This window comes from Amblyomma americanum, chromosome 5 (genome assembly GCF_052857255.1).
Source record: "Amblyomma americanum isolate KBUSLIRL-KWMA chromosome 5, ASM5285725v1, whole genome shotgun sequence".
NCBI classification, from domain to species: Eukaryota; Metazoa; Arthropoda; class Arachnida; order Ixodida; family Ixodidae; genus Amblyomma; species Amblyomma americanum.
Genome location: NC_135501.1, coordinates 183759642 through 183815778, shown reverse-complemented (window position 1 = coordinate 183815778; position 56137 = coordinate 183759642). Strand labels below are relative to the sequence as shown.

The 56137-nt window shown below is 46.1% G+C and overlaps 2 protein-coding genes and 1 pseudogene across 2 annotated transcripts in view; 2 read left to right on the top strand and 1 right to left on the bottom strand.

Moving 5' to 3' along the window:
• Positions 1-723: 723 nt before the first annotated feature.
• On the top strand, positions 724-35275 carry LOC144135400 (uncharacterized). Its single transcript, XM_077668064.1, has 5 exons — positions 724-1077; positions 10770-10905; positions 26687-26832; positions 27647-27779; positions 33658-35275. The coding sequence occupies exons 1-5, from the start codon at positions 1023-1025 to the stop codon at positions 33908-33910; spliced, it is 723 nt and encodes a 240-aa protein (XP_077524190.1). The 5' UTR covers positions 724-1022; the 3' UTR covers positions 33911-35275.
• Positions 35276-47063: 11788 nt separating this feature from the next.
• Positions 47064-47215, bottom strand: LOC144135630 (U2 spliceosomal RNA; annotated as a pseudogene).
• Positions 47216-51695: 4480 nt separating this feature from the next.
• The window catches only part of LOC144135398 (uncharacterized), a 10296-nt gene continuing 5854 nt past the window's right edge, over positions 51696-56137 (top strand). Inside the window, exons 1-3 of the mRNA XM_077668063.1 lie at positions 51696-51929; positions 52647-52788; positions 55880-56025. Of these exons, the coding sequence (XP_077524189.1) occupies positions 51890-51929; positions 52647-52788; positions 55880-56025 (328 nt within the window). The 5' untranslated portion in view covers positions 51696-51889. The remainder of the gene's footprint in view (positions 51930-52646; positions 52789-55879; positions 56026-56137) is intronic.

The window sequence follows — 56137 nt, the reverse complement described above, 5'->3', positions numbered from 1 at the left end:
CTGAACATTCCCATCAATCTTCTATTTCTCCTTCCAAAAGGATTCTTTATGGCCCTACACGCAAAGGATGACGCAACAATTAATCGCCAAAATTTTTTCACGGTGCGTGCAGAAAGCACTTAGTGTGCCTGCTCGCGTCACGCGAAGGACAGTGATTGTTTGTAAACATTAACTCTACTCACGCCACAAATTCCGCCCGAGTGCACCCTCACGCTGTTGACACATTCAGAGGAGACAACACGACGTGCGCCTCGGCTACACTAAACAGGGCAAGATACAAAAAACAAGCAAACATGTAACGAAAACCACACAACCATGCCTCGCCCTCGCCAGCAGGCGCTCAAGTGCGCACCCCACGGCGTGCCCAAGGCAGAAAAGACTTCACTTAACCCCATTTCCCGCGCGCGCTCAAGAAACAGCGGAGGGGAGCTGTGCCGAGACTTGGGGCTGAAAAGCGCGCCAAGGAGAGGCGAAAAAAAGCGCGGGAAAAGAAGAGAAAGCGGCGCGCACGCGCGCGAAAGCAATGCGCGCGCTCGGGGGCTTGACCTTGGAGTCGCTTTCGCGTTTCGCGCGCTTTGATCGCAGACAGGCACGCGACGGGTAGCTCCGCTACGGGGGCAAGGCTCTTCGCCGAGACACACATAGGTCGGTGAAGCCCGAAAGGCTTCGGTGGGGGTTGCTTTGCAAAATAAAGCGCGCGAAAACGAAGTCAAGGAGAGCGCGAATTGAAATAAACGGCGCCAACAAGTGGGCCTACACGAGGGCGAAAGTTGGTGGCTCGCGTTGTGTGGCAGGGATAGCGTTATCCAATCGGCAGCCGCCGGTCATGTAACTGTGTCGTTGCGTTTGAACTAAGTAAATAAACAGCTGAATAAAGAAAGCGCGCACGGGAGAGTTTGCTTCTCCATAGGCCTGTATGGGTGGGTGTGAGTGGTCTAGTCGGGCTTGTTAACCGATGTGCAAAGGCCGACCGAGAAACAGTGCCTTATTTGTTGCCTAACCACTCGTGCGCGCCTAGAGTGATGGAATACCCGCGTCTGATTTTCGTCGTGTTCATCGCGCTGTGGAGTCGTCAGGGTGAGTCGAAAGAATTGATGTGTGACGTCCAAATTGCTTTGTAGCGCACGCCGTAATTATTGGGATGGTGGTGGTGAAAAGCCTTTATTTAATGAAAGAGATGAGCCTCTTTAAAGAGCCCCGCAATGGGTGGAGTCCTTATTCCGGGACACCATTGGTCGAATCCGCCAGCTTAGCCCTCTTGACCAAAGCCTTTTGGGACTGAAGGTCCGAACAGCCAAGCAGGGCCGCCTCCCACTCCTCTCTGGTAATTATTGGGAAGCCTGCATGGGCGACATAGACAAGCATTGCTAGTCGTAAAGAAAAATCAGTTCGGCATCAAGCCAGTAGGCAGCCTTTGTAAGTATGCTGTATATATAGTCCGATACGAGTCAAGAAAAAAGCAGCTTTTCCCCTTCAAAAGGACTCACTTCTAGCTAATGGCGACGGTCGATTGTCGTGACCCTGCTAGCGTGACAATTCAGGGAGTGGCAGATGAAAAGGGCTCGGCTGCCGGCCCGAAAGACGCGGGTTCGATCCTGGCCGCGGCGGTCGAATTTCGATGGAGGCGAAATTATAGTGACCCGTGTGCTGTGCAATGTCAGTGCACGTTAAAGAACCCCAGGTGGTCGAAATTTCCGGAGCCCTTCACTACGGCGTCTCTCATAGCCTGAGTTGCTTTGGGACGTTAAACCCCTATAAACCAACCAAACAACTTCCTGCATATTCATGACAATCGGCCGACGCCATTGGGTAGAAGTGGGTCCATTGACGGGGAAAAGCCGCTTTTTTCTTGACTTGTATCCCACTATAGGATGCATATTCTACATGAAATGCCACACAGTACGAATAACTGAAAACGTGTAAAGAGGGTACAAAGGATGGTGACCGCTTTCTAGTGGTTGCTCGTTAGGTGCTGATCACTGCAGTTATGAGGCCGCGTTATTTGACCCGCAGCCTCAGCCGCGAAAGATATTAACCGGGGTGGCACACTTCGCGAAAGCTATTTTATGCGCGTACCAAGGTAACGGTATTGTAGTCAGCCACGGGAGCGTCCTCGGCCTAACATTTTTGCAGCTTAATGGGTGACACTTCCTGGAACCAAATGTTTTGATGTTCACTTAAGATATACAGCTGATTTAAAGGCTTTCAGAGTATCTTTTCTTATAAGTAAAGATAGGACATTAGATGAAAGGAAAATGCTTTGATTTCAGCATTTTGGGGAGCCATACAGTCACAATGCTTATAATCCTGTTCAGTGCGCCTTCCGTTACTAAGAATGGCCGAATTCCTCATCCAAAGCCTGCGGCTAACCATGGATGATCAGAAAATCTGCAAACACTTAATACTAAAACGTGATGATGCGTAAGAGCCCGTGGACACCAACGATTATTCTCCGCTCATCAACGCAGGAACAAACTTTTCCTCTAATCAGCGCCTGACAAATTAACGAAACATTCAACGGACCGGGAGGTTATTCGGAATTGGTTCAGCGGTTGCCGACTAAAGTAGTTCCTTCGTTGCATGTAGCATGCGAACGTTCATGTGCCCGTGATAGGAGACGAGGGAAACAGTATCAATACGTGGTTCCAAATGCTCAAGCTTATTTGGCACCGTGGCTGCTAGGGTTGCTGATGTATCTTGACGGTGCGATGGTGTTCCTAGGCATGCGCAGTGTGGGATAGCTATTGGCTCTCCGTGTCGAACGTGTGAGAACTGACTGGTGAGTACCGTCCTTGCAAAAGTATGCCATGCAACGGGGTTTGCCTCTGATTCGTACAGCGAAGCCCTTACGGCATCCCAAAAGTCGAAAAGGTCAGGGAAAATGCTAAACTGGTGGCGGCTGGCAGCCATACATTTTTCCGCCAGCAATTTTTTGCTCAGACCAGGCGTGCTTAGTAGGTAAGTGGGCGGAGAACGTTTGATGGCCGAAACAAGGTCGATTGCTGGTCACGTGACCAGAAGCACGTAGGAACTTTGTGCCCGCACCGATACGCGTAGCATGTCCGCGTCTTTGTCACTCGCTAGACGCCACAACTAAAACCAAAGACGGCACAGTCAGTCGCAGCTCGATCTGTACTCCGATAATGTTAGGAGCAGAAGTATCCACTGACTTCCCTCTCTTTTTTCCTAAGACGAGCAAGGACACAGAGTCCAAGCAATCCACCGTTCGATAAGAAACATTCTTCCTTAATGGAGATCGAGGAGCCATTGTACTACGCTCAGTATGCATACACTTTGAGTGGAGGCAATGAAAATTGAGAAAATATAAACAAAAATAAAGTGAAAAGAATACAGTGTGCAGTGAGAAACACCAGATTGAACTGATATGAAAGTTTTCTCATGCCTATAGGCCCATGCCTATAGGCATGAGAATATAAGCTAGCCTATAGGCATGATAATATATATAGGCATGAGAATATAAGGCTTATAAGCCTCATGCCTATAGGCATGGGGCTTATAAGCCTGAACCGAAGGGCTAAAGATTCCTTGAATATTTGGGGCAAGCTTCTCAGTACGGAAAACATCAATCACAACTATTCTTTTTACATATATGTCGAGTGTTACCTCTTGCATGACAGCAATAGTAGTTTAACGTCGCTCAGGAAGGATTATGCAAATGAGAGCTCACATACTTTTCGATTGAAGAAGGAGCGTGGAAAATGGCGGCAAAGAGAAGACATGCGTTACCTGCTTGGCAAACGTTTGAATGTATGTCTCAGACACCGCCGCGAAAGAAATTTTTGCTATGTCTTGATTAGTGCAACCGAACAGCGCTTCTACTCAACACAGTGGGACCGTTGCCAAAACTCATAAAATAATAAATACAAGAGACCACTGTCTACACGTGCATTTTTAACCTTGACGCGCTGACACGGCCGGCGCCAGTCGTTCCCATGATGCCACGCTGCACGGAAGCTCAAAGAAAACAACATAGGTATGTGATGAGATATAATGTGCCTCCGATTCTGCAGGCCTGATAAAATCGGGGCCCTCGGCCTAGAAATTGCAAGCGACATCGGTGGATGTTTTCCGCGAAAGTGTATAATCAGACCTACAAAACGTGACCAGCCTGAAACCTTCGACGCCCCAAGCTGAGCGTGATTGCCCCCTTGGCAATAGTGTACTGTATTATTTTGGCACAGTGGAGGCCACGCCTATATTGAGTAGGCTAGCCAGATAATGTTTGGTTTTGCTTGTCGGGGTTTAACGTTCCAAAGCGACCCAGGCTATGAGGGACGTCGTAGTGAAGGGCTCCGGAAATTTCGACCATCAGACTGTTCTTTTAACGTGCACTGACATCGCACAGTACGGGGGCCTCTAGAATTTTGCCTCCATCGAAATTAGACTGCCGCGGCCGGCATCGAACCCGCGTCTTTCGGGCCAGCAGCCGAGCGCCATAACCACTGAGACACTGAGAGAATATTTCTTTCAGCTAATAATTTTACTTGCTACAAAACACGGCTGAAAGCCCATTATCTGAGGGAGTATAGGTGTCTTCAGAGAGTTGTTCATTAGTTCAAACACTTTTACAAAGGTCATAAGTATACAGCCGAGGGTCCTATAGTCAAAAGGATTTACCGGGACCCTCGATAGATCACTACAACAAAATAAATAAACATCATAGTTTGCAGATGCTTGTAAAATACAGAAAACAACATATCAGTACTTCGACACAAAAACAAAATCTAGCATCACAATAACACTGACAAGAGACTTATAAAAAGTATAAAACATCAGTATCCCAACAAAAATGACCGCAGCTTATTCTTGAATACAGGCAAGGAAACTGAGATTTTTAGTGTGAATGGCAATGTGTTCCAAAATAAGATGGCTGCAAAAGATAACGCCATTCATCCGTAATTGGTATTGACTTTCTCGTTATTATATGATTATGATATGTTTGCATTTGCATTCCATGACTTTAGCTTCCCTAGTGCCTTTACGGGGGCCTCCTGATAGGGATCGCTTCAGTTATAAAATATTACTCACAAAAAGGCATTTGAAACGCACTTCGAAACTTTAACAATCCGTTTCCCTTTCAAGTCAAAGTCTGTAAGAGACAATGCAGGGATCAACAAAATTGAATACCTCGAGCAGAAGTGTTTTTATGACGAAAAAAACAAACACCGCAGTCAAAAGAAAACTAACTACAAAAAACAAAAATGAAAAAAATGTGAAAAAAGTTTTCCAGAGCCCTAGGGTGCATATTAAAACTGAGAAATGAGACATGACTGTAGCATATGCCAAAGCAGCTATGACAACAGAATAATCTAAAAAGAAAACGGATGAGAAGGGCGGGACAAAATGGTTACAGAAGCACCTGGAGCAGAAAGCGACTGCAGGGCACCTTCAAACACCCTACACTGCAGAATCAGCCCTGTTACAAATAACTGTTACAAAGAAAGAAAAGTCTATTCGTTTATTGTCCAAAGAAGGAATTTCTAATCACGAATGTACGCGTTAGATATGGGAGCTTATTTTGATCAGTCTGGATCCACCAAGTTTCACATCATCTTGAACAATAAATTTAAAAATTAGTCACAAGCATATCAAAATTTCAGCCTTGTCGATATGCTTGGAAACTTGTAACGAGAGAAAACTCGCCCGTGCGTAAGAGTTATCAGCGACTCGATCAATCACATTTAACACTAAAAGGTGTGGTTCCTTTATGCCGCTTTTGATTCGACTTCGGTATTACATATACGGGATCCCATACAATGCCCACGTGTTAAAGCTGCTTCCTTACTTCTTTAGTACCCACTGCGACGGTCTGGTGGCTGAAGTGTTCCACTGCCATGCCCAGGGACCCGAGTTGGAATACCGGCCTCAGTGGCTGCATTTCAACGTAGGCGAAACGCAAAAATGATGGCGTACTGTGCGAATTCAGGCACCCGCAAATGGTCTAGTTTAATCCGGAGCCTTCCACTAGGGCCACTCGCGTAGCGCATGCACAAATTTGGGAGGTTGAACCCAACATACCAGCACATACCGTCAAACTTCTTGAATTCCAAATAGTTTACACCTCTGGACTCCTTCATTAATTTATGCCTCCTGAAATTGAGTTTCGCTTTGTTAGTGGAACTGTACTGCCCAATCACGCTCAAAAGAATTACCTTATCGGCCTCCTCCTTGTTCTCTATATAGAACTGGTTAAAATCATTTTATATATCATTATTATTATAATTATTAAATAGTTTCAAGAAGCTCTGAAAATAGTGCACGTGTTTGGGGAACAGTTCAGCGGGCACGTAAACAGCAGTGGCTTTCTTTTATTTGCGAGGCGGGAATTAAACTTTTTGAGGTGTAGCATCATCGACAATCGCTAACGACGTTTAGTGACTGCTGATAAATTCGTATTTATGCTCAGGGGTCAGTTTAGTTTATAATCTTCAGAGATATTTGATATTCGTCCGCACACTATCAAATCTATGATTAGGTTTGATAAATGTTGGTTTGTTGTCGACACACGCAAGTAAAAATGATTCGAACCCAGAGCACATATACCTGTGACGCACCGCATGTCACATAAATCAATCGAAGTGCGAAACCCGACATATAGGTTCGATTATTTAGTAGGGGACCACCGATGTATATTAATTGCACGAAACGAAATTTTCCGACTCTAAGCAGCCTCTTTCCAACACAGACACAACCAGTTGCCTACACTCCGTCCTTTATCCCTTCCCTTACGGAGCGGTTCAGGTGTCCAACAATATATGAGACAGATACTGCGCCATTTCCTTTCGCCCAAAACCAAGGGCGCTCGACTTAATAATTGTTTTTTTTTTGGGGAATGGAAATGGCGCACTATCTGTCTCATATATCGTTGGACACCTGAACCGCGCCGTAAGGGAAGGGATAAAGGATGGAGTGAAAGAAGAAATGAATAGGTGCCGTAGTGGAGGGCTCCGGGATAATTTCGACCACCTGGGGATCTTTAACGTGCACTGACATCGCACAGCACACGGGCGCCTTAGCGTTTTTCCTCCATAAAAACGCAGCCGCCGCGGTCGGGTTCGAACCCGGGAACTCCGGATCAGTAGTCGAGCGCCCTAACCACTGAGCCACCGCGGCGGGTAGGCGCTCGACTACTGATCCGCGGTCGATTTTGAACCCGGGAACTCCGGCGCTCGACTACTGATCCGGAGTTCCCGGGTTCAAAACCGACCGCGGTGGCTGCGTTTTTATGGAGGCAAAACGCTAAGGCGCCCGTGTGCTGTGCGATGTCAGTGCACGTTAAAGATTCCCCAGGTGGTCGAAATTATTCCGGAGCCCTCCACTACGGCACCTTTCTTCTTTCACTCCCTCCTTTATCCCTTCCCTTACGGCGCGGTTCAGGTGTCCAACGATATATGAGACAGATACTGCGCCATTTACTTTCCCCCAAATCCAATGATTAATTATTAATTACTAAAATATAGAATGATAAGATAAGATTCTCCATCAAGATCAGAGCGTTGCTCATCCTACTGAACCGTGACAAGCATGGTCTATTCCTTGCTAACTTCGCGTAAAGAATCGAAATCAAAGGTGCTTTCTTCAAGAAAACGATGGACGAAATTGACTATTACGTGCTTCAGTTTTTCGCATCGTTGACTACAGGGAATAGAGCGATAGTTATCCACCTATAATCGATCACTTGCCTCGTGCACCACCACTATGCGGGCATCTCGTCAAACACTAGGCAAGTCAAGAGGGGCTCAAGGATGAACAAAATCAGAGAGTTGAAATATGCGATGTAGGAAAGCGCGTATGGCATGTTAACTGGACCCTCGGAAGACCTTGGTTTCACGTTTAGAAAGAAAAGACAGCACATTCACTTGCAGTCTGAAGTCCAGGTTGGTGTTAGTATTAACGCAAGATTAGTTATTGTAGTAATAGGGAGGAAAATGCAGAGGAAAAAATATTCGCCCGTCGTATTAGAGTTAGACTTCACGATCCGTGATAACTGCATCATTCCACCACAACTGACCCACGAGTTTATTATTGTTATCTAAACGGCATGAAAACTAAGCGCTGTATTCCGTCATGTATGTTTACGAGTCACTAATTAGAACAACTCCAGAGTGTTACCAATCGTTTGAGTTGACGTTTAATATGTATAATAAAACCGCTAATGCATTATATTTAACGACATGACTAAATTCGTTTAGAAAGAATGACAGGATTCCTGCCATGAACGACATTTGTTTTAAACACATGCATGAATGGACTAGCGCCACCAAGATGCCTACAATGAAAAGTGTACTAATGCTCTTTGAAGATAATATGGTCATATGCACGCGCAAGGGGGGGGGGGGATATGATCTTTCTACCCTGAGTCACTATGTTTATGTGTTTACTTCAAGCTTAAACTTGCAACTTCACATTAGTTTGGAAAGTTTCATCACTGTCAACTAGTAGGCAAGGTTCTTCGCCCCACAAAACAATTCTACCTCGGGTCTGTGCAGCCTGTGCAGTTTCTAAAGGTGATGCTTCCATTTGAATAAGCATGAAATGAACTGCGTCGAATTGAATGAGAGCTAGAACACAATCCGCATAAAAATACACATATATATTTGTATATGTGGAAAGATTGTGTAGGTCTGTGTACAAAACGTGTAGTCAGCTCTTGCTTTCTGCTGGTGCTCCGATAGGTGACTTCAGCTTCAAGCTGAAACCTATTAAGGAAAAAAATTTGATCATGTGCTAGCGCTATAATCCATGCTTTTCCATATAATATCAAATGCTATTGCAAATTGCTATGAGCGAAATTGTACAGGCAGTTTGTAGTACCAGTATTGCATTTGGTGCTTATTTTTGCCAACATATCCAGCAATCCTGGACAAAAGCAGTATTCAACGGGAAAGCCTTTATGAACACAATTTTTTCATATATTGTAAAATTTCACTATAACGATCAGTATATACGCAGATATCCCCTCGGCAGGATTGAATTTCGTTTTATCAACGTGTTTGCTATCGTCAAAAACGTTCCTTATAGATTTTCAATGGCAATCTTAACTGCTCGATGCGTGCGATGGAAAAACTTTAAAAGAAATATTTTGCTACCCATCCGAAGAATGAACCCTTACTTTCAGTATTTCAACAACAGTACCTTAGAATATCCCGATATTCAAAATTTTTGTTCAAGAATGCTGGACTTGCTTCATATGAAGTATACTGCTGTTCATTAATGTAAAAGTACGCCTTCTTTCTCTATAAAAGGCGCACACAAATAAGAATTATTCTACACATCTTACAGTACCAATAGGTGGCATTTTCCCTCACAAATTAGCAAGCCTTCCTGCATGATTCCCAAAAGCGTGTTCCGAAAAAGCGATTGCAACACTGGAGGCAATGGAGCCTCTCGGAAAGGAGGGATAGAAAATCAATGCCCAGAGGCCAATGATTGGAGAAATTGTGAGAGCGATGAGCGAAAAGTCGGGCAAGGTTGCCCACTTCACTTCTGCAGGAAACTCCAGTCGCCGGTAATCAATTTAAGCAAATTACTTGCTGTGTTCAAGCGCCAAGATTTCTTTCACTTCAGGAAGGAATCCTACGAAACTTATCGCTGAAACTGCGACGCTAAGCAGGTCGCAGTTAGTCGAGTTTCAGTAGGTAGTAAAATGATTGTTGGCACAAAAATGGGAGCATTCGTGGTGGGACTACTGTAATTTATGGTATACAGTACGTACCAAACGGATAGTCCGGAAGGTTCAATTCTGCCCGAAAAACAAGATTTCTTTTACTACATTGTCTGCACACGACATGTGGAATTGCGTTGGGCATTAAATTGTATATCAGGCAATATTTTCACATCATACTGCTCATCGGTGGTTAGAAAGTCTAGTCTTTGATGACAAAATATTCTGTAGTCCTTTTTTCCAGCTCGCGTAAATTATTCGTTCATTTTGTCAGCCACAGCGTTTTCTTGACAACGTCGCAAAGCATTCGCTAGGAGGATTAAAATTTCAAAATATACCGGAGCTGTTGCGCTGGGATGAAGCACATCTGGCCTTCTAGCTTTAAGCTTTTTGTTCCACCATTCGATTAGTTTCGGTGATTCGCTGCCCGCGAGCTGACGTTGTTACCCTTTCAAACAGTGATAGAGAAATTTGGTGTCCTATAAAGTGAAAAACATGCAGCGATTTCCGACAGATATTGCAGTTCTAATCGCGCCTGCATATAAACACCACCACAAACACTGCCTCACTATTTGTGGGATAATACCCAACAATTCTTGGCAAACGTTTTTTTGAACGAGAAAGAGTTAACGAGCGCATTTTTTTTTCATATATTGCAAGACTATAACAGTCAATAAATCCGCAGATCTCCCGACGGCAGGCTTTAATTTGTTTGTTATTAACGTTTTTGCCATCGTTAAAAGCGTTCCTCATTAGTTTTCTATGGCAGTCTTAACTGCTCGATGCTAGCGATGGAAACACTTCAAAAGAAAGCGTTTGCTACAAATCGCAAGAATGTACCATTACCTCCAATATTTGTATAACAGTGCCTTACAATTTCACAATATTCAAATTTTTTGTTCAAGAAGGTAGGACATGGTTTCAGTGCTTCGATTCGCATGCTACGCCTGGTAGAAGTAGTGTGAACAGCATACCCTGCATGTAACGGGTGCATGAGGCGAACGATTAATGTTACAATGCTATGCGCACGCAATTTCGTGCAGTGCCAAAGATGGCGAGCTCGATATCTGAGAAAACATTACAGGCTCGGCTAGCGCCCAGTTCAAGGATGACCCGAGCTGTAGCGATGACGTCATCGACGCCTGCGGCACGGACTTCGTCGTGTTCTCGAAAGGCCCCGAGATACCTGACACGCCGGAGAAGCTTGCCGAAAGCTGCAAGTGAGTGGGTCTTGCAGGCGCTTGCGAGCACAATCTCTTCGTTGCTGTGCGATCTTCAAGTTCCCAGCTTTCGATCTTTGCTTCGCTCAGTGTCCTTGCCGTAGGAATTTCAAGTCTTACGCCAAGACAGTTTCTCCAATAACGCGTGCTGCACGTCCTATTTATTTCAGCGCGTCGATTATCGTTACCGATAATGAGGCATTGCTGATGCGAAGGAAATTGATTTCACTCGAAGCAGTTCGACCAACTGCGTATCAAAATGCTGGCCCCGTGGGACCTCACCGTAGTTACCGGGATATGCTGCCTTATGATGATAGACAAGCTCGTTCATGCTAAGGCTACGACATCCTTCGGCGAAAGCTCTTTTTGTTATTACCTTGCACAGCCATTATAGAGTAAGCTAGTCGGTTCCGTATCATGACACACAGCACTTGATCATCAATAGCTAGTTACAGATTTGTTGGAGCCGCTACTCGACCACAAGTCTGAAACCTAGAACAGTGAGCGGAAAAAAAACGTTTAATTCCAAGACCGAGACAGGGGCGTACAGTACAGAGTGGAGGAGCAACTGTAGACCATGGTGAGGACACCGGAAATAACGCGCCACCGGTTACTTAATTTCATTCATGACACAAACATGAAAAAAAAGCAGAAACTCCAGATCACGCACTTAGAGTGTCTCATAAATGAATTTTTACAATATCTGCTGTTCAAGGCACGGTTGAGGTGTCCAACTATATATGAGACAGATACTTCGCCATTTTTTCCCCCTAAAACCAATTATTATTATTATTATTACAATATCTGCATACCGGATCGATATCTCTATGCAAGAATCTGTGCTGACCGCGGCTGCTGCGTTTTTATGCAGGCAAAACGCTAAGGCGCCCGTGTGCTGTGCGATGTCAGTGCACGTTAAAGATCCCCAGGTGGTCGAAATTTCCTTTCCCCCCAAAGCAATTATTATTAAGAATCTGTGCTGTAACCAGAAACTCCTGCGTTCGCCTGCTGGTCGGTGATAGCCCTCCTGTTTGGCTGGGTGGGAGAGGTAATAATAATAATAATAATAATAATAATAATAATAATAATAATAATAATAATAATAATAATAATAATAATAATAATAATAATAATAATAATAATAATAATAGGATTTTGGGGAAAGGAAATGGCGCAGTATGTCTCACATAACTCGGCGGACACCCGAACCGCGCAGTAAGGGAAGGTATAAAGGAGGGAGTGAAAGAAGAAAGGAAGAGAGAGGTGCCGTAGTGGAGAGCTCCGGAATAATTTCGACCACCTGGGGATCTTTAACGTTCCCGCCGCGTTGCCTCAGTGGTTAGGGCGCTCGACTACTGATCCGGAGTTCCCGGGTTCGAACCCGACAGCGGCGGCTGCGTTTTTATGGAGGAAAAATGCTAAGGCGGCCGTGTGCTGTGCGATATCAGTGCACGTTAAAGATCCCCAGGTGGTCGAAATTATTCCGGAGCCCTCCACTACGGCACCTCTTCTTCCTTTCCTCTCTCACTCCCTCCTTTATCCCTCACCTTACGACGCGGTTCAGGTGTCCTACGATATATGAGACAGATACTGCGCCATTTCCTTCCCCCCCCCCCCCAAAAAAAAAAAAAACCAATTATTATTATTATTAGCCCTCCACTACGGCACCTCTTCTTTCTTTCTTCTTTCACTTCCTCCTTTATCCCTCACCTTACGGCGCGGTTCAGATGTCCAACGATATATGAGACAGATACTGCGCCATTTCCTTTCCCCAAAAAAACCAATTATTATTATTATTATCTTTAACGTGCACTGACACCGCACAGCACACGGGCGCCTTAGCGTTTCGCCTCCATTGAAACGCAGCCGCCGTGGTCAGGTGGGACAGGGTGTTTCCGAAATATTCACACGGACGCCTAATTACATTGTATTGGCAATGCGACAGCATCCGAAACTCTTGATGCCTTGGCCAGAAGCGGCTGGTGGGGCTTGTAAGACCCAGGTTGCTCTTCCCGAGCTCTTCCTGCGCGCCACCTGCCACCGGCCAACGTTGGTAGATGGAGGCTTCACACAGACGTATCAGGTCTGATGACGTCATTTCCCTCCCTGCCAGGCTGGTGACGTCACATCCCTCCAGCCAAGGGGATTTATTCACTCTGGTTCCAGTTCCAGTTCCAAAAACTTTTATTTCCATCAGAAATGGAGGCCCTCTACTCCCTACCCCTGGTGCGCAGGCCTAGGGGCAGACGCCAGGGCCTCCGCGACTAGATGCAGGTAAAGAGTTGTTGGCTCTCCGCGGCATCTGCCGCCAGATGGATGGCTTTCTTCTGGGTCGCGGGATCCGCGCTTTGCAGAAGGGTTTCCCAGGCTTCTCTACTATCTTTCAATCAAAGGAAGCTTTATTTCATAATTCACAAAAAAATTGTACAAAATATTTGGACCGATAGCCTACATGGCTAGTGTCCGGTCCAATACAAATCAAGTCATTTAGGCAACCACATAAATATGTAAAGTGAAAAAAAAAAGAAAACAGCGAATTAACACAGCAAAAGCATCCAGTGTCCGATCGCATGCAAAAACAAGGCATTTTGGCAAACGTACAAGAAAGGTATACACCGGCATTTTAAGAAACACAGAAACACAAAAAGGAAATCACATGATTACTTGATTATGCAAGAAATATAATTTAGAAGATAGTTTAAAATTTCTGGCAAGCTTTATTTCCAATGGCAATGTATTCCAGACTTTCGTCCCAATGAACTCGATTAATCTCTCACCGTATGTGTTGTGATGGATCGGAAGATTAAAATTACCATTAGCAGCATGTCTTGTGTTGCGAACAGGCAAAGTGAATAAGCTCATCGGGAGTGGAGAGTTAGTTGTTAACATGCAGTTTACTAGAAGGGAGATTTTATAGTCGCGTAGGGCGGAAAATTTTAGTACTCGAACTTCTGCAAACAGATTGTTACTTGGATGATGCAATGGAGAATATGTTATAATCCTTAGTGCTCGCTTCTGTAACCGTTGCAGAGGTGTGAGATAAGTTGAGTATGTGTGGCCCCATGATTCGCAGCAATAACTCATATGACAATGAACGAATGAGAAGTACAAGCTTCGTAATATGTTGCGAGGAAAGTATTGTCTAGCCTTAATAAGGACGTAGCAACCAAACGCAGCTTTATTACAAACGCTGTTCACTTGATTCTTCCAGTTAAGGTTATTGTCAAAGATAACACCAAGATATTTAAATGAAGGAACTGATTCGATTATACAATTGTTCAAGGAAATCCTAATATGGTTAAAGTCAACGTTTCTTCTTCTTGTATGGAAGACGACATATTTAGTTTTCGCAACGTTCAATGTTAATCTATTGTTACTGAACCAGTTGGAAACAGTCATTAAATCCTGCCTCATGTCGTCTTGCATCGCAGAAACCGATTTACCTGTGAATATGAGGGCCGTGTCGTCTGCATACATGAGAACCTGCGAAAGCGAGACTGAACCTGGAAGATCATTTATATAGATGGAAAACAGTAGAGGCCCCAGGACAGATCCTTGGGGTACTCCGCATTTTATATAGCTATATGTAGATTCAAGGTTGTTAATTACCACTTTCTGTTGTCGACCTGATAAGTAACTGGTGAAAAATTGCAGTGTGTCATTAACAATACCATAGGCGGCTAGTTTCCTCAGTAATATTGGATGTGATACAGTGTCGAACGCCTTCTTCAGGTCTTTCCTTCCCTCACCCCTGGGGAATGTACACACTGCCAAACTATATGGTCGAGGGTCCCCCTCTCTCCACATTTTTTACATTCATCTTCTATGTCCTCGTCTTGTAGGACGTGTGACGCCCATACCGGGTTTATGAAATTTCCGGCCTGTAGCCTTCTCCAGGTTACTGCCTCTCTGTTCCCGAGCTCCTTGTCCGGAGGAGGAACAGTTCTTCTCTGCAGTCTGTAATTCTCTATGAATTCTGTGTATGTTTGTAGTCTCTCGCCTAGTTCCTTGCAATCTGGCGGTTCCGTTTCTGCTCGGAGGTAGAGATCGCGAGCTAGAAGGTGCGCCGCTTCATTGCCTCGTGCTGACGTATGAGCTGGTGCCCATATTAGGCTAATTTTTCTATTCATCTTTTTCCGCGTTAGAATCCGCACCGCTTCTGATACGACTCTACCTCTTCCATAATTGTAGATGGCTGTTTTACTGTCACTTATTATATAGTTTGCCTCTGTTCCCACGCAAGCAAGCGCTATTGCTACCTCTTCTGCTACTTCCGAATTGCGGCTGCGTATCGTAGCTGCTGATATTGCTGTACCCTTGCCATCCACCACTGAGGCTACAGCTGCTCCCAGTCTACCGCTCGCCGCATCCGTGTATGCTACCCTCTCCTTATTCATTTCGTAGAAGCGTCTCATGAGGGCTTCGGCTCTCTTTTCCCTCCTCTCACTGTTGAAGGTGGGGTGCATGTTTCTCGGAAGTGGGTCTATTCTGAGATGTTCCCTGACCTCCATCGGGATGTCTTGTTTTTGCTGCATGCCTCTGTCTGCCTGCAATCCTACCATGCCTGAAATGGCTCTGCCTGTATATGTCTGGCTAAGTCTTTCCTGCTGAGCTGTTCTGACCGCCTCGGCCGTTTCCTTCCACGTGTTGTGTATCCCCATAGCTAGGAGTCTTTCCGTTGAGGTGCTTATGGGTATTCCTAACGCTCGTTTGTAGCCCCTCCTAATGATTGAGTCCAACTTATCTCTTTCTGGGGCCCGGATGTTAAGGTATGGTGTAGCGTAGCTGAGTCGACTGATTATGTATGCTTGCACCAATTTTATTAGGCTCCTTTCTTTGAGTCCTCTCCATTTGAGCGTTATTCTGAATATTCCAGTTACTTGCGCTGCATATCCTTCCAGTTTCTTTATTGTTTCATCATTGCATCCATTTTCCTGAATTAAAAGGCCTAAAATTCTTATCCTGTCAACCCTAGGCACCGGTTTGCGCCCGTGTGCTGTGCGATGTCAGTGCACGTTAAAGATCCCCAGGTGGTCGAAGCTATTCCGGAGCCCTTTACTAAGGCACCCCTTTCTTCTTTATTCTCTCAGACCTTCCTTTATCCTTTCCCTTACTGCGCGGTTCGCGTGTCAGCCGAGATGCGAGACAGATACAGCCCCATTTCCTTTGCCCCCTCCAAAAACACAATTTCTTTTTCAATTTGGAAGCTTTCTGACATTATCTGCACGGTTTGCGTATCGTATGGAACCGGATTTGGTTCCATATCTCCGCATACAATGAGCAATAAAACAGTTGTAAATATCACCGAAGCTACATTATATATATATATATATATATATATATATATATATATATATATATATATATATATATATATATATATATATATACACTGTCTTGTGTGAGCGCCTTTAATGTACTTTCGAAGAAAGAAAGATGTTTAACGAATAAAAAAATGGCTACTACTATGTGTGTGTCAGTATGGCTATCTATGGAAACCGCCAGTCGCTCGACCACAAACGTAGCCAGGGAGATGCAGCTTTTCGCTTTCGACCAGGGTTAACCAGAGCTAAACCGGCAGCAATTTTTACGTGCACTGACATCGCACAGCACACGGGCGCCTTTGCGTATCGCCTCCATAGAAACGCGGCCGCCACGGTCGGGTTCGAACCCGGGTACTCCGGCTCAGTAGCCGAGCGCCCTAACCACTGAGCCATCACGGCGGGTCGTACATGGGTAGTGCATTTGAATTTTGAGGACCGGCAGACGAAACCCGTGAAGACGTCAAATTCGACCGCAGCGAGCGGGATCGATTTCCGATAGAGGCGAAAGCTGGAGGTCCATGTACTGTGCGATGTCAGTGCGCGTTAAAGAACCCCAGCTAACCGAAATTACCGAAGCCCTCCAATACGGTGTCCCTCATAGCCTGTCATATGTGAGATATGTGAGACAGTTAGTGCGCCATTACACTTACTGCGTAATGATCCTACGCGCGCGCATTGGCTGCGTGTGGCCCAGGGAACGACAAGTGCGTCACGGAATCGCGACGAGTGATGTGTGTGACGGATGCAGTGCAGTGGAAACACTAGAACACCTACTCCTTCACTGTGCCGCGTTCGCCGATGCTCGTCGCGATATGCTCGCGGCCTATAGGGCGCAGGGCATACTACCAGACTCCATCAAGACGCTATTGTGGCCGCAGGGCAGTGCGCGCACTCGTGAGCGAACCTTAGTGAGCCTCTGTGCATTCCTCGAACACACGGGCTTCACGTCCCGTCTGTTCTCCGTCAGGTAGTTACACGCAGTGACCGAATGCTCCGCGAGTGCTACCTTGAACGATTAATAACTGGACGTCACACTCCAGTTGTAACCAACACAGTGCTGTGCGCGTGTGTTTTAATTCCTCTAAAATGAACTAATCACGCGCACAACCTGGACACATTTCTTATTGTGTAAATAGTTTGTACATATTACCTCTCCCCCTATCCTCTCTTCCTGTCCCCTCACCTCTCTTATTTCATTTCTCCATTCTGCCTGCTATCCTTTATTTCCGCTTCCCCAGCTCAGGTGCTTCAGTATCGATGGCAGATGCCGGGGCTAGCAAAAATCTTTTCCTTCCTTTTTACTATTATTTTTAATAAAACCACTACCACCACCACTGCGCCATTTGCTTCCCTCGAAACCAATTTTCATATTAAATTTAGCTGTACTGTGTGCGCGATGCCAGTGCACGTTGCAGCACCCCAAGTTGTCGAAACTAATCCGGATACTTTTTGGTTTTTGTTTTGGGGAAAGGAATTGGCGCACTAACTGTCTCACATATCTCGCTGGACACCTGAACCACGCCGCAAGGGAAGGGATAAAGGAGGGAGTGAAAGAAGAAAGGAAGAAAGAGGTGCTTCCCATATTTGTTCTTACCCTGCTCGGCCTCAAAGAAGTTTAAGTGTTTTCGGTCCAAAAACAGCATAAGAGCCTTCTGAAGTTGACTTTGAATTAATATTTTTTCGCGCCTTATAGACAGAGAAAAATACCTCCTCAATAAATTATTCATGCGCGAGAAGAAATATCCAAGCTAATGCAGTTTCATTCGGTTTTAGTGCACTTGCCTCTGTTATATGTAATAAAGTGGCTAAAAAATAAATACGCGAGTGGCGCGCGGTGCAGTACAGGCTTCATTGGTCTTCGTTATGGAGGTGTGCAAATTTTGTCGTACTTCGCAAAATGAGAAGGTGCACGTGAATGGTCTTACAAAGTTACGAAAGCGAAGGCGTCTGACCGGCTCTCTGGGCCAGATCCGTGGCGGTGGTGAGAGATGTATGCGTTGGCGTTTAAAACCTGGCCCAAACGCGCCACTGGAGCAAAGTTAAGGGATTGCACTCCTTTATCCCTTCCCTTATGGCGCGGTTCAGGTGTCCAACGATAGATGAGACAGATACTGCGCCATTTCCTTTCCCCCAAAACCAATTATTATTATCACTCGTCTGCTTATGAGCGAAAATGCGCAAGCATTTCCCTGTCCTATTTCTTCCTAAATTTTGTAGCCCGCATTACGGGATTACAAACGGCCCGTATTACAAACGGCGTGCCGCAACTGCCTACGCGGAAGAATATGGCACACCGAGCGCTCCGCATGCTCCGCCTCGGAGACCACACAACACAACGACAACCAAACGAAGAACCAATTAGGCATACGATAGTATGGACGCCGGGACACACGGGAGTGGCACGGAACCAAGAGGCGGACAGGATAGCTCGAGGGTACACTTATTACCGAGCAGCCAGCGTAGGCGACCTCGAGGGGACCGAACCTGAACCCCAAGACTATTCGGCGATACTAAATTACTATAAGGGCTGCAGAAAGCAGTATCCCCCACCGCATAGCTCCCTTAGCAGATATGACTCTATCGCGTGGAGGCAGCTACAAACGGGCTCGCACCCGAACCTAAAAGTACTCAGCAAAATGTATCCCACACAATACAATGACAAATGCCCCTGGTGCCGCGAAACACCCACGCTGTATCACATAACTTGGGCATGCCAGTAGATAGACATGGTACCCGTTATACCAAACCCGAGTGCGGAGCAATGGGAGGGAGTGCTCTCCAGGGATCGCCGGGTCGACCAAGAAGGTCTGATTCGGCGAGCACAACTGGCTGCACCATCCAGCGGAGCCCTCGACTAAGGGCAAGCGACCGTTGTGCAAGATGATGGACGAAGCCATCTGAAGACCGCAGAAGACCAGCGGATCTAGAGCTCAATAATTAAGTTTTTCATTCATTCATTCATTCATTCATTCATTCATTCATTCATTCATTCATTCATTCATTCATTCATTCATTCATTCGCCCGTATTGGCCATCTGTCTGCGCCTACTGCGCAAGCGCGAGTTTCGCCACAGGTGCGCCGCTGCCGACTCCGCCGACTCGCGCCCTACCCCCGCGCGTTGACGACACGACTAGCTATGCGCCTTACTGCGAATGCGCGTGTTGTTCAATGAATACGGGAGGCGATGCGCTCGGCCGACAGTTGCAAGCCATGGAAGAAGAGAAGCATTGCTCACTGCGGCAGCAACGTAGGCTTCGGGAAATGAACTCGACGGACCCCGAAGTCGTTGCTTGGTATAAGGCTAGCCGGGAGCGTGAGAAGGAGATCCAACGAGCCAAGAGAGCGGCGGAGACTCCAGAGGAGCGCGAAGCGCCATCGCCAAGCGGCGCCGAAAGGATGCGGAATGGTAGATGGAGAAGCGGCTACACGCTTTTGCTACGTATAATAGGCATAGCAGAGCCAAGCCACCGAAAATTAAAAAAAAAAGGTTTTTGGGGAAAGGAAATGGCGAAGTAGCTGTCTCACATATCGGCGGACACCTGAACCGCGTCGTAAGGGAAGCGATAAAGGAGGGACTGAGAGAAGAAAAGAAAAAAGAGGTGCCGTAGTGGAGGGCTCCAGAATAATTTTGTGTCTTGGCCACTCCCCCGTAGTGGGTATGTGCCAGCAACGTCTGAGGCCTTCCTTCCTTCCTTCCTTCCTTCCATAATTTCGACCACCTGGGGATCTTTAACGTGCACTGACATCGCACAGCACACGGGCGTATTAGCGTTTCGCCTCCATCGAAACGCGGCCGCCGCGGTCGGGTTTGAACCGGGACACTCCGGATCAGTAGACGAGCACTCTAACCATTTAGCCACCGCGGCGGGCAAGCAGGAACATACGCACCAATTCTGGACAACAGCATTTTTAAACGGGGAAAATGATATGAACGCATTTTTTTCACATGCTGAAGAGAGTCCACTATTGCAATCAATAAATCCGCATATCTCCCGTCGGCAGGCTAGCATTTTTTTAATTAACGTTTTTGCTGTCGTCGAAAATGTTCCCATACGTTTCCAATATGACAGTCTTACCTGCTCGATGTGAGCGATGCTAACAGGCTAAAATAAAGATTTGCTCTAAACGTCTTATATATGAGACAGATACTGCGCCATTTCCTTTCCCCGAAAATCCAATTATTATTATTATTAAACGTCTTACCCGCTGCGGTGGCTCAGTGGTTAGTGCGCTCGGCTACCGATCCGGAGTTCCCGGGTTCGAACTCCACCGCGGCGGCTGCGTTTTTATGGAGGCAAAACGCTAAGGCGCCCGTGTGCTGTGCGATGTCAGTGCCCGTAAAGGTGGTGGTGGTAGTGGTTTTATTAAAAATAATAGTAAAAAGGAAGGGAAAGATTTTTGCTAGCCCCGACATCTGCCATCGATACTGAAGCACCTGAGCTGGGGCAGCGGAAATAAAGGATAGCAGGCAGAATGGAGAAATGAAATGAAAGAGGTGAGGGGACACGAAGAGAGGATAGGGGGAGAAGTAATATGTACAAACTATTTACGCAATAAGAAATGTGTCCAGGTTGCGCGCGTGATTAGTTCATTTTAGAGGAATTAAAACACACGCGCACAGCACTGTGTTGGTTACAACTGGAGTGTGACGTCCAGTTATTAATCGTTCAAGGTAGAACTCGCGGAGCGTTCGGTCACTGCGTGTAACTACCTGACGGAGAACGGACGGAACGTCAAGCCCGTGTGTTCGAGGAATGCACAGAGGCTCACCAAAGTTCGCTCACGAGTGCGCGCACTGCCCTGCGGCCACAATAGCGCCTTGATGGAGTCTGGTAGTATGCCCTGCGCCTTATAGGCCGCGAGCATATCGCGACGAGCATCGGCGAACGCGGTACAGTGAAGGAGCAGGTGTTCTAGTGTTTCCATTGCACCGCATCCGTCACACACATCACTCGTCGCGATTCCGTGACGCACCCGTCGTTCCCCGGGCCACACGCAGCCAATGCGCGCGCGGAGGATCATTGCACGTTGTGACCGTGTAAGTGCGCGACAGCCGGTGACACTGCCGATGCGCTCACCTCCCGCGATGCGTGGGTCGGGGTGCTACTTTCGGAGATGGTCGTGGATGGCCGCACGCACGTCCTCCAGCGCAAGGGGCAGATCGCTGGCAGGTAGTTGGTGTGCAGCGGTCGCGAGGTCGTCAGCTTCTTCGTTGCCTGCGATGCCGCAGTGACCGGGCACCCACTGTGCACGCACGGCACAACCTCTCTGCGCGAGGCATCGATGCGCGAGCGAATTTCCCGCACTAGTGGGGTACCGCGGCCGTTAGATTGCAGGCGGCTGAGGGCGGCGCGGGAGTCACACAGCAGAGCACTCCTGGGCGGCAGAGGGCCGAGGGTGAGCAGCAGGTCCAGCCCGAGCCGGATCCCCATCAACTCCGCCGTGGTGGAGGAGCCCAGGAAGGCTGTGTGTTGCTGGCTGTGCAGTCGCAGGGCGGGGATGGTGGCCGCCGCAGCAAGGGAGCAGCTGTCGCGGGCCACTGAGCCGTCGGTGTACACGAGGAGATGGTCCTGGAGCTCCTCGTGTATGACGGCTATGGCCAGCTGCTGCACAGCACAGAGGGGTGTGCTCCGCTTTCCCGCGATGCCGACGATCTCTCGCTGTACCTCCGAGGCAGCAGGCCAGGGCGCGCAGGAGCCGTAAGGGGGTGGGCCTTGGGTCAATTGCTCATACTCGAGCAGCGCCGCGCCCATTCGTGAGCGCGGGTGCGAGCGCATACGCTGCAGCAGCGAGCCGCCGTCCGGTGCACGGTGAAGCCGGTCGATGTGATTTTAATGCCCTGCGCGCTGCTTGGAGCTCAAGTGGCCACGCTCCTGCCTCGACCAACGTTGCGGCGCACTGCGAGTTTCTGGGAAGGCCTAGGCACACGCGCAGGGACTTGCGGTGCTGAAGCTCGAGTTTCTTCCAGCACGGCTTGCGCACCGTGACGAGCGGCAGCGCATAGAGCACCGCCCCCAAAGCTGCGGCATTGTATAGCCGCAGCGTGGCTTGCTGGGAGATGCCCTGGCCTCGAGCGGTGAGCTTGTGCACGGCGGCGGTGATCCTCTTCATCTGCAGACAGGCCTTGGTCGCCGCGGGGCGGAAGGAAAGGCGCCAGTCGATGTCCTGGCCAAGGTACCGCACCGATTTACGCCAAGGGATCGGAGTCCCGTCCAGTAACAGTGGCGCAAGGTGCGCGCGCGAGCGCGAAACGCAGGCCATGGCCACCGATTTGTCCGCGCTCAGCGACAGACCAAGGCCGCGCAAGCTGGCATCGATTGCGGTAGAAAGGAAGAAAGAGGTGCCGTAGTGGAGGGCTCCGGAATCGCACCAACTAGCCCAGATGTCTCTTCTACGCGTATCTCCCGTCGGCAGGCTAGCATTTTTTTTTCATGTTAACGTGTTGGTTGTCGTCAAAAACGTTCCCCATTGGCTTCCGGTACGGCAGTCTTACCTGCTCGATTTGAGCGATTGAAGCAGGTTAAAATAAAGGTTTTGCTACGCATTGGAAGAATGGACCATTACCTTCAATATTTCCATAGCACTAACTTGCAATATGCCCATAACAAAAACTTTTGTCCAAGAATGCTGGACACGCAACTGCCATTCTGCCGCGCTTTCTTCGCATCGTTTCTGAGAGACCCACACGGCTGACGTAGCGTGGGGCGTGGATAGGGCGCTCGTGTGTTCCCAGCAAGTGTGGAGCACACTGTAGAGCCCAAAGCGCTCGAAGGAGGCTGATCTTGTAGCATAATGGCTTCTCTAACAGTCCTTTTTGTAGACGTAGTGTTCGCGGGCAAACTTTACAGTGCTGAGACACGACATGCTGCGCACAAACTCAAAGGCTAGCAGCAGCAGATGCAGAATTTCATTCGAAGTGTGTCGGCAACACTTTCTGTCGATTTTGTAACCTGCGCGATCGTCCATAGTTGTTAGGGCGCGTGGCAATTGAAGTCACCAATAATCCGCGGCTTCCAATCAGCGCTCGCTTACGGCGGAGAACGCTGATTAGGGAATCTTAAGAGATGTTATCGCATGCCGGGATTATTCATCGCAGTGAGAGAGCGGCTGATTTCTAAGCATTTTCCTGGTATGCGTCCCGTATAGTCTCGGCAGGGAGAGAGAGAGACTTTAATGAAACAGGAGATGAGTCTCAACACAGGTGTCCGCATTATGGTGAATTGAAGTCTGTGGTCCTCAGCGTCGTTCTGAATGCGCGAAGCACAAGTTCCGTCCTTGAATGGCGAAATCCAAACCGCAAGACCCGAGGCGTGGGCGGGGAGACAGGGTGATCCTCCGCGGAATGAGTTACTCCGGGCCGTCAACTGGAACTTACGTTATCTGAATCCGAATCACCCATTGAAACATTTTCGTTTCGTGGAGCGAAAGAATTTCCTTCGGATTTACGAAACTTGTAGCGCCTGACACGTAACGAGAGCACGAAGCAGACAAGACATGCTCTACGTAGGTATTGTCCTCTACATTCCGTCCTTGGGTGTCAAGCTCTACAAGATTCGCCCTGACCAAATCGCCCTACTGAACAGCTGTTCTTATATCGTTGGGATTGGCGATTGGAATTCGGCATTATTCACCGAGAGAAAACTAGTAGTAGTGGTAGTGGTTTATTAAAATAATAATAAAAAGGAAGGATAACATTTTTGCTAGCCCCGGCATCTACCATGGACACTGAAGCACCTGAGCTGGACAGCGGAAATAATGGATAGCAGGCAGAATGGTGAAATGAAAAGAAACAGGATACGGGATAGATAGAAAGGGGATAGGTTATGTACACAAATTATTTGCACAATAAGAAATGTTGAGAGAAAAGAGATCAGGCAAACTTATTGGACGAGATTGCATGTCGTAATTACCCATTGCAATCACAGAGCGGCAGATTTTTCAGCCCTTTTTGGGTATATAGACAAAGGCTTCTAATTAATGCCTCTAGCATAATTTCAATCCTCAGAAATTTGGGAAATTTATTAGTCGACGAAAGAAAACTACTCAGAAAATTTCACATGAAGACGCGTTAATAACTGATCCTAAGACTACGTTGTACTGCATTTTAATCGCCACTTTAACAGCGTTCATTCCTTCTGAACCTCTTGTAAGTACAGCCTGCGACTTTACGGAAGTTTACATTTTTTTCTATCCAGGGCGTCATTCTCACTCTTTAAAATTAACTGCTAAAAGGGCCCTGATGAAAACTCTGTCCAGTTATTGTTCTGAGTAAAAATTCCTTCTCGGAATCTCTCTGGATATGAAGAAGTTTGTCCTGGAAGCAAAAGACGAATTAATTTCCGAGAAAATTGCATTTAAATATCTTCCCGCCAGTGGAATCAAACTCATGACGTCCTTACCGAGGACTCCGTGATCACCATTTTGAAGTTAATGGGAGCGTAGCGTAGCCTCTTGGATCGGCGACTAAATTGGTGTTCACGAACGCATTTTACTTGCGAAATCGGCCGGATGATGGGGACACCCGTATTTCGATCTTTAATCTTTTCTCGCTTACAACAGCTCCGTTTCCGGTGTGAGTGGTCTCTTTTTGATTAGAACGCGGTAGCCTATCGATACAAGCCAACCTTTATTTCGGCTCAGCGTCTAAGTCTTCCCCCAGTGCGAATAACACAAAATATGCTTCTCATGCGCTATGTAGAATAGTTATTGAAATATACTGTATTAGTTTTATATGTTTAAATCACATCTTCTTCTTCATGCACATAGTGGACATTAGCTCCAATATGAAATATTCAAGCTAATTCATAACGCGTATATGAAACGTGGATATGGAAACGTTAACGACATGGAAACCGTAGAAAAAAAAATGCGCCTACATGGAGACCACAGATATCTTCGAATGATTTCCATATGGTAAGATTTCTTTGCATTTATAATTTCATATGCGCGGCTCCTAGGGAACGTTTTAGCATTGATAAGGTTATGAAGAAAGGAAATGCCCTGAAGGTATCTCATTCTGTGTACGCAACTGAACTGGGCCTCAAGAGAAGTAATTTCATTTCATTTCATTTCATTTATTGAAGCCTTAAGGGCCCGTGGGCATTACATAAGGCGGGGGCAAGAACAGTGTGTACAACATATGGTACCAGCTCAACAAAAACAAAAAGCAATGAAACGAAACAAAGCAAAACATTAAAATTAAAACATTAAAATTAAAAACATTAAAGGAGATAGTAACACAGGATCAGATTATTTGATGAAGCCGAATACATCACGTAAGACACAGGTGATTCGCTAATTCAGTGCGGAAAATTGCTCGATCTGTGCAAGAAGCAATATTATCAGGCAGGGCATTCCATCGGGCTATTGCATCTGGGAAGAATGAAACATTCATAGCTGATGTGCGGCCTTTAATGGGAGCTATGGGATGAGTGTGGTTTAGGCGAGGGGATATTCTTGATGGCGGCTGCAGCAAAGGATGCCTGTTAATAGGGCGGTAGAAAAAGGAATGAAGGAGGCATAGGCGTGATACGATGCGACGTGATTGGAGACTTGGGAGGGAAAGGGCTCGTTTTAGTGCAGTGACACTACTATCACGCGAGTACTGTGACATGATCACGCGAGTACTGTGACATGACATGAAGGTGACCTTGTAAGAGCGGTTAGATCCCGCTTGCGCTCGCGGCAGCTGTCAGGTCTTCCCAAGCGTTTGATGGGCCTACGGTGCGGGAAGCAAAGAAGAAGCAAAAGTATGGACAGCGAAAAGAGTGCAACAACAACAACAACAACAACAACAACAACAACAACAACAACAACAACAACAACAACAACAACAACAACAACAACAACAACAACAACAACAACAACAACAACAACAACAACAACAACAACGACAACAACAACGACAACAAGAGTGCATATGAAAAAAAAATCATTTAATGAACAGAATGAGTCGGGGTCAGTTGGGTGGACCCTCATTCCAGCAGCCGATTGGTTTTTGCCGCCGCTCCTGCCCGGTTCACCAGCCAAATCTAGTCATCTGAATGCGAGCTGGGCAGCGCCGCTTCTTCGGCTCATAACATGCTCTTACCATGTGACATAAGCTAGCCACCTATCTTCAGAAGGGGCAAGGCGGATTGAGCGAATTTGGGAAAATACAGTTGAATTTCACTGGGTTAATATAAGTTTGTACTTGACTGCAATTTCCTATTTAGATTTCTCCTTGATTCCTATTTAGTTTTTTTCCAGTTCGGTGTATATAGTTTCATCGTTAATCTCAAATGCTGGAGTAATTCTTTGTAGCAAAGAGGTCATTGCAAAATACACTCCCTGTAGCTAGAATAAAAAAAGAAAGACTGCATACTCGACATCAGCCCATATCTGATTTTTTTTATTATCGAAATGTAGAAATTAGGTCTGAAATAAATGAAGTTACACCACTTCCCCTTTCTTTCAGGCAGGAGTTAAAAAGCGCCGCCTGCGCCAAGGACTACGCGACTCGCTGCCTGCTGGGGTTCACCCGTGGCGCCGCCCTGGTGGCTGTCAACGCAGTCGTCGAAGAGCTCGAGGGCAAATGCGACACGTCGCACGCCGCGCACAAGCGTAAGGGCTGGCCTTCTAGAACACTCTTTGCCAATGCACGCCTATGGAATATCTGTGCCCTTCCAAGAAAGTACAGGGAATAAAAAGAACGTTACTCTTGTGCTAGGTGACGGGCTTGACATGTTGTCTTATAGAGACTGGCTTTGCTGCAAAATAGCCGGCAAGTACCGGCTAGCCAAGTGTGTTGGGGGCGTACATTGTATCCGGCTCATCAGAGAGAAGTTTCAATGAAAAGGAGATTGGGTGCCTTTTACGACACGGTAGCATTTCAGTAAGATGCCTCTGGGAGAATTTCCTGGAGACGCCCCTGGATGTCGCTCTGGTCGCGTAAACTGAAGTCCAGGGAAAACAAACTATTTTTGGAGTAATCGCGCAAGAGCAGGAAGTTAACTGAAGAGCTATCAAGAAAAATATACTCGTAAGGTAGACGAGTGCGAAGCGTGTGGTTCCCTTGCAAAGGCGGGACTAGCATTGCGATTGCTGCCGGCAACTGCTTCGCCGTAGCGGAACATGATGTAAAAACAAAACAAAAACATCCCCATGGCTTTTTCTTCAACTCGCCCATATTCGCGGTGACATTTGCCGGTGCTTTCTACGCGAGTTTAGCACCTTGAAGTAGTACGTAGTGTTTGTTTATTTGTTCAAACGACTACCTGCGGCCCACGCGAGCATTATTAAAGTGAGGGGGGGGGGGGCGTAGGAGGCCGCCATTTAAATAAAGGCTATGCTCGTAATCAGTTAATCGTGCATAGGAATAGCGATTGACTGTACGAAAGGAGAGTCAACCTTGATGTTTTTCACTTTCATAATGCAGGATACTTCCAGCACGTGAAGTGCATGAACCAGGCAGGTGAGAGGCTGCACGGCTGCGTGAAGCGGTACCAGCAAGACCTCTACGTCGCTGCCCGGAAGGCGTCTCGGAAGCTCAAGATACCCTACGCTTGCTGGCAAGTTACGCGTGCTTTCTTTGCTCACGAAGGTCTCAATATGGAGCAAAGCTCAGTGGCAACTTCATGCAGTGATTCTGTGCTATAGTATCACAGACAGTTCCAAGAATGGGCAATATTTTTCTTATTTTGTGGGCATTCCCCTGAAGTTCATCCATCGGTCATCCGAAATTTAAGTACAATTCATAATATAAAGAACACGACACCTATAACTGCCCTTCTCCACCGTTTTCTATTTTTCAGTAAAAACTCATGCAGCAGTGTTTTACTGACTTCCACAGCGTATGCATCCACACTAGTTACGTTACCACTGAACGCTAGGACAACAAGGATGGTGACCATGCCTGAAATGCATCTAGCTGGATGCTGCCACGTTCTGAAAAATGTGCTTAATTCTCTTTTCCCACTTGTGACGCACTGCAGATGAAATACCATCTTGCGCATAATCCTTTTGACAGGGGCGCTTTCTAAAATGAACATGCAAAAAACCAATGTAATGGTCCACAATCTCGCAAGGGAACAGCAGTTCACAATTGTTTGCGAGGTGCTGGAAGTGGTCAAGAAATATGTCTACTTCGGGCAGGTAGTGACCGCTGATCCGGATCATGAGAGAGAAATAACTAGAAGGATAAGAATGGGATGAAGCGCAAAATGGCAGGTTCTCTCAGATCATGAATAGCGCTTTACCAATATTCCTCAAGAGAGAAGTGTACAACAGCTGTATCTTAGCGGTACTCACCTACGGGGCAGAAACGTGGAAGCTAACGAAAGGGGTTCAGCTTAAGGACAACCCAGCGAGGCATATGGAAACAAAAATGACAGGTGTAACGTTAAGAGACCGAAAGCGGACGGAGTGGGTGAGGGAACAAACGCGGGTTGATGTCATTTTAGTCGAAATCAAGAGGAAGAAATTGGCTAGAGCACAGCATGTAATGCAAATGCAAGATAACCGCTGGTCCTTAAAGGTAACGGAGCGGATTTCAAGAGAAGGCAAGCGTAGCAGGGGGAGGCAGAAAGTTAGGTGGGCGGATGAGATTGACAAGTTTGCGGGCATACGGTGGCCGCAGCTGGCAAAGGATAGGGTTAATTTGAGAGGTATAGGAAAAGCCTTTACCTTGCAGTGGGCGCAGTGAGGCTGATGATGATGATGGTGGTATGCGCATATATTACCATGAAGCATAATTTTTGGCCGCACACAGGAAGGTACAAAAGCTTTTAGCGGAACCCGCAGCCATCACTCAATGACAAAACTTGAATGCAAGCGTAACAGGGCTTCAAATGTATAGCCCATAAGGACAGATGTGATTTGTGTCTCTAATAAAGGTGGTAGGCGTCTGAGGACATAAACGCAGCTTCCTTAGAAGTCACCACGTACAACTTTCTTAGAAGATGCTCTGGGCAACAGCGCTGCGCCTCGGGTCAGCCTATGACTAGGAATGAGCAACACGGAACATGCCAATAACTGTTGTGAGCTCTCTTTGGCATTACTATGCCCGCCATAATAGCGGTGGTGCAACTTTGGCGAGATAATGTAAGCGGCTCATCAGTCTGCTGCAGTTATCTCTGCCCGACCCGAGTGGAATAGTGCCAATAAGCACATAGCGTCGTCGACACTTTTTTCCTCACCGTGTTTACGAATTGAATACCACTTTAGGCATCACAATCAACTGGGGCATGTGCCTTAGGTTATAGTGGCCGAACGTACCCGTTAACCTCAGAATTGCTTCGATAGGATGCAGCCGCTGACATATAATCATGACAGTTATAGTTGTGTCCACGTGCAGGAGTTTTGTAGCAATAGCTACATTACAGTAGCATTTCGAGCCTTCAGCGTGGTGCGGAGCAGCTGCCGGCGGCGCGGCGCCGTGGCTGGCCACGTGGTTGATCGCGTGGTGCGGAGCAGCTGCTGGCGGCGCGGCGCCGTGGCAGATCACGTGGTTCGTCACGTGGTTCAGAGCAGGTGCTGCTGCTGGCGGCGCGGCGCGTCGGCGAAACCGAGCTGCAACAGCTGTGCGCATGCGCCGTGTCAAGTGGGACGAAGATGAAGAAGGGACGCCCAGCGAATCGGAGCGGCGGAAGACTGAGTTTGAAATTCAACTGAGCGAGTTCCACCCGACCTGCTGTAGCTATCGCGTCACTACGGGTTTAACCAGAGCTAATCCACCGCCAATTTTTTTACTTGTGTGTACACCAGTGGCCGTTAAAAAGGAACCCTTTGTCGCATGCGCGAGTACTGTAACCAGAAGAGAGGATTCTTTGTGCGAGTTAAGAGGAAACTTCTAAACCACCACTTTATATCAACGTCACCGTTGTTAGCCGTGTAAGAGGCAAAACAAATTAGGACAACATTCCTATTTTCGTGTTTTTGCTATTCCTATTGTTTCATTAGATTCATATATTTTCCTAGTCTGATTTTCGTTTCCGATATGTTCCTATAAATTCCTATTTATTCAAGTGTATTCCTTTTTTTTCACGGCAGATGAAGGAGGCGAGGATTGTCGCCGTTACAGAATCTGAAGGTAGTATAATAGGTGCGGGTGCTCTGAGCTGAAGTCATTCTTCAGCTTATAGTGAAGGATCTGGATAAAGTAAGATTTAACGGCGCGCTTTGAAAAGAAGACAGCGTTTCCTAAGTGACTTGCAAATTTTGTGTCGTGATTTAATGCACCTTGCGTGAGTAAGAAAACAAATGATATTTTTATGCGAAAGTTACTCGCCGCATAAACACATTTCTCCAACAAGCCGCATTTCTATTTTTCTGGCCTATTTATTTATTTATTTATTTATTTTACAGGTACTGCCAGTCTTATTATCAGGCCTTAGGCAGGAGTGGGCAACACAAATAAACAACTTCAAAACATCAAAATCAGCAAACAAGACACAGGACGTTGAACAATAAATCAGTACAAAAACAAAAACACAAGATGCTATTTACAACATGGATGTCATTTTTTTTCGGAGGGGGGGGGGGAGGTACATGTCACTCAGGATTTATGCGCAAGTGCACAGAGGAATGACGAAACCGTTGGGCAGTCAACCGTGTCGGCGGATAACGCATTCCAATCGCAAATAGTGCGCGGGAAAAAAAGGAATTTTTAAATGCATTAGTCCTGCACGAAAAATCTAGGACTTTCTTGGTGTGATATGAGCGCGTAGAGCGGCGGTTAGCTGGCAGAATGTATGAACTTTTGTCTATTCCCAACTGGTTATGATAGAGTAAATAGAAAAATTTCATCCTATCCCGGTAACGTCTTAATGTGAGATTTACCAGTGCTGCAGCTTCTAGAAGTAATGATGGTGACGTGCGCCAGCTGTATGAGTTAAAGATGAACCTAGCTGATTTTCTTTGAACTTTCTCAAGTTTGGTAACATTAGATTGTGTATGTGGATCCCAGACAATCGCGGCATACTCTAGGACAGGTCGGATAAGTGTTTTGTAGGCTAAAATTTTAATTTCAGGTGAAGCGTTCCCTAACGTACGCCTTAAAAATCCAAGTTTCTTCATAGCTCTATTGTAGGTGTGTGTTGCATGTTCATTCCACCTAAGATCTGATGAAATAATAACTCCCAAGTATTTGTAACTGGAAACGACAGTTAAGCACTGGTTGTTAATGTTATAAGAACCGCTTACTTGGCTCTCAACGAAATGACAGCATGGAAAAGAAAACACGCAGTGCAACAATGGCCCTGCAATTCTCCTGTCTTGATTTGCATCGCTGTGGCCTTCCATCAGAGATGAGGAGTGCTGTGGGGAACGTCAATCAAGCGCCGTGACTTCAGCGATGAGCGATTGTTTATATACCAGAAAATATTGGGAACCATAAGCGGACGCACCGTTCGCAGGAGACGCAAAAAAAGCGACAATAGAATGGGAACGGTCAGCGTCAACATTGCTCTGGATCAAGGGACGAATTACACTCATACCTAGACGAACCTATAATGATACAAAAAAAAAACCTCGATGAGACACTTAAGCTCCGCCTTAAGAGTATAACGCGATAGCGTTGATGGGTTAATCATCATCTGCTCAAAACTGGTCAGTCTCTAAGCTTGTTTACATTCATAGATCGCTAGGAGTCCTCATACCGCTCCTGATGCAGTGGCTAAAGAGCAACTGCATTTGTTTTAGAAATCAACGAGCTTAAAAGGGCGGAATATATGAAACTTGCAGTTAAAGCATGAGTAGTCTTTTGGGGCTGATATTTTAAATAGCGTCGCAATCGCTGATTAAAATCGCGACGCCCTTCAATCTTCTACGAAGTGCACAACGCCAAGGGCGGGGAGAGAGACGCACGATGACGTCATCGAAAGTATCGGTACATTTCCAACACCCAAACACCTGCTATGAAGAAAAAAAACTAACGCCTGGCGGAAGAAGAGGGCATTATTGTATCAAAAGTTCATAAACGTGAAATCAGTATTTTACTCCTGGGATATTTTGAATTTATACGAATAAATTGAAGAGGTATATCGTTTTCTCCACTACTGCAGCTTTCCTGTGAAGCGTATGGCTACACTCATGTGCAGGCGCCCTATTTGTGGGAATTCGGCTGGACACTTTCGCAGCTATAGTCGGATACAACTTAAGTATGCAGTGAAGCTCCGCCCACATTCAGCACCATCGCACGGAATTCCTCCAGGACCAAAAAGTAGCGCGTTGTTAAAGCTTTTCGTGCAACCTAAACAAGAAGCCTATCGAAAGAAAAATACCATAAGCTCTAGAATTTTGATATCTGGCTTAATGAATAGAGAGAAACATTAAAAGCTGATTTCATTTACTGTAATACAGGACGCCGCGGACCTTGGCCCAGTGCTGCCAACAGCTGTTTTTGAAGTGAAAAGCTTCACTACTCTAGGTAAAGCAGTCGTCGCATAGGCCGGAGAATGACCTTGAACGACCTTCAGCCCCACCACGCTAGCCGTGTATGACCATATGTGGTACAGTCATGGTGTCGAACCGCTGATCCCTGACCATGACCTATGACCTTTAGTTGACCTGACATCCGATGGGGTGATGTGAAGCCACGTGATGACATCCGATGAGGGTGCCGTAACACCACGTGATACCACGTCATAGTCACGTGGTCGTGTGAGTATATAGAATAGAACGGCTGTGGCGAGCGTGTAGCTGGGCTGCCATGGACGAGCCTCAGACGCTTAGCAAGCGTGCTTGCGTTTCGCTGAATTCCGGGGTTAGTCAAGTTAAGCCACTGCAAATTTTTAAAAGTTGTATCCTACTGCAGTATGTACTGGAAGCTTTAAGGGATTCTGTGTAGTTATAGAAATTCTAACTTTGAGCATTTAACGCGGCGGTGAGGAAACACTAGACACCTTTAGCATACCATGTACCATGTTACCGTAAGCGTTATCGTAGTACCGGGAGCCCACCCACCGCCAATGCGCATGCGCATATCGCCTCGGCGGCGCCAGATGGCGCCACGTACCCGCAGCTGCACGCACTCAACCCGCATCGGGACCAATCAGCGCGTGCTCACTGGCAATGGCTGGATCCCGGTACTCTGGTAACGGTAATACGGTACACGGTATGCTAAATGTGTCTACTATAGACACCTTTAGCATAGCGTGCACAGTGCTACCGTTGTCGGTACCGGAGTATCGGGAGCCCGCGCGCTTTCAGTGCGCATGCGCAGATCGCCTTGACGCCGCCAGATGGCGCCAGGCACCCGGCAGCTGCGAGCACGCCTGCAGCATCAGGACCAATCGGCGCGTGCTCACAGGCGGTGGGCGGGCTGCCGGTGGTCCGGTAACGGTAACACGGTACACGTTATGCTGAAGGTGTCTAATATCTCCACCATTCAATCGCCCAGTTTTGCATCTGTTGTCCACCATTTGCCCCTCGGTCGTTGTCTCCCTGCAGCCAGTACTACGAGTTCTACTCCTGTTGCGAGGAGGCCCTGACGGAGTTCTGCAGTGACCCGGACGCCGCCCAGTTGATGCGAGACACGGCGGAAAACGTGTTCGGCAACGTGCTGAGCGTCATCTGCGGGCCCTTCCAGAAGGACTCGACACACTGCCTCTCCCTGGAGGCCCTGCCGCAAGCGGGGCCCAACGACACCGTGCCAAAGAACTTCATCTCCCCGCTCAAATCCATCGTGCTGTCGGTCGGCTGAATCGCGTCGCGAAGGGATTTAGACGGGGACGTAAAAGGCAGAAACATTCTAAAGAGTTTTCTCCCCTCCCCCTTCTATGTTTTTCTGCTCAAAATTGAAGGCAGAAAAAACAAAACTAAACGTGGCAAAAGGCGCCCGTGTGCTGTGCAATGCCAGGGAACGTTAAAGATCCCCTGGTGGTGGAAAGTACCGGAGACCTTCACCACTGCACCTCTTTCTTCTCTCACTCCCTCTTTTATACCTTGCCTTACGGCGCGGCGTGGTTTGGGCGTCCACGTAGAAATGTGAGGAAGTTGCTGCGCCATTTCCTTTTCTAAGAAAACAATTTTCATTTTCAAATGTGCGATGATCGAAAAGGTATGAATGTATGAAGAGAGATAGGGAGAGGCAGAAGTATAGGTATATTTACCAAAAAATGCATAGACGGCCGATTGCCCCGCCGCGGTAGCTCAGTGGTTAGGGCGCTCGACTAATGAGCCGGAGTTCCCGGGTTCGAACCCGACCGCGGCGGCTGCGTTTTTATGGAGGAAAAACGCTAAGGCGCCCGTGTGCTGTGCGATGTCAGTGCACGTTAAAGATCCCCAGGTGGTCGAACTTATTCCGGAGCCCTCCACTGTGGCACCTATTCTTCCTTTCTTGTTTCACTCCCTCCTTTATCCCTTCCCTTACGGCGCGGTTCAGGTGTCCAACGATATGAGACAGATACTGCGCCATTTCCTTTCCCGCCAAAAAAAGCATTTATTAAGGCCGACATATTATTCTATGGACTGCTGTTTTGACCCTGGTGAGAAGGAGAAAGTAAGAAAGAGGGTTGTGATGAATGACTATGAGGATAGCAGAGAGGTGGGAATATATGCAAACATATAATTGCTCCTGACCACATCCGCGAGCCGATGTCCGTGTGAACAGCGCAGCTAACCACGGAAGGGAAAGTGGTACGGTTTTCATTGAACACATAATCAGAGGAGCGTGAACTGAAGTACTTACTTGGGTCTTGGAATCAGAGCTGAAATTGCACAGGAGATAGCAGATGACGTCAGAGAGTCACGTGCGACATAAGATGCGATGGCCGCAAGTGACGCAGGACAGGAGTACCTGAAGGTATGGCTCTATGAGAGGAGATAGGCATCAGGAGAAAAGAACTTAGAACCATTTTCCTACCTTACAGCGGAAGCTGTTTATGAAAGGAATTCCGCTATGGAGCCACGCATGACTCGCGTCACGGCTGGAGGCGCCAGCATGGTATGGCGCTGTAGGCGCTCGCGTCGGAGACAGCAAAGCGAGGACGGAGCTAACGCGAGAGAGGTAGCAACCGATAGTGCTAACGTTGCGCTGCGGATGGAGTCCAGCGACTGGGTGAGGAGGAGTAAGCGACTGGGTGAGGAGGAGTAAGTGTGCATAAAAGAGCGGGGGGGGGGGGGGGAGGTATGTGTTTCCTTTGCGCCGCGCCTACACTGCCAAGTCGGCGACAAAGGGCTGCTGCTGCTGCTGCTGCTGCTGCTGCTGCTACTGCTGCTGCTGACAGGAAGAATGAAAAGGAAAGAGCACGGGTCTGCCAACTGGCTCAAGCTGAGCCACAATCGCTACCTTGTGCTGAAAGTAGGAGAGTTGAAATGATAACAGAGAAAAGATAGAAAGAAAAGACGCACGCGCGCTATTATAACCCGGGCTGATCCCGGAGGCAGTGCAATACCGGGTCAATCCATGCCGGTGTGCTTCAAGCACTCCGCCGCATTATAAAAATAAGTTTAATATCTTGGGTCCCAATGGAGCCTATAGCAGATGCGACCCATAGCATGGAACCCATAGCAAATGGACCCATAGCATAGAGACATAGGAATAGAGATGGTAATAACAGCGTATGCGCTAGTATAGCGCGTACCTGTGCAGCGCATACACAGGTCTCCACGTCATATCGACGTCATACTTTAAAGGAAATGCGCGAAGGAGTTTCCATAGGCACATGCACAGGCGTGACTGTACGCGTCACGAACCATTATGATATGACTAATTAGCGCGGTCACAACACGGATATAAGGAGCGGAGTGAGGCATCGTAGGCACGAGGGAGCGCTGCGCTCCAACGCCCTGTGGAAGTTAGCAAAAAGCGATTGGAAAATTGAGGGCTCAAAAGCGGAGAGATGACATAATGTTAGAAGCGTAGGAATAAAAATGTATGAAGCGCCAAGAAGAGTCCATTTTTTGCCGTTTCAGAAGCATTTTACGTGATACCTAATTTCTCCTATATCTAGGCCACGGTTCTTAAGTCTTATCCTATTTGTAAGATTTTTCTCACCTATTTATACATAAGGAGGTGCCTGTGTAATATATAGGAGAGCAAAATATTGGTGCCATCTTGGAATATTGCATGGTATTCTCGCTTTCTTCAAATAAACAAGCGCAGGTGATGCCAGGGAGGCAATAGTGAGAACCATTTAGCTACCGGCACTAGCCACCGCTAATAGGCATACGTCTGGGCAGTCGCCCCCTGCCTAAGCACTTGCCGCTAATTAAGATTTCAAATTTTATTCAGTGCCATGCCTTGGCGAGAATAAAGGCTCGCATTGCTTAATCTGGGTTTGTACATGAGGTAGAAACTATTTTTGTTAGTTTTTTATTGTGGATATGCTGCAAGCCTTGCTTAATGCATTAGAGAAGATAGGCGGTAAAATACAAAACCCCAAATATTGGATGGAGGCACACCTCGCTGCATTTTGCACTGTAGACGCTAAAAGAGCTGCAAACTTTCAAACATTTAATACTATAAGAAAGCACGGTAAAAATCTCCAGGTGGTCGAAAGTATTTCGGAGCCCTACACTACGACACCTCTTTCTTCCTTTCTTCTTTCACTCCCTCCTTTATCCCTTCCATTACGGCGCGGTTCAGGTGTCCAACGAAATATGAGACATACCGCGCCATTTGCTTTCCCCAAAAACTAATTATTAATTATTACTTGGCCGTTGGGAAGCTCTAACCCGTTGGAATGAACTCTACTGTGAATTGCAAACAAATTTTTGTGGACGCTGTGGCCCCTACTACCTCTTAAGCGGTTTGAGCCTACAGTGTCTGTGTTCGGGCCTAAGCGTTTCTATCTGCGCCTTTTTACTCGAATCACGAAGGGCGCACATTCGATTTTTGGTTTATGCAGGCATCCTTCGTTAAAAAGGACAAGATATTTATATTTTGCCAACGGTCCAGCATTACAGGCCCATTATAAACTTCTTTCTATACGATGACATTCAAGAGATGCTGGTCGTTCGAAAGTGCCTGCAATCTAGACCAAATAAAAGTTGAACTTACATAAGATCAAAACTGTTCGCGCGGTTTCCGTCCGACACACTGTCCATGCACTTTTCATTGAAAACAGATGCTGTCGTCATGCCGCTAGGACATCAGAAAAACAAAACCAAAAGAGAAACACACGTGAACACATGCCGACAGGACGGCAATGCTGCTTTTTAAGAAGCCGCTTGGAAGAACACCGGGCCAGCTGTTAGTAGAATGACAAGAACAGATTACTCATACTTTTCTGAAATTTGCCATAGGTTCAAGAAACCACGTGGTGCATTGTAACTTAACTGCGTTTTTATGGAGGAAAAACGCTAAGGCGCCCGTGTGCTGTGCGATGTCAGTGCACGTTAAAGATCCCCAGGTGGTCGAAATTACTCCGGAGCCCTCCACTACGGCACCTCTTTCTTCCTTTCTTTCTTTCACTCCCTCCTTTATCCCTTCCCTTAAGGCGCGGTTCAGGTGTCCAGCGATATATGAGACAGATACTGCGGCGTTTCCTTTCCCCCAAAACCAATTAATTAATTAATTGTAACTAGCTGCACGTTGGCTTCGTGTGTGTCCGTTCTCTCACCTTTGTTTGCCCTCTCCTCTCGCATTCATTTCTGTTTCACTAGGTTTAGTAGCCGGCCATATTAGAGCTAATCAGTCCGACCTCTAAGTTTCCATTTAGCCCATGCTCCCTCTCAAAAGATTCTTCCCAAGAAACTAGTTAATGCATTAACCACACTCGTTAAGCCAGAGGCGCCTGCAAATGTTACGTGACGTTGGCAGGAAACTGAGTTGTAAAACAATCAAAAGCTCGCGGAGGCAAGAGTGGCATAACAATCTGAAGGTGGAACACCCTGTTCCTGTTGTCGGCAATAAAAGTTACATGCAAAATAGTGAGAGCTTATTACCGCTAAATTTGTTTTGTAGTCTGTAAAGCGACTGGCCAAGTAAAAACATAAAGTCGCACTGTTCTGCTTTTTAGAGTGTTGACATGAGACGAGAATTAGACCAATTTTGTAACGCTCAGTATGGCTCATCTACCATCATATTAAGTTCACTCTAGATACTATTACCATTTTGGTCAGTCGCGGACTTCTAATAAATCGTTCGGCATATTTCGCAATGAGATAATATTAAAAACTTCTTCAACTTACGATGAGTGCCTCATACTTCTGGCACATAGCTGTCTGATCTCGTCACAAAGATTTCGCCAAGTTACCTTGCTTACCACACTGTTTTGTGATGAAATCCAGGGGTTGTACTGTTATGTATCTCCTTACAGCGCTACTTACCCCCCTCTCCCCCCCCTTATTTCACATACCATCTCGCCTTATCCTCGTTGAGCGCACAACTTTACTGAGACTCGGCGGGTGACCATCCCGAGCTATCGGGCTGAGAGCTGATCTTTAGGAAGTGTTAAGTTCTTGTCTTCCTGCTAATCATCAAATGTAGATGAATTTGACTATTGTCTATTATATAAAACTGCCGACGTAATGCTCAACAAAACTCAACACATAAAAAATAGACACACAATACTCAACTTAGAGAATACAATGAACACGCCAAAAATGCCAACAGTAATGAAAAATGAGAAGTAGACACTAAAGAAGTAAACACAGTGAGCAAGCATAGTCTCAGTAAGCGTTGTGCAGTCACTACACACAGTAAATTAACAAGACACATAGGAAGGAACATAAAGTAAAAAAAAAAATTGGAGCGGACACTTAAGCTCCGCTTTAAAGGTATGACTCGATAGCTTAAAGGGTTAGTTCCCATATATGCAGGTCGTTCTCTACTTTACATCCATAGGTAGTCCTAATACCCCTCCTGGCGCAGTAATCCAACAGTTAAGCGAAGCGCCCCTTCCCTGCAATGGCAGGCGCTCCCAGCGGTGGACTTTGTGCGGCCTAACTTGCTCTTCCCGAACGACCAATCATTAATTAATTTAACTACCACCTCCAAAGGTGGCCGGTTTCCTCACTATCCGTTGAGCACGTTGTGAATGCGCCTAAAGTTCAAGTGACACAGGTGGCCCACCTGTTTCCTGGGTCGCTCTCTGAGGACCACGTGCTGGAGTCATTCCCATGATTTTTCGCTCACAGCGCCGATACCGACAACGCAGACACCGTACTTTCTGTCCTTTAACCTCTCTTATTAAGAGGGCAAGGACATAAGAGCGCTGTCATGTAGGTGAGACCCAAAATAGGTTGTCAGACAGCCATCGCAAGCATGGGCTGGTAACATCAGCACAGCGATAGTGTGCCGTCACATGTACCATGTACGCCCCAGACATTCTGAAGCAGTTGCTCATAGGCTTCCAGAATCTTCCCTTAGGCAAAACGGGCAACGTACACCGCACTCCCATAGCAATGAAAACAAACGCACCTCGCGTGCTAACGAAAATTATGACTCGGCGCCTACGTGACTGCTGGTCGCAACCTTAAGGGAAGGATGATCACTACAGCGGTAAGTAGTGAATAAGCGGCAAGTGGCTGGCGGAATAATTGATGACCATTCCTTAATTACGACATTTTTCCTCGCTTGGAGACACGCAGACGCCTGGAAACGTGCCAGTGGCCGACGGCCCACCATACCTTTCCTCAATGCTTCGAAACAATGGCACGTAAGGTTGCTTCATGCTGCTTTTTGATACGGTCTCGGTGCTTTCCGAACCAGGATGCTAGGGTGCTCGAAGCTGCAAATAAGGATCTGTAGATCTCAAGGGGTTATCTGGACGGATTATTTATTGGTTGCCTGCTGAAGAAAAGAATGTAACTTTTGTTTCAAAGGATGAGGCGGCAGCCTTCATTTGTATTGCTCTTTGTTCGCACCCGAGGCTTTCCCTCTCCTCTTAAGCGTTGCTCAAGTACGCTGGAAGCTTGACGGCCATGCAGATTGGGTGCGCGAAATTTACGAAATTCTCGGGAATGTGTTCCGAACGGCTTCTTTCTAACGGTTTATTTAGAAAAATGTATTTGACATTGGCATAAAAAAGACAAGTTGCCAGTATGGGGAAGAGAGGGTAATAAGCTACCATAGGGGGGCAAAAGTAACGGAACCCCCCCCCTACAAGTTTCGGCCCGAGCCACCTGACAAAACACTTCTGGTGTCGAAACGGGTCCACTGCGCCGGGCTCGACACCAGAAGTGTTCTGTCATGTGGCGCCCCCATGCAGTGGCACGGACCGAAACTTGGAGGGGGGGGGGACATATCAGAACTGTGAACGTGAGAATACATTGCGACACAACATGAATCACTATTTGCAGATATACAGAGATGAGCTATGTATTTTAATTATGTACAATAAGGAGAAAGAAAAAAAGCAGTGGTGCTCATAAAAGTACATAGAATAAATGCATAACATCGAAAATAAAATCAGCGCTTGTCGTGATAGCTTCTGTGTTCGTCCTCATTTTTTTTTTTTGCTCTGCTCTCTCTAGACATGCGACAAGTCCAACAAGCCCAAACCACAACTCTAGTGCATAATATCGACTAATAGGAAAGATGAAACATACAGTGTGCTTCACGTAAGTCTTTACACAATTAAAAAAAAAATAGGCTTCTTGGGTTAGAAGAGCGCTTTTTTTCGGCATAGCATGCGTTGTCAGCGGTGTAGTACATCAGAATACAGCTGAGATGCGCTAACTGGCAGGCTGCTTAACTAAGACTGAAAGTCAACTTTTAGCTGTTACTGTTAGGCTGCTTAATTACTGAGAGCTTTGTCTTGCTTTGATGATTTGCTTGCTTGCTATTTGAAATGAAAACTCCGAAATTACTTAGACAGGCAAAACAACATGGTAGGCCTAAAAATTAATATGCAGAAAACTCAAGTAATGCTCAACAGCCTCGGAAAGGGACAGCGGTTCACGAAAGGAGCCAGACGATGGAAATGGTAAGGGAATACGTCTACTTAGGGCATGTAGTGGCCACATATCCGAACCACGGGAGTGGTGTCACTAGAAGAGTAAGAGCATTGTGAAGAGCATTTGGCTGGTACTCTCAAACCATGAATGGCAGTTTACCAGTATCCCTCGAAAGAAAGAGTGTATAACAGTTGCGTTATGCCGCTACTCACCTATGGAGCAGAAGCGTGGAGGCCAATGAAAAGGGTTCAGCTTGATTGAGGACAACGCAGCGAGCTATGGAGAGAAAAAAATATTCGTGTAACATTCAAAAACAGGAAGAAGGCAGAGTCGATGAGGGAACAAACGCGAGTTATGACAACCCAGTCGAAAAAAAGAAGAAAAAATTGGCAGCGGCTTATCCCCCTTGTGGGTATGTGCCATTGTGTGAGGTCAACAACAACAACAACAACAACAACAACAACAACAACAACAACAACAACAACAACAACAACAACAACAACAACAACAACAACAACAACAACAACAACAACAACAACAACAACAACAACAACAACAACAACAACAACAACAACAACAACAACAACAACAACAACAACAACAACAACAACAACAACAACAACAACAACAACAACAACAACAACAACAACAACAACAACAACAACAACAACAACAACAACAACAACAACAACAACAACAGCAACAACAACAACAACAACAACAACAACAACTATAGCACAGCTAGGGCAGGACATGCGTAGCGACAGCTACGTACGCTCGCTTAGCCCTTTGAGCTTCATTCTTACGCTGACGGACCTCTTCACGCCAAGCGACGATTTCGGGCTCCTCCGAAGCAGCTTCTCGTAGCCGACGGAGATTCCGCGCACAGTACACGCGCTCACCGTCAGCTTCTTCACCCATGGAGCACCTCCCTAGCAATGCTGTTCTTGCGACTGCAGGAAGAATGAAAAGGAAAGTGCACGGGCCTGCCCACTGGCTCAATTAAGCTGAGCCACAATCGCTGCCACGGGCAGACAGTAGGAGAGTCAAAATATGGTTAATGGGGGTTTAACGTCCCAAAGCGACTCAGACTATGAGAGACGCCGTAGTGAAGGGCTCCGGAAATTTCGACCACCTGGGGTTCTTTAACGTGCACTGACATCGCACAGTACAGGAGAGTCGAAAGAGGCGTGAGAGTAAAGATTGAAAGACTAAACGGTGCGTCGCAACAACCGCGTCAACTGTAGGTATGACTACGGTTTAGCAATAGGTACCACCATTGACAAGGAGCCCTCGCCACATGTGTGAGAGCCGCCCAGAACCCAGCCCCGTAAGGCCAGGAAGCCACCCAATAGCAGTGCGCATACATCAGGGCTTTTATACGTCAAGCTCCATAGCCAGGCGCGACTGCAACACAGGCGGAACGGCGCAGCCGGTTGCCATGGTAACGGCGGATGCGCCGTAAATCTCAAAATGGTTGACCGCACTGGGGTCAACCAGGGACGACATAATAATAATAATAATTGGTTTTTGGGGAAAGGAAATGCGCAGTATCTGTCTCATATATCGTTGGACACCTGAACCGCGCCGTAAGGGAAGGGATAAAGGAGGGAGTGAAAGAAGAAAGGAAGAATAGGTGCCGTAGTGGAGGGCTCCGGAATAATTTCGACCACCTGGGGATCTTTAACGTGCACTGACATCGCACAGCACATGGGCGCCTTAGCGTTTTTCCTCCATAAAAACGCAGCCGCCGCGGTCGGGTTCGAACCCGGGAACTCGGGATCAGTAGCCGAGCGCCCTAACCACTGAGCCACCGCGGCGGGTAGGGACGACATCGCTGGGATTTCATCTGCACTTGCGATATCTGTTGCTCAAACCAGCGTCGTGGCTTCGGCGGACGCGGTTTCGTGCTGCGCCTATCTTTCTATCATTCTTCTTAACTTTACTATTTTTCCTTGAGGAAAGGAAATGTTTTTGACGAAAGGAAATGGCGCAGTAGCTGTCACTCATCGGCGCAGTGGTGGAGACCGCCGCGGCGAAGCGGCGACACCTGGTGAACGACGCAGCTGGTTGCCATAACAGCGCATGCGCGGTTCTGGTTCCGGCTGACCACGTGAAACGCGCCTCTGAATAGTTTAGTGTAGCTCTCACTAAAAAAAAAGAAAGAACTATATGGTTATGTGCCATGCCTACAGCGGTCATCAACAACAAAAACTGGTCCCGGGAATGCGCAGAAACCGGCCAGGTTGTTGTGGCGTGGTCGCTTGCCTTCAAGGGGCTTGAAAGGAAACGGGGCATGTACGCATGCACCGGAACAAAAATTTCCGTGCTCCATGTGAGATGCGAGCACATGGCGTCGAGAGGCCGGTATCCCACTTGAATGGAGTCCATCTCAGACCATTCGGCCATCATCGCAAGACTAGGAATAATGTGTCTAACCTCTATTTGAATGCATGAAAGGTGCCCATGTACTTTTATGAAGTGGTGTTGGAGCAGGTGGATGGTGTTGGATGATTAGAGAGCTAGCAAGCGTCTTCAGAACTTGTAATGAGATCCATATTTGAGCCCGGATCAGAGAAGCGCTCAAATGCTCATCAACGGCAGCATTATGCAGCAACGCCCTATCGTGAGGAAGGGACCGAACGAGTTTCTAGGCCTGAAGAAGAAAAGCTTACGAATGCCACCCTAAAGACTTGGACGAGACCTAGTTAAAACACATTCTAGTACATGCCCTAGGATGCGCGACGAGCCACGTCAACGTGTCACAAGAAAAAAAACATGAAAATCATCTATCCGAATACAGATACCGTAGTGATACATTAAAATTTTCATTTTTTCCACATGTGATTCATGAGTGGAATATGTTGCCTCCAGAAATTGTGAACCAGATGTCCCCTGAAGCATTTGTATCGAAGCTAACAAACCATCTTGAGAATTACAGCCGCCGCGGTGGCTGAGTGGTTATGGTGCTCGGCTGCCGGCCCAAAAGACGCGGGTTCGATCCCGGCCGCGGCGGTCCAATTTCGATGGAGGCGAAATTCTAGAGGCCCGTGTACTGTGCGATGTCAGTGCACGTGTAAGAACCCCAGGTGGTCGAAATTTCCGGAGCCCTTCACTACGGCGTCTCTCATAGCCTGAGTTGCTTTGGGACGTTAAACCCCTATAAACCAAACCATCTTGAGAATTATTAACAACAGTGTCACCATGTGCGTTTACGTGTACCTTTGTGGAAAATGAAAAAGTTCCTTCTCTGCTGTTTCTTCTTTTTTCTTTCGCACTTTTTCATATGTATGTAAACCCGATCCTGTTACGGCCTCAAAGTGAGGCCAACAGTATGTACTAAATAAATAAATAAATAAATATGAAGTACTGGTCTTAAAAGGAATTGCCATAGCAATCCTTGTAGAGCATTCTACGTATCACGCAGATGGCCGGCACTTTATATATTCAATTTTTTTGCTGACGGTTTTCGGAGTAATCCCTGAAACGCTCTGCCAGCACAGCTCGAGCGTAACGTCGCGTGCGGCCTTGATGCGACGGTGGTAAAAAGGCCTTGCACCTCCTTACCTACAGCTCGATGGGCCTCCTGAACAGGAAACCTGACGCAAAAAAGCGAAATAATAATTTGAAACACCAACACATGGTGGGGTTAGTCGCAACGATGCGGCTACGCAGCCAAGGACACTCAGGCCACAGTCACGAGCGCTTTTTCTTATTATTGTTTCGCTCTTCCTAGTTGGATGGGCGAGAAGCCATAGCACTGCAATGTATCCGGCGCGGTTACCTGAGGGCACCTTATTTTCTTCGACGACGGGTGAGTTGCGAAAGGCTACGTAACTGAGTAGTGCATTTACAGTAATGATGCCGGCTCGGGGAAGAAGGCCTTGTTACGTGCCTACTGCTTTCACTGTAGTGATGGAGTGCTTGCTGGCTGATTCTGTTTTGTTTGATTTTTGGGTTTTATTCGCGAAGAGGGGGGGGGGGGGGGGGGAGCTCTTTTCCTAGAAGGGAAACTGACGGTGTCGAGATCGGTGTGTTTTTTTTTTATACAGAAATGAACAAAATCAGGAATGACATATTTTTCGTGCAGTATCTAGTTCTTTTTTTACTTCGTCATTGTGGAGACTGTACGTGTTCACCTTAAATTGCTACCTTTTGCTTTCGATTTAGTACCCCTGAATGCTGGAGCTTGTGCTTCGGTACAGAGAAGAGCGAATGCACCAGCCATGATGTATAAATATCGGATAAATAGCATAAATATCGGATGAGGGAATTTTTCGACGGGAAATAGTTCATAAACGTAATTTCTTCACTCATCGTTACATTCGACTACAACAATCAATGTATCGGCAGATCTTCCATCGGAAGGCGCGCATATTTTTACGATTAAGGTTCTTGCTATCACCAGAAACGTTGCCCACTGTTTTCCATCGCAGTCTATAAATTACTCGATGTGAGCGATAGATGAACTTAAAAAAAAGATTTTGCTACGCATCGGAAAATTGATATTTGCCTTCAATATTTCCATAACAGTACCTTGCAATATTACGAAGTTGCCTTAAAATTAGAACTGATGCTCAAGAACCCTGGAGTTTGTTGGATACGTGACATATTTTTGCCGGTAATAGCTGAAAAATCTGGCGAAGTTTTTGCATCGTCATGTGAATAGGCCAGCGAGCCGATGGAATTCCTCCGCCATTTTTCTGCACGAAAGCACAGAGGAATTGTAGTTTTCCGACTGAACCCAATGGTGATATCTCCGGCGGCGATGCTGAAACTATAGATTACAGTGGAGAAGCATGGGACATAACCGGAGCGGGACGACGCGGCGACTAAACAGTGTGGTGATAGAGCACATAGCACTTCGTCTATATCTCTGTCCAAATACCACATGAGAACAGCAGGCTATTCGCCATGTAGCTGGAAAAGACTACTACACTCATACTGTGCAGCTTTTTCAGAATATTAAAGTAATGTCACTACACTACCTTTACTCGTATTACTTAGCAGTTCGCTACAAACAGCAGATAACTAAGTCTGAGAGTACAATGCTTTCGATCGCCGATCTAACAACACTTACACGAACATATCCTTCGCGTTCTGCTCATAACTGGACGGTACCTTTCGTAAGAGTGACGTTTGGCCAGCAAATACTTGCACATACTCTGCCCACTCTGTTAAACTATTTTCGCGAAAATAAAGTTAATATTGAAAATGTAAATAAGAAAAGAATACATTCATTCTTTCTCTCGCAAATGTAATTTTTCTGCTTTTCGCGAGGTGTGTTTCTCCTGTGTCTTTTGGATTTTTTGCGGGTTTGTTGCTATGTACAATTGTTATTATTCGCTGTTTCATGTTTGTCATTCATATTGTGCCTTTACCTTTAACAACAAAAAGACTGAACTATGCGTAGTAAGAGCTAAAATGTCTGTAAATGTACTGGGACGTACTGTCTAAATTGTAAGTGCACCAAATGTTACTACCGACACCTCGCTGTTTTTCCATGTATTGGGGCCCGAGCGCCGTCAAGTAAATTAACGTTCACTTTTTGTCTCGGGTCCCTCATTTCTTACTGAAATGAAAATAAACTTCAAATTTCAAAACAGAAATGCTGCAGTAGTAAGAACACCAGAGCGGCACATGTACAATATTCTTAGAGAACAAATTTTGTATAATAGAAAATTGTGAGGTAATTTCATGAAAATATTGAATGTAATGGCCCATTCTTCCGATGCGTAGCAAAATCTTTTTTTTATAGTGTTTCCATCGCTTGCGTCATGTATAGTTAAGAGTGCTAAAAAACAAAACAAAAACAATAAGGAACGCTTTTAACGACAGCAAAAACGTTGATAGCAAAAACAGAGATAGAGAGAGAAGTTGCTGCCAGGAAGAAAGAAAAGGAAAGTGCACAGGACTCATCACTGGCTGAAGCCGAGCCACAATCGCTACCACGTGCGGATAGTAGGAGAGTTGAAAGATGGGATAGAAAGACAGGATAGTAAAGACGTGCTAAAGACAAGGCCGATCCCGGAGGTAGTGCAATACCGGGCCAACCGGTGGCGGGAGTGAAGCATCCTTCAAACTCTCCGCCACATTTCCAAAAATAAGTCCAATTGGCCCCGTAACAGATACTCTACGGGGTCCGGACAATCACGAAAGCAAAAACAATGGAAGCCTGCCAACGGGAGATCTGGGGACATATTGATTGTTATAGTTAAATCTTACAAAGTATATAAAAAAGTTGCGTTCACAAATTGTTTCCCTTTCAAAAATGCTTTTGTCCAGAATTGTTGGGCATGTTGCAACGAAATATCAGTGTGAAAGAAAAAGCAGAGGAACAAGGGTAAATAAAAATTGGCGGTGGTTTAGCTCTGGTTAAACCTGAAGTGACGCGATAGCTACAACTGGCCGAGCGGAACTTGCTCAGTTGAATTGCAAAGTCAGTCTTTCGCCGCTCTATAAGCAACCCACCCTTTCGGGTGGGTTGCTTATATGGCTGCAAGTGTTGAGTGGCAAGTACTGCAAGATGACCCGACTATTTCAAAGCCTAAAGTGACAAATACAAGCACGGCATTAAACACAGTTCTTGAGACCAGTCACTACCGGGTGTGCTGCGCGAGGTGTTGTGATTAGCAAGAAGCAAATACGTACCAAAAGTCTAAACGCAAAATGCGAAGGTGAGTCTAGGACATACCTTCTGGCAAAAAGGAAATTACCTTGCTCATGGCTACGGCTGAGGTTCCCCTAAAGAGCTCTAGACGTCACATTGTACCCAACGAAAACGCGAGAGTGCATTTGAAGGCATCCCTTATTGAGAAGCAGCCACAGCTTAAGAAATGTACCGTGTGAATAACGTGTCTACAGCTGTCATGATCGACTTGGTGGACCTCCGAAGAAGACATCGAGTAAAGCGAAACACGTGCCGTACACAACAAATAAGCTCGGCTTTCTTGTGCGTGACACGTGCCGAGGAAGGACCGAGGTCAGCCCGATGATGCGTTCGTGTCTCCCTCGCTTGGGAATGGCAGGCTGCAAAGAACACATGAGCGATGTGCTCTGGGTGTGGCAGGGCGTTTGCCGGGCGTACTACACAGACGCTTATCTCCGCGGAGCTTCATGGTACGACGCTCAAGGGCACCCTGGGAATTATTCAGAGTTGGACAGGAAACAAGACAAGTGTGTAGCTCCTTTGTGAATAACGCTGTGAACTTGATTATTTCCGCGTGGAGCTGCTTGAAATGCTCCGGAGCGATCTCATCTGGGATCCGAATTGTGTTTCCTTATCTAAAGATAAATAAAGTAGAACTGTGGCCAGTCTACAGCCGTCATGCTATTTAGTAGCAAATGTGATGCCTTTAAACGTGAAGTTAGCATCTCGGGTTGCATAACGCGTGAAACCGTTACACAGATTACGCTAGCTCAGGAAAAAAAAAAAACAAACTTGCGAAGTAAAAGCCCTGCATGGTGTGCATATAACGAGAGAGATATTTGATAATAATTCTCTCTGTTCTTTTGAAAAGTGCTTGCTATACTCACAGTGTAATGAAATTCTTTTTCTTAGACAGCTGCAAATGTGAAAAACTGAAAATTAAAAATTTTCTAAATGTGTACTTTGAAGGAATTGATAGCAATTGCGTAATTTTTTATGACTTTAAGGATGAAATCTGTGTGGACAGCGCTCTTATGATATTGCCACTCCTGGACTGCAATATGACATTTGTGATACTTAAACACTAGCTCTTCAGTTTACGGAACGCGAAGAATAGAACGTATACACATACATTTGCGTTTACAGAGGGAGAGAGTGCGGGAGCTGCCTTAAGCATTTCAAGCACAGATGTGTATTTTAACGAAAAAAGATGTCTAATTTACTGTATACATTCCTAACAGAGGTTACAAACCCTCTGCCAACAAAAAGAATGTGGCAACGAAAAGAATGTGAGACGATAAAACTGGAACATTCCTTTTTCGCGTACATACTATGGCCAACAAAGAATTGCGCACACGTTGCCAGACATTCTTATTCGCTTCCACTCGGAAGGCGTGAATGTGGAAAGGCTTAAAAACAACCGCATTTTACAGATATTTTATGTCATAGTGAAAATTTTTGCTGTAAACAGAAATAATCAATGTTAATAAGTTTTCACTTCATTGTAATTATCAGCGATTTCGCTTTAGACAAATTGCGTCTGTATGTCTCTCTTCCACCTATATTTGTCCGATATTCATTTTTTATATTACTTTTTTTTTCCTGTAAACAATTACTCTGCTTTGCCTTGTACCTTTGTAACTTCGAAACTTTGAAAATTGTAGTCTTGTATGCAGTATTTAACTTTTGAAATCTATAGGCTTTTCCGTAACCTTGTAACGTGACATATTCAAGCTCTTATTTCTGCCTTTAGGGGGATGGAGTGCTGTCAAGCTGTGTTCAAACAGATTTTTCTCCACCCTCCCTTTTCACTTTTTGTCTGAAACAAAGTGTTCAAATGTCAAATGTCAAAAAATGTCAGCTTGAGGTGGTGTACAACTCGCACGTACTGTTATTTTTTCTGCATCCATTTTTGTTTATATGCTTTCATGTAATGAGTTTCTAGTTATAAGTCATCGGTGTTCAGCATACGTCTGGTTGCGGTGCAGGTTGCAATACTTATGCGAAAGACAGACGCCTGAAGAAAATGAGCAGAACTTCCAAGTACCAGTAACAAAACAGTACTACAGACAGCCGACACATATGCTCCTTTGTAGGCCACTTTCCCTAAAGGAAATCATTATCCAAAAGCGGCGCATAAGAAATGCAAGACCCACGGCATTCATTTCTTCGAAATTAATGTGGCTTAAGCGACAGTCATGTACTTGCTGTGGCATGATGAACGACTTTGGCTGTGTTATGTTTAAAGAGAAAAGACGGCCCACTTGAACTTTCTGCCTCTATAGTAGGTTAGTCTTAAACGTAGTACCAGATATAAAGTTATACTGTTTTTCCCATTACTGAATTTAGTTACAACCTGCAGAAGCCGAAAAAGTGTGGCGCAGACTTCAATGGCTCTAATTTGTAATTAGGGAGATGAGTTGGAACGTGGTTCTTAATCTTCTAATTACATTTAATGCAGCGCACTGCTTAGCGCGCTTTTGTACCTACATTGCGTTCATGTTCTTTTTGCTTTGACTTGTGAGGGCTATAAGGCCTCTCATATTAAGTTGTACTGTGTAACCAGGAATCAGTTATTTTTTTTTTCGTATCCCAAAATTTGATCTTGAGAAAAATTTATCGAAGGAACTAAAGAGGACAAAAATATGACTACTCTGAAAGGTGTTTAAAGCTAACAGCTGATGTCAAACAAATGAGGCCCCAGTCTGCACACTACATTTATTTATTTATTTATTTATTTATTTATTTATTTATTTATTTATTTATTTAATTATTTATTTATTTATTTATTTCAATACCTTCAAGGCCCTGGAGGCATTAAAGAGGGGAGTGGAATGCATGAAAAATATCTATATGCATGTAATTATAACACAGGAATTGCGGCAATAGAGAGACAAAAAAAATAGGAACAGCAACAACAACGCGGTAAAATGCAGGTTATTGGGAGTAAACATATTCTTCGAGAGCAGATTTGAACAAAACAGAGTGGCAGTTGAGATGGGCAGGTGGTTCCATGCATTGCTTGTCTTGGGAATAAACGAGTGGAAATAGGCGTTCATGCGACAAAAGGGGATGTCAGCTTTAGGAGAGTGATCTCTACGGGATGAAATGTATTCAGGTTCAGAGAGAAGCGCTTCTTTAAGATGGTGGCGATTGTGATGATAAATGTTGTGAAAGAGAGATGAGCGCGACACTTTTCTTCGCAAGGAAAGAAGTGGAAGGTTCAAAGTGGCTTTCATGCTTGATACACTAGATAAACGAGGCTAGATTTCCTAGCTACCTACACAGTTGAGTGACAGCTCAACTTAGACGTCTTTGGGAAGCATCCTCTAGAAATTAAAATACTGGCACCATAGCAAGCGCCGACCTCGCCGATGTTGAGTTCAAATAGTCCCCATAAGACCACCGTGCAATGCAGGAGGTTGAACGAGTTTGTTCTATGTGTGCCTTCTATGTCTTCATCTTCTACGCTGATGCCAAGTTGAACATGATGAACCACCTTGCGCTTAATAACTTCCTTGGTTTGGGCCAGGGCGAACAAACAAGATACAGACTATCCCTTCTTTTACACCTGTTTGTGACATTGAAAAGAAAGCCGGAAGCTTATTGTCTCGAGGAAAACTTAAATAACACTATGATAAGCGGGATCTTTAAATGCCGTCAAGTAAAGTTTATTTAGAGCTCGAAGGTCAGTGGGAAGATAGCTCTATTATAACGAAAGTGAAGCCTTGTTTGTCCATGCTTCGGCGAGTGCGTTTGCCTCATTTCTCTACAGGTTGTTGTGCGGGAAGGAATCCTTGCGTCCGCCGCTGGCAATAGGCTACCGCCGCTTTCACACGGCGACGGAGTAGAGGCGGAGAAGGAGAGGAGGCTTCTTATCTTCCTTGTCAAAAAATACAGACAGTTCGCCTTCACGTGGCCCGTACTATATGACTGGAGCTAAAGTAGTAAACGTATGGAATACAAGCGCAGCCTCTTCGAGGAAGAGTAAACACACATGAAAATCGCATTAAGGCCCGTCGAAATGCAAGCGCCAGGGCACTCGTGTTATGCACGGCCGACTCCGTAATTACCCTGGGTACGTCTCTATATAAACGTTGGCATCTTTGTCCGCTTTGAGTCAGCGTCGAAGGCGAGACGTCGGTGAGAAGTTCGGAGACACAAATAGCTTCCCGTTACCGGTTCGCCATGAAGATACGCTGCTGTTGTACTTCGTTGCTACTTGTCGGTGAGTAGGCTATATCTTTTTGGGCATTTCTCTTGATCTCAGATCCGCGTTTTAAACGCGAAAGCTCATTGAGGACGTCATAAAAGTTTCATCTGAATTGTCGCACTTCTCGCAAACTATTGCCCTGCTATCCAAAAAAAAAAAAAAAATCCGTGAGTCACCATTCATCAGGCAAACAAGAAAGCAATGAAAGCTAACTTTATTGTTTTAGGACAGCAAAGAAAGCTTAATGCCCTTATGTAAAGGTGTTTTCTAGGCAGTTGCAGCCGTAGCTATCACTGAGTTGGCAGCTGAACCCTCAACATCTTTATTTCACAACATACATGGGCCATCGCAAGAGTAACTTCCTCCAAGACTAAATATGGATAGTAATTATTCTCTTGTTGCAAATCTGCGTCATCTTTGTAGACTATGAAGTAAGTGCTTAACTGTGGGCGAAAAAACAAAAAAAAAGTGTATAACGAGCAGTAGTCTTTTTTTAGGCTTAAAGTAGCCCAGAAAATACACCTGATTTTCTCCTCAGAGCTAGAAGCTGGTGAAACTAATTTGAGTACGTACAGTGCAAGCCGTTAATATGACCTCATTTGAAAGGCGATGCGCTGAGCATAATATTCTGCACTGCATCCTCAGTGCGCAATGGGGAATGGTAGTGCGCTGTTTTATCGTTTTCAAGTGGAATGCACTTTAACTGCGCAATCCTTATCCCTATCAACGCAGCTGCCTTCGCCTTCACTGCGGCGGCTCCCACTGATGATGAGTGCGACATCCACAAATTGGACGAATGCGCCGCAGACCTCTTCGTGTTCACCAGCAGGGACAGCGTTCCCGAAAGCGAGGATGACCTAGGAGCGTTCTGCAAGTACGTACAACTTTCATTTTCCCATTTTATTGCTACTACTTGTGAGGCCTTCAGCACTACCCTAAAAAAATAACTATACACAGTCTACAGACTTCTTATAGGCTCTATTGCCTCCATATAGATATTTCTTTTTGTCTACTCATAGTCTATAGACTGTCTATAGACAAAAGTCTACTAAAAGCGTATGGCTATAAACCTATAGATTGTCTATGGGCTGTCAATAAAATTTGTATTGCATAAAGGCAGTTCTCTAGGGTTCGTCTATTGAGAGTCTGTAGACTTTATAGACAATGTCTATGGACAGTATATAGACTGTCGAAAGAAGTCTTTGTAAGTGTAGACTGTAACAACCTTAGCAGTTCTTGACAGCCGTCGAAGGCAATAGAGCTTCAAGTATACTCTGATGCAATCGCATAACTTGCGAGTTAATTTAACTGAAGCAGCACGGATCAAGGCCGCAGACAGATTCTATGCAGTTAGTTGTTGATCGGCGAAGTTAACGGTGCGCTTGAACTGCTGCCTGCGCTTTGCACCCCAGTTGCACTATATCGAAATTTTACCAAAGTGCAAGATGCAGGCCAAGCGTACAATGAACAGATCCAAATGCTTCATAATAAACCTATATACCCTGTCTAAAAAATTCAGGGGGGGGGGGGAATTTGTTGACCTAAAGTGCGGTGAGGTGAAAGCCTTTAGCGCGGTGTTCCTGCTTGTGTCACTGATATCTGGTTAAGATGTTGATTAAGTACACAATTGTTTGTGAATCTTCAGTGCTGGAGACACTGGAGGGCACTGAGGCATCCCTCCTAGACTAGGAGAACTACACATGCGTTGGCACGAAGTAGCCAATAAAGAAAAAAAAGGCACGAAGTAGCGTAGCTGTTAGAACGCTCGGCTGCGGAACGGAAGGATGATGGTTCGAATCCCATCGCGCACAAAGATTTTCTTTCGTATCGCGTTGCAGAGCGGAACGGACGGACGGACGCGAGCATAAGCCATTAAAAGCTTTCGCCTCAAAAACTACACCACCACAGCTTTGAGCAAAGCGGGTCCTTTGGAAGAGGTGGCACACTTTGTTCCTCGAAGAAAGTAAAGGCCACTGTCTGATGAAAGCGGGACCATCATCTATTTTTTTGTGACAGGCGGTATGCGTCCAGGTAAAAATACCCCCCCCCCCCCCTCCATATTTCTGTAGTTTATACCCAAAGTTTTTTCTTTCGTCACAATAAGTTCGCCTGCTTAATGTGTTGCACATGTCAGCGCCAGGAGACAAGGTCACCGTGGCACGAGATCACTTGTTACATATTCGCTGCTCCTTAGGTGATATGCTTTTGCTGCATCTATATTTGTAATTATTTCGCGGCTGCAGGACACGTGGCTTCTTTTCTTTGTTGTTGTTCGCTGTAGGACTGTGGTCCGGTTAGCGGGAGCATATCAGAAGACGGAATATGTTATTTTTTTCGTTTAAGAAGACTGTTAGCGTTCGTGTATTCGATCATTTAGCAGTATAAACTAATCCATCTGTTATGAAATAAGGTTAGAACAGAAGATGTCACAATGGACGGTCGATGATAATATCAAGGTAAAATATTCGAAACGTTTCAGAACCGCATACGAGTTCCTTGTTCACTGAGGCGGCCAAAGTTGTTTTATGCCTGACCAGACGAACTTTCATCAAATTTTAGAGTGTTTCTTGAAAGCCTCGTGTGTTACTGGCTCGATTAGCAATTTCGTGGTTTCAGGTGCTGCTGGCGATGCATTTGAGGAAATTTCAATGAAATATTTACTTCCCATCAACGATTTTTTTTTCTCGACTGTGGTGTCATTGTGGCGTGCTTTCATAACATTATAAAGCCGTGACGTTAAGAAGTGAGCTTATGCTGCAATGCACATTTGAGCAATGCGGCACCAGTGCCGAAAGCAAGTCCCAAACACCCCTAAAACAAATACCCCCGATGTGAACGCACCCCTGGCACTCAACGTTTGGACCTGTGCACTTTTGTTTCGACAACAAAGACATAATCAGAGGAAAACTGGCCTCCACGGAACATGGATAGTTGGCCATGTCACAAGAAATTTGTGATGAATGAACGTGGGTCTTCGTAAGAACAGAGCCTAGGAACGATAAGGAAAAGCACTCTCCCTTTAGGCCACCAGCAACCAAAAACGTTGGAGAGCGCCTCTTAGCTAGTAAAAATAACTACTGAAACATAATGCCAAGAGCCAGTACAATGTGAATGCTCTCTGTTGAAATTAAACATATAGGTTGTCGAGACTGCAGCATGTGACTGCCTCATGGTAAAATGAAACCACCGCAATTTGCACCACCCCAAGCTGGCACCACTACACCGGATAATTTTCGAGCTTCCAGTACAACGCATTGCCGCAGTTTGAAAAGGGACAAACTCGATTAGGCATTTCCTTACTTGTTACAGCATAGCATCAATGAAAGGATGACTCCAGTCCAGGGTTCTTGGAGATGAATTATGATTGCAGGAGAACTGCGCAATAATTTAAGGCACTTTTATGAAAATATCGAAGGTATTGGTCCATTCTTCCAATGCTTTGCAAAATCTTTCCTTTAATGTTTCTCTATCGCTCGCATCGAGTAGTTAAGAATGTCATAGGAAACTAACGGGAAACACAGCAAAAAATGCAAGGCTGCTGAGGAGATATATGCGGATATTTGGTAATTGTAGTGAAATCTTCGATATATGAAAATATTGTGTTCATAGACAACTTCCCGTTGAAAAATGCGCTTGACGAGAATTTCTCAGCATGCACCTTCAAGAGTTACTGCAAGTGCACCTCTCGCAAAACTTCTGTTCTCAAACACCACTCCTCTGTCCAGAGCTCGCTATTACCAGACATACCAAGGTCCTTGAGGAACAGAGAACAAGCACCGAGTAGCGATTAATAGCACTGGGAACACCCATGTGAAAGGGAAGCTGCTGTTCTTTATCTCGAGTGCTCGGCTAACTGAAAAAGCTTCCCTAGGGTGTTCGGTAACCAACCATCTCTCATTGTACACTCTGTGACTGTGTTGTCGTTGACATACCACTTTGCTCGCGGCGTTTGTGATGGCGCGCAGGGCCCAGGAAGAAGCGGAAGCCTGCAGCCGCGCCTACCTCAAGAAGTGCACTAGCAGTGTGGCACAAGGCGTTGGAACCGTCTTCCTGGACGACATCCGGGAGGAGATCCAGGAGCGCTGCGACACGTCCACAGACTACCACAAGGGTGAGGTTCAAGAGATGCCCTATATGTGCCGCTGCGATTTGACGCCTACGGTGTTTCGTAGAATGTGCTCCCGTGGTGGCTTGAGCAGCACGAGAGAGTGCAAAGAACTCGG

Bases quoted from the DNA above. Each gene is read 5' to 3' on its own strand.
- LOC144135400 (XM_077668064.1), top strand. From the start codon at position 1,023: ATGGAATACCCGCGTCTGATTTTCGTCGTGTTCATCGCGCTGTGGAGT. The intron at 1,078-10,769 runs GTGAGTCGAAAG...AAAACATTACAG, and splicing joins CGCGCTGTGGAGTCGTCAGG to GCTCGGCTAGCGCCCAGTTC. The intron at 26,833-27,646 runs GTAAGGGCTGGC...TTCATAATGCAG, and splicing joins GTCGCACGCCGCGCACAAGC to GATACTTCCAGCACGTGAAG.